The sequence below is a fragment of the Glycine max genome, chromosome 18, assembly GCF_000004515.6.
Source record: "Glycine max cultivar Williams 82 chromosome 18, Glycine_max_v4.0, whole genome shotgun sequence".
NCBI classification, from domain to species: domain Eukaryota; kingdom Viridiplantae; phylum Streptophyta; class Magnoliopsida; order Fabales; family Fabaceae; genus Glycine; species Glycine max.
In genome coordinates this window covers 36690443-36762531 of record NC_038254.2, presented here as the reverse complement: position 1 = coordinate 36762531, position 72089 = coordinate 36690443, and the positions used below count along the sequence as shown (strand labels likewise).

Here is a 72089-nt window from a genome sequence, read left to right as displayed (position 1 = left end):
CCGGTGTAGGTGTGCGATATATATCCACGCATTGAATTGGCTAACGGCCAAACCAAATACGCCAAATACAGTGATTCAAAAAGCATTCAAATGCCTAAGCTGCGCCGCATTTTAGTAAGTTGCAAATGTGATCATTACAATGCAGCAACATTAATATAGAGTTGCATGCTAAAAGAATCAAAATCAAAATCTGGTATATTTGCTCATAAATATTTCTAGCCTTGTAGGAGAATTTGTAGAAGATAGGAATGAGAAAACCCTAAGGTTTATACAGTAATTAATAACACAAGAGTCTCAAGATAGAGAATGAAGCTTCATTGTAAGAATTGTGATGACGAGAGTGATGAGCAAAATGACGGCGACAGCGATGAAGTCTATTTCGTTGAAGCCTTTGGGAAGAGACGGCACCGTGAGGCGCCATTTGGTGGAGGAGATTCCGATTGTGGTGCGAAGGTACACCGTCAAGCCTCTGGTGACAGTGACATTGGAAAGCACGGACCAAAGGTGATGCGGAGGTAGCTGAAGGCGCCGCCGGTGGGGCAATTTTGATTGATGGGACATGGAGCAACCTAACATTTTCTTTTTTTTTCTTATTTTGTATATTTTCATAATATGATTCTAGTTGAAAAATACAAAATTAATTTGTTGCTTGACTGTTAGGGTGCTAAGGCTGGATAAAATATTTTAGTGTGGAGTGGACTTTGATGAGGTGCTTTCAATCAACACACACACCAACCAATTGTGTGTGTGTGTGTTGTTGTACTCTTTGTCTTTGAACATGCCCTAGTTCTTATGCTTTTGAAATATGCAAGCAAGGCCTGATTCTTAATGATTTTTTTATTCTTTTTGAAGCTATCCATTACCTATTTGGAATAGTATAATTTATAGCAGTTATAAAATGTATTTGTTTCAGAGTATCTGGTGTTACTTTTAAGTCATTAAATATGTATATTCATATTAATATTTTCATTCTTAATATGCATATTGTTATTGCCATTCAGGAACAAAAAATATTTAAAAAATAATAATAATTCTACATCGGTTACTAGACCAATCGATGTAGGATTACTTTATATTCGACATCGATTATACGTAAAACTGATGTAGAATGGTTATAAATGGGGTGACATTCTACATTGGTTGTGGCCACAAATGATGTAGAATTTTGGCCATTCTACATCGGTTATTAGAACAACCGATGTAGAATGCTTGTAGAAATATGGCATTCTACAATGGGTTTAGAAACATACCCGTCTTAGAATGAGCATAATTCTACATCTGTTTGGGGGCACAACCGATGTAGAATGACCAGCATTCTAAGACGGTTCTTCAACCGATGTAGAAAGACAACGCAGTTTCAACATCGCCGACTACATTGACGCGTGACAACCGATGTAGAAGGGTGCTTTTAACCGATGTAAAAAGCTAATTTTGTAGTAGTGTAGCTTCAAGGTGATTTTTCATAATTTGTATTTTGTCCTTATTCAAAACTTTAGTTTTAAAAAGTTTAAAACAAATTTAGATGTTCAGAACCAATTCACTTAATCAAAATCAACTTGTTTGTGACCAAGTTGTTTAGGGTTGGGTTTCATAAAAAAGTAACATGAATCCAACCTACCTTCTCAAGGAGGAAGCTACAGGATTGAGCCAGATATATAGGTACAAATTCAATAAAAGGGACAATATTTTTTTTTGTGTGTGTGCGTATGTGAAGGGTAAAAAAAGTTGGCCAAATCTATGTTATCATTTTTAGTTTTAAGTAATGGTTTCATAGATAAAAAATTGAAGGTAAAGAAATTTTGAATTCCATCAGAAATAATTTTTTATTTGGTATAGATAAAAGATCTTCCTATACTACGTACTATTTAATTTTGGATGATGAGTCGATTTGGTAGTAGGTTTCATAAATTAGAAATTGAAGTGAAGGTTTTAAGAGTGATTAGATTTAGGCTTAGCCCACCAAATGTCAAAAACAGTCAACCAAAGTCAAAGTAAGGAGTTGTAAGTCAACCAATTTATGACAATTTTGTAAAAAGAAACAAGTTTAGTGAAAACCTTAGAAATTAGAGTTTTGAACACCAAATTAACTAATTAATTAGTGTAGGCCTAATATAAATAATTTAAATAGACAAAGACCTAATATAATTAATGTTTCTAATTATTAATTAGTTAACCAGTATTTAATTAACCTTAATTGTCTTAATTAAAGCTAACTAATAATAGATTACTCCCTCCGTCTCAAAACAAGCTAAACAGGTATTTTATTTTCAAGATCCTTGTGATGAAAGATGGTTAGTGGTTCTACATGGAAAAACAATTAATGTTAATTTAGCCTAAAAAGATTAAATTTGTACTTGTGAGTTCGAGGATAGTGGGAAGCGTTTTGAAACATTGAAAAAGGGGAACGAGAGGTCAACATTGAGTTAAGCATAGAGGTGGGTCTATGCCTTCGGTGGTGCATACAGGATATTAGGAAGGGAGGGAGATTCATGAAGGTGTACCATGGGTGAGTAACTTTGTGGATTTATTTTACTTTTGAATTTGTTTGAACTCACTAAGGCTTGGTGCTATGGCACTTCTTGTGTCTATTGCCCATCCAATTATTAATATATTTGATCTTTTTTCTAAAAGCATTGAGGTGAGACACGACAAGGTTCTAGGATTCAAAAAACTCATCTTTAATTGATTTAGGTGAGTTTTAACTATTAGAAATTGTAATTTAGTTTTTAAATAAAGATTGGTGATTTCACAAATCCCATGAAATTACATTTTAAAATTTCTAATAGACACGTTATCACTTAACTAACGATAGGAGTCTAGAATAATTTTTTAATATATCAGGAAACTAGAGGTCATCATTAATTCATTTATTGATTTTTTTGTCTACCATTAATATTTTAAGAATATAAGTAAAAAAAGTTTATTAATGTTACATTAAAAAGCTAAAATGACAATTATTTTGAATTTTTTTTCTCTTACATGATAATTATAATGGAATGGGGAGGAGTAGAATATAATGAAAGATAGAAGATTAAAGTCTCTTGCAAGATGAATAATGAAACTTTAATTAATCCTAATGAAACAAATTTGGACCCAAAAACCTAATGGGCCAATGGGGTATGACCCAAAACTCTAAGATGTAGGGTTACAATACAAGAAATGTAAACACTCTCGCTTGGTCCTCATTCATGCACAGCCACTTCTAGAGTTTTAGGAGAGATAAGAGAGCTTTTATCTCTTGCCTTGTGTTCTCTATCTAACTTCATGGTCATCCTATGTCAAGTTCTCACCTTTACAACTCAAATCTTGTCCCTTGGACATCAAATTCAAGGAGGGAGCTCTAGCAGACAAGGGTTTTTCATCAATCCATTTTGTTTTGCATTTTCTTAAACTCTAGAAGACTTCAAATCTCTCAAGGTATTGAGAGTTTCTATTTTCTTTAATGTCAATTTTGGTTTGGGAGGTTATCCTCCATGAGTATGGGCTCTTAGAGTCATTTCTAAATTATTTGGTGTTGAAAGTTTGTGCACACATGCTGTTTTACAAATTTCAACTTTGACATACTTCACACAGTTTTTTACTTTGTTTGATTCACATAACGTTTGATGAAAATAAAATTATATTTGAAAAGTAGACTCTTGGGGAATATGAATATATATAAAATACGTTATATATGGATTAGAATTGAATTGCTATATGAACTTTACAAATTGACCCTTCTGCTAAGTGTTGCATTTTAGAATTCGTGCATTGTTTTCATAACTGGTATCATAGTAGAGATGTGTCATACCCTAATTTCCTCCGGGGACTTTTGCTTGATGACATGCGACCTTTCTTTGGTCCTTGCGAGGTGCTTGGCACCCACCATTAGGCAATTTGTGAAATTCCAGGACATGCCGGAAAACCAAAAAAATATTGATGCACAATCCGTAAGTTTCCGTGATACACCGGAAACCAAACGGAAGCATCGTTGCGTAATTAAGTGAGGTTCCGTAACATTCCGTAAGTCAAAAAAGGGATGATTATGTAATCCGCAAGGTTCCGTAACATTACGGAAAGAAAACAAGTATCGTTACGAAATTCGTAAGTTTTCGTAACTTTACGGAAAAGAATCACAAAAAAAAAAGCAGAGGGGGTGTACTTAGTAAAAATGGGGGTGCAAATAGCACCCAGGCCCACTTGGGCCCTCCAGAATATTCCTCCAGAAGGCTGTTGCTTCTGGAGGAAGCAACCTGGCTCGCCTGGGCGAGCTGAGCGGCAACCACCTCCCCTATTTTGCTATAAATAGGGGAGGAAGTGAAGAAGAAAAGGGTTCAGCCCCTTAGGCACTTCTCTCTCTTTCGAATTTGCTTGGAAAAATTGTTTCCGTGAAGAAAATCTAAGCCGAGGCGCTTCCAAAACGTTTTCGTAACGTTTTCCGTGAAGAAATTCGCAAAGGTTTCAACCGTTCTTCGACGTTCTTCATTCGTTCTTCATCGTTCTTCGATCTTCAACGGGTAAGTACCTTGAACCAAGCTTTTCGATTCATTCTATGTACCCTTGGTGGTCCACATTGTGTTTCGTGCATTTTTATTCTCGTTTTGTTTACTCTTTATACCCCCTGTTGACGTGTTTAAGCCATTTTGCTTAAGTCATTTCTCGCTTAACTTAAAAATAAAATCAATTTCCACCGAACGTTTGAATTGTATTATCCGTTAACTTCGGTTAAAATGAATTCCGACCGTTCGGTCGTGCCGTAACCACGTTGTAAATCAAAAAAGAGGTAAAAAATAATATAATAATAAAAAAAACATCTTTTAGTAAAATAAAGCGGAAAATCAATCGGACGTTTTCTCTTTGGGATTTCTCATTCTTAATCGAATTGATTAATAACTAAAGTGAAACTAAGGCTAAAATCAACTCGCCTAGTCAAGCTCGTCCACAAAAATAGGCTTTTGAAGTTTGTCATTTCAATTTTTCACTAAGTAAAATGGATCATTTTTAAGGTCCAACGCCTTAAAATGATCACCACTTAAGTAAAAAAGGATCACTTGATAAGAAAGAACTACGTAGGTCTGATTTTCTCATCCCAAAATTGAGGAATACGTAGGAGCAAAGGGAAACACCCTTGTCGACCACAAAAAAAGGAAAAAATATAAAGGGTATAAAGGATATAAGGACATAAAAGGGAACGTAAAAATCAAAGTCATGTTTGCACATTCGATTAAAGGCTGCCGTCCCTTGGGACGGACGTGTGGGGTGCTAATACCTTCCCCGTGCGTAAATACAACTCCCGAACCTTTCACTTAAAAGTTCGTAGATCGCGTCTTTTTCGGTTTTTCCGACGTTTTCCTCAAATAAACGTTGGTGGCGACTCCGCGCGTATTCCTTTCGTGGAACACGCATCCCGCGAGTCTCGCGTCGCCCTCCCGCCGAAGGGTAGGTTGCGACAGGTGGCGACTCCACTGGGGACAATTTTTAGAGAGTTAGGCCATTTAATCTTGTGCAAATGCTTTACCATGACTTACTCCTTTGTTGTTTTCCTTCATTATGTACTTGTGTATATAAACTCTTTGTTGCTTTTAGTGCGTTTTAAAATGTATGCATGAGGTAAATATTTATTCATTTGATGCACACAAACACCAACACTATTTGCACACACGGTGAGTTGAAAAAGGGCCCTATACCCGGGTTCGTGGGAACATAAGGAGTGGAGGTGAATCCGTGATCATGCTAGGTCTCCGACTTGCTTGATTACAGTGAACCCTCATCTAGAGTTTTTCTCTTTGAAAACATATTGTTGCTAGTAGTCCCTACTGCTGCAGTGTGTTCTTCGAAGGGGATGATACCTCTAGAAACCATCAAGAGAGATATGACTACCTTGGGGATTATTACTAAAAGCCTAGTTAGCTCTTTCCCTTATAGGTCCCTTAAATAGGGGCATGGAGCAAACACGTTGCGTGCCATTTTTCACACTGCCATGCATAAAGTGTCATGTACCCTTATTGCTTATATTTGTTTGTAAATATTGTCGTACTATGTACATCTCCGTATTGTACCTCTCGTATATGCATCATGCGTGGGGTCCGTCTTAATCCCCTCCTTAAACAAACCAACGGAGAGTCTGTGTCACCTTCTTAAATACATACGTTGTTTGCCATGCTGCCCAAACGTTGTATCCAAGAAGGAGACAGTTTCTCGGGCTCCCGCATTCTTAAATTACATCTGTGTCATATGCATTTCTTCATGCATTCATCCATTCCACCCATGATAGATGTCGGAGTTTTGATTCGCACTAGATTTTATTTCACTTTAGTAAAACATGGGATCAAGTCAAAAGCCTTCACTTAAAAAGAGGTTTTATCCAGTCAAGGTCAAGAGCCTAGGGATCACTAGTTTACGAGAGTTGGGGCAATTAATGGGTCAACTTCAACGGCAAGCCTTCCGCAAAGTCTATGGTAAGATTTGGGACCTAGCTAGGGTAGAAGTCTCCATGGAACCGATTGCATCCCTTTCCCAGTATTATGACCAGCCCCTAAAGGTGCTTCACATTCGAGGACTTCCAGCTAGTGCCAACTGTGAAAGAGTTTGAAGAAATCCTGGGATGCCCACTGGGGGGAAGGAAGCCATATCTTTTCTCTGGGTTCTATCCCTCAACGACAAGAGTTGCCAAGGTAGTGAAAATCTCAGCACAAGAGTTGGACCGTGTAAAGCAAAACAGAAATGGAGTAGTCGGAGTACCAAGGAAGTGTTTGGAGGAAAGGGCAAAGGCCTTGGCAAAATCAAGGCGAATGGGCTTCTTTTATCGTCATCTTGGCGCTTTTGATCTTTGGAGGTGTCCTCTTTCCAAATATGGAAGGGTTAGTGGACCTAGCAGCGATTGATGCTTTCCTCGCCTTTCATCATGGCAAGGAAATCCCGATCGTCGCCATTTTGGCCATGCATGACACGTTCGATCAGAGATGTGAAAAGAGCGGCGCAAGAATTGTTTGTTGTACACCGGCTCTCTATGTGTGGCTGGTTTCGCACCTTTTTTTTCCAAGAAGGTAGGCTCGTCTATCCGCTACAAGGTCACCGCTCGTGCGTCGAAAAAAAGAAAGACGAATTGGGACCAACTCTTGGCTAGCATAGAGGGGCGTCTGTTAAGTCGAAAAAAAGAAAGACGAATTGGGACCAACTCTTGGCTAGCATAGAGGGGCGTCTGTTAATTGGTTCCCTCGCTAGAAGGAAGGAAGAATCAGGATTCTATCTTCATGCGAAGGATTTCCAAATGTTCCCTTAATGGGAACAAGGGGTTGTATAAATTATAATCCTGTCCTCACCACGGGGTTTCAGTGACCCCAATGCAAAGGTACTCCAAGGAGTTCGCAAGGCATGTGATGCGGTGTGAAGAAAGGACAGAGAGCTTAGGGGAAGCAGTAATGGGATCATCGGCGGCTATCATAAGTGGCTGAGAGTCCGGACACAAGGATTGGATTGGCTCCCGAATCTAAAGACTGTGAGAGACAATGAGGTTAAAGCTTTGGAAGAAAGTGATGAGGTACAAGCCCTAAAGGCAAAGCTTGAAAGAGCCCGGGTAGTCAAAGAGAAGTTCAAGTCCATAGCCATCAAAGTCTGAAGAGAGTATGATGAACTAAGGGACGTTAATATGGCCACCGATGAAGCCTTGGAATGAGAAACCAAGAAGGCCTGAAAGGAAGAACACGACCAAAACAAGTTTTGAGGGGCTTTATAGGGCAGCAATAGTGAGCTCAAACTCTGAAGAGGTGAAAGGAATCATCATGGGTCAAAGGCATGATCTGGAAGGACGAGCTAAAGGCTTGCCTTAGGTCGAAAAGAAATTTGTCCCAACAGTTAAAGTGAGACTGAAGGGAATATGTGGGCCATCATCGATGAGTGCAAAGAGAAGCTAAATCTAGCGGCGAATCACGAGCAAAGGCTAGAAGATGAGTACGCCAAGATATCAGCAGAAAGGGAAGCAAGGGAAAGGGTAATTGATTCATTGCACCAAGAGGCAACCGTGTGGATGGACCGATTTGCTCTTACCTTGAGCGGGAGTCAAGAACTTCCCCGATTGCTAACCAAGGCCAAAGCAATGGTGGACACCTACTCCGCTCCCGAGGAGATCCACGGACTTCTCAGCTATTGTCAACATATGATAGACTTAATGGACCATATGATTAGAAACCGCTAGGAAGTTCGTATTGTCGCTTAGATCTTGACTAGTTATAACTTTTTGAATAAAATGAATTTATCCCACGTTTTTACTCCAAAAATCAGTGCGAATCAAGTCACTCCCGCATTTTATCCCTAGCATGCATTGTATGTTGGTCTCGTCTTTTGTCACGGGAAGCTGGAAGGTCCATATCACCTTCTTAATTGTACACATGGGGCACTCCGCCCCCAAATGCGCAAGTAAGAAGAGATAATTTTCCGGGCTCTCGTTTCTGTAAAATGCGTTCATATCATGCATCGCATAAGCATCTCTTCATAACATCATAATGAACATATCGTTCCTGCATTTGTCCGTTATCATATTCCAGCCTCACATTTTGCATGAGTCATGGCATCATCATGCATATGCGTTCAACAAACTTTTTGATCTGCAAAATTGCATACCATTTGTTTTCATGTTTGCTCATCCTTGCGTTTTCCTCTACAAAACAAAAACAAAAAAGGGGAAGCGTGAAACTTCACACTACCTTCTTAGTTGCATGTGTTAGGCACCATGAGCCAACCATGTTGGGATCATAAACCCATTTCTAAAAAAAAAAAAAACACACAACAACAAAACAAAATAATTGAACATGGTACCTAATGCATGGTTAACTAGGAAATGGTGTTTCTTCGGGCATCTCCATTTCATAATTACATTTTCCGTGCATAAGCTTAAAGTATGCCCGAGTCATTCATCCCTATGAGATGTTGTTGAAGTATTGGCGATCAGAATTGCCATTCCTTGGATTATAGGGTTGAACCAAACTCATGCTTTTACAAAAAGGTTCATCAAGTCAAGTTGAAATATGGAAGTAACCGTCCTGCAAAATTGGGGCAAAAGATGAATTGAGTCACATCACTGCTTCGTCTACTGCCAAACATATTTAGGATTGTTGATGTCCTTGTTACTTCCAGTTTCACCTTGACAAAGATGTCATGGACCATGTTGAAAATCTAAATTGATTCAACCCCATATCCTGCGTAAAAATTCGCAATACTTCGACTGTACATCATTCGCATGCATCCATGCTTTTCATTGGTTGCATTGCTCATTGCATTCTTTCCTTGAAAAATAAAATAAAATAAAATAAAATGAACTTATCAAAAAGAAAAGGACACGCTTTACGGCGCCCTTACCGAACTCGTGCTAGAGCTAGAGTAATGGGTGAAGCAGAGGAGGTGCAAGAGAAGGAAGATGGAGGCCATAAAAGAGCAAATGGCCACAATGATGAAGGCCATGATGAGCATGAAGAAGATAATGGAAGCCAATGCGGTTATAGTTGCCGCTATTAGTGCTGTCGCTAAAGTGAACCCGATGCTCCCATCTGGCCTCAAGCAAATGAATCATCCAACCTCAAATATGGTAGGCAAAGATTTGGGAAGTACGGATGACCCCATGATGTGCAAATTCAAAACGAGCACGCCTTCCCATCATATGGCTTGCCTCCCAACTATACACCACCCAATGTGGCATACACTCTCAATGAAAATCTCAATAACTCCACTCCGATACTCATTGAGAACCAATAACCTCATCAAGCACATATCTCTCAAACCATGGGGGAGACACATGAAATTCCCCACCACAATCTAGCTGACTTCGAGCCTTGGCTCGGATATGCCACTGAAGGGCAAGCAGTTGGTGGTATACCCTTTGAAAACACTTTGGAGGGCCCTCAGTTTCGCCCACAACCACAACCATTGCGTTTTGTGGTGGGAAGAGCCCCTCCTGCTATGGCCGAAAAGGGAAAGGCGGATCATCTAAAGGAAAGGCTCAGGGCCATTGAAGGAGGTGAAGATTATGCCTTTGCTAACCTAGAAAAGTTGTTCCTAATACCCAAACATGGTCATTCCCAAGTTCAAGGTGCTGGACTTTGACAAGTACAAGGGGGCTAATTGTCTCAAGAACCATCTAAAGATGTATTGTCAGAAGATGGGGGAATACGCAAAAGATGAGGAATTGCTGATACATTCCTTCCAAGAAAGTTTTACTGGGGTAGCTGTTACCTGGTACACTAACTTGGAACCTTCCCGAGTCCATTCTTGGGAGGACCTAATGGTTGCCTTTGTTAGGCAGTATCAGTACAATTTTGATATGGTTCCGGATAGGATGCAACTACAGAACATGTGCAAAAAGGGGGACGGATCTTTCAAAGAACACGCCCAAAAGGTGGAGGGATCTGGCGGCCCAGGTGGTACCCCCAATAATGGAAAGGGAGACGATAATCGTGATGGTAGACACATTATCGGTACTCCACTATGAAAAGATGGTGGGCTGCGCACCCTCAAAGCTTTGCAGATTTGGTCTTCGCCAGTGAAAGGATCAATGTGGGTCCAAAAAGAGGCAAATTTGATCATCCTACTAGGACGACTGAGAAAACTGGGGCAAATAAAGAGGGTGAGGATGAGGGAGAAACCCATGCTGTGACTGCCATTCCTGTACGGCCAAGTTTCCCACCAACCCAACAATATCTTTACTCAGCCAATAACAAACTTTCTCCTTACCCACCACCCAGTTATCCACAAAGGCCATCCCTAAATCTACCACAAAGTCTGTCTACCGCACTTCCAATGACGAACACCACCTTTAGCACAAACCAAAAACACCAACCAAGAAGTGAATTTTGCAGCGAGAAAGCCTGTAGAATTCACCCCAATTCCAGTGTCCTATGCTGACTTGCTCCCATATCTACTTGATAATTCAATGGTAGCCATAACCCTAGCCAAGGTTCATCAACCTCCATTTCTCCGAGAATACGACTCAAACGCAACGTGTGCTTGTCACGGAGAAGCCCCGGGGCGTTCCATTGAGCATGGTAGGGCTCTGAAGCGTAAGGTGCAAGGTCTAATTGATGCGGACTGGCTGAAATTTGAGGAGAATTGCATGTAAATCCTGACATTGACAAGAGATGCCACACATGGGGCAATTTTGAAAGCTGTTGTTAGGTGTCCCTAATGACTCATCAGGGTTTCCAAGTTTATGCCATTATTGTAAACCACAGCTACAATGTTAAATGAAATGGATAAAGTTGATATCTTTGTCCCTCATCCTCTCACAAACGCATGTTTGCTTATTCAACTTTCACCGGAATGTGGGTGTAAGCCATTGGTCTGTTTGCTCAAGCAACCTGCGCTCCTGAGTGTTGACTTCCAAGACCGTTCAATCAGAGATTACTCATCTTGCACGTTGGTGGGGGTGCCGTAAAACAACGAGCAAAGTTCAAAACAAATAAGTTTCAAAATAAAAAATAAGTTTCAAAATAAAAAATAAAAAGGCATTTGATTGACTGTGTTTTCAAGTAAAAATATAGACGTTCATGTGGCCTCATTTTGTCTTTTTAGAGAGAAGTGAGTTATCAAGAATAGGATGTTGGACAAATGGCCTCAGTTACCTTAAGAAAAAGGGGGGTTGAATTAAGATGCAAAGACTATTCCCCAATTGAACTATCAATCTCTCTTTTCGGATTAACAATGCACACAGGGATAACCCTTCCCTTGTGTTCAAGAATCCTCTACAACAAGAGACCCACGGTCTCTTAATCCCTTTTCAGAAATAAGAAGAAGAGAAGAAGAGGTCTCTCGTAAAACAGGTAGATTGTAAAATGAAGATCAATCAAAAATTCCTTATTGAATAAGCAAGTGGTTGACCAAGGAATCTTTTTGAGAGGATAAGACATTTCAGTTCAGAAAAACTCTTGATCTTTCGAGAGGATAAAACTGTTTGGGCAATGAAAACTCTCTTTAAAACATTTGAATGGCCATTCATAAAACATTTGAATAGATATGTCTCTTGGAAATTATTTTCTGAAAATCCCCTCTGGTAATCAATTACAAGACTTATGTAATCGATTACAGGTTTTAAAAATTTGAATTAAAACATTTTCAAACTGCTAGTAATCGATTACCAGAGAGCAAATCTCAATTTGAAAGGATAGAATTCCTTGGTCAAACCTTTTGCTTCTTCAATTTGGAAACTTCTTCCTAAGATTCTAGAGATCAACTTGATCATATATCTTGATTTTCTTGAATAAAACTTGGAAGCACTTGACCCTTTGGCATCATCAAAACATCAAAACATCTTGCTTCTACATAGGAGTCATTTGACTTAATCCATCAACTAAAAAAAATCCTTCAACTATTTCTCGTCCTTGGAAAATTCTTTTTGCAAGAATCAACTGCTTCTTTCATTCTTCCTCACTACGAGGTCGTGAAAACAAGACAACACTTGGTACCTCTAAGCCCTACACTGGGGCAACGAAAGGCACCATGCAAAAACCTCAAGCGAACCTAGGGGCAGATTAGAAGTTCTCACCCAATAGGTTCCCTCCTACAAGGTCATGACGAAAGGCAACGATTGGTACCTCAAAGCCTTACACTGGGGCAATGAGGGGCACCGTGCATGAGCCTCAAGTGAACATAGGGGCCGATCAAAAGTTCACACCCGTCGATGTTTTTAAACAAGAAAAAAAAAGGGAGACAAGCCCTGGAATTTCAATAGATTGATTAATTATCAAACGAATCCATTCCCGTCACTCCAAAACGGTCAAGTGACTAAATCAAACAGAACATACACTCTGAGGGAGTTCCCGAAGAGATTTGCAAAAAGATAGGATGAGGTTGCATGAATTATCACCTCTTTCAAAAGGACAGTCAATCTGTGTTTTCCAAAAAAATTAAATCAAAATCAAAATCACAAAATAGGGAAAGAATGTCATGAACGTTGTACAACTTTCCATTACATTGCATTGTTTCATATGAAGTCTGCATTTACCGCATTTCAAGACAAAGGTTGCATGCATCTGCATCCCTAAAAATCATGTTAACTGCATAGATTTCCTACATCTAATATCCAGTCGTGTGGATTTGGGATGACCGACCCTCTCGATGAGTCGATCTCTTGATTTCTCATAAGGGTGAACCCTTGGGTACTAGTTACCCTCACCATCAGAGGGCTGCACGCCCTCACCTTCAGAGGGCTACACGCCCTCGCCATCAGAGGACTGCATGTCCTCACCTTCGTAGGGCTACACGCCCTTACCTTTAGAGGACCACACGTCCTCACCTTCAGAGGGCTACACGTCCTCGCCATCAGAGGACTGCATGTCCTCACCTTCGTAGGGCTGCACGCCCTCACCTTTAGAGGACCACACGTCCTCACCTTCAGAGGGTTACACGCCCTCGCCATCAGAGGACTGCAGGTCCTCACCTTCAGAGGGCTACACGCCCTTGCCATCAGAGGACTGCATGTCCTCACCTTCGTAGGGCTACACGCCCTCGCCATCAGAGGACTGCATGTCCTCACCTTCAGAGGGATACACGCCCTCGCCATCAGAGGACTGCATGTCCCCACCTTCGAAGGGCTACACACCCTCACCTTTAGAGGACTACATGTCCTCGTCAACAGAGAGTTGTACGCCCTCACCTTGAGAGGACTACACGTCCTCGCCAACAGAGAGCTGCACGCCCTCACCTTGAGAGGACTACACGTCCTCGCCAACAGAGGGCTGCACGCCCTCACCTCTAGAGGACTACACATCCTCGCCTTGAGAGCGCTGCACGCCCTCACCTTTAGAGGGCTACGTGTCCTCATTTTCAGTGTGCTCCACATCCGCACCTTAAGAGAATTTAAGGTCCTCTGTCCTTAAATGCTTAAACGAGACTTGCACTCCCGGTTAAGGGACCAGTAGTTTCCTTTTAACGGTTCCTGGGCCACCCCCTGATATTGGAGGAGGGCCAACTATGCGAGCACAACCAGAGAGGGAGGCTATCACACAGCTACTATGCATACCGGGGCAAGATTTCACCCGTGCCGCCGCAAAGAGACGAGTGCGGATCATGCGCACCAACATGACCACTCTTACACAGATATAGATGACATTGCTACTTAGCAACATTCTGCCCAGCGACCGCAATGCCAATCTCCCCCTGCAAAAGTATCAGTTGGTCTGTGTCGTCCCGACATGGGTAAGTATGCATATGGTTCAACTGATTTCTGATGCCATCTATTGTTTGCAGGGATCGCACCCACAAAGACACCCAGTGGACCTGAAGAAGTCCAACAGGGTCCTGGGGTTTCCAGCTCTGGTTACGGGCCTCTATCAGTCCTACAGGGTGCCCGTACCCCCCCTAGCAAGGTCATGCCATCCCAACATAGGTGAGTATGCATATGGTTCAAACTAATTTCTGATGTCATCTATTGTTTGCAGGGATCGCGCCCGCAAGACATCCAGTGGACCCGAAGAAGTCCAACAGGGTCCTAGGGTTTCCAGCTCTAATTACGGGCCTCTGTCATTTCTACGGAGTGCCCGTCGACCCCAGCAAGTTCATCAGGCCCCTATTAATCGGGCTTTCATCAAGAAGTACTGCGCCCTCAGGCAGACGCAGGGCGAGACACCACAGTAGCATTAGGATGGTCGGTAGCGGGCAATAGACGCACCGCCACCACCTTTAGAGTTCACCTCTGCTCATCCACAAAAAAGTTAGAGCGTTGCCTACGACACATGGCCGACCCATAGGCGACCAAGTCCAAAGCCAAAGGTAAGCAAAGTACTAGGTCAGTGACCGACAAGTCATAAGGCGTCCAGCTAAAGACGTTAAAGAAGCGCTACTAGGAGGCAACCTAGTACCTTTTGAATCTATGCTTGTTATTTGATCACTTTTTATAGTAGGACGCACCTAGTTGCTCATGATCCTGGGGATTTAAATAAAACAAGCGCAAGCTCGGAAGGTAGTCATACCTCACAAAATATATATATGTATGTTTAGGTAGTGAAAATACCTTAGATATGCATGTATGTAAACAAAAAAATACTTCACAAAATATATATATGTATGTTTAGGTAGAGAGATACCTTAGATGTGCGTGTATGTAAACAAAAAAATACTTCACAAAATATATATTTGTATGTTTAGGTAGAGTTAGATGTGCGTGTATGTAGCAAAAAAATACCTCACAAAACATATATATGTATGTTTAGGTGGCAAGATACCTTGGATATGCATGTATATAGCAAAAATACCTCACAAAAATATGCACATGTTTAGGTAGCAAAATACCTCATGAAAAAAAAGAAGAAAAAAAAAACAAACAAGAAAAAGAAATAAACAAATGATAATGATAAAAAAAAAGAAGGAGAAAAAAGAAAAAATAAGTTGTCAAGCTGAAAAACCAACATGCTTTTGAAAAGAGATGACTTCCAACTTTTCTTTGGAAAAATTCACTGATCATAACTAGTTTTTGAAAAAATGTGTATACACCTGAAGGGTGAATGCTGTGAAGATTTTCCCAGACGCCCAAAATGGACTCGGATGAATGCACAAATTGATAAAAGAACATATTTTGGAAACGTTGGGTTGACTAAAATAGAGGAAATGAATCCTGAGCCCTAGCATCACATGACCATAAAAATTTGACACTTGAGTGTCCGCATAGGTGCATGCATAACCAGTTTTGCATAAAATTTCCAAATCATCATTTTTGCATTTGTGTCATGGAAATAATGTGGGGCATCCCTTTTTATCCTTGAACCAAACCAAACCCTGACATGTATCATGTCTAACCATTCTACAAGCCTTGAGCCAAAATCCTGACTCACCATAAACCTTACCCTCGGAAGCAAAAAAAAAAGGAAAGGAAATTTCCAATCAAAGAGAAAGCAAAAAAGGAAGGAAAGGAAATTCCCAATCAAAGAGTGGGAGAAAGAGAAAAAAGAAAAGAAAGGAAATTCCCAATCAAAGAGTGGGAGAAAGAAAAAAGAAAAGAAAGAAAATTCCCAACCAAAGAATGGGAGAAAGTAAAAAAGAAGGAAGCTCCTGGTCAAAGAAACCAGAAGAAATGTGCAGAGAGGTCTTTGGACCAGACAATATCTGAACAGTATAGAATTGTCATCAAATGAACAAAAGAAAGAAAAGGAAACCATGACCTAAAGTGGTCTTCTCCCTTTGATTACCAACCAAAATCCTGTGCGTCGGTGACTTGTTCGCCTCGCGCAAAACCAAAACAGAAAAGGAAAAGGCAAAAAAATAATCAAAAGCCGAAAAACTCCCCAAAAGAACCCATTCCCAAGGGAAGCCCTATTGATCCATGATCACGCATGTAATTTTTGATTTGATAGGAAATAATTTGCAAAGTCAAGTCATGACATATCTATGGTTCGGAATTAGGATGAAACACTTACCTGTGCGAGATTGATACACTTTGAGTGGATTTCTTCTATTTTTGTCGAACCCGGTGTTTCCTCTAAATGGTCATTTAGAAACGAAATGCTAACATCCAAAATCTCATTTATGGTTATGGGAGATTTCATCAGCAGACTCTCCTTCCCCGGTAGACGCATTGTTTTTCACTCAAAAAAGCATATGCTGCTCTAAATCAGTTGGAATATTTGTCTCTTTGCTAAAGCATGTTTGCATTTTAGTGGAGAAAACACCGAGACTTTTTAAAGTCTCACAAGTTATCCAGAACTACGTAGGTCTGAGTTCCTCATTGGAGGATACGTAGGAGCAAGAGCCTCGCTTTTGTCGACCACACCACCTTTTGTTGCCATGACCCAAGAGCTGGTAGCCCGCGGAGACACCTTACGGTTATCCGCACCTCGTCATTCAGTCACCCCAAGTGTGATTGACGAGCAGAGGCCAATATGGTCATCTGCGCCCTTTCCGGAGATGTCAGCATTTTCCGATGGAGACTTTTCAAGTCTCACAAATTATCTAGAACTACGTACGTCTGAGTTCCTCATTGGAGGATACGTAGGAGCAAGAGCCTTGCTTTTGTCGGCCGCCCCATAATCTTTGTCATACTGACCCTGAGGTCATGTGACATGCACCCTTGTGTCATCCAGAGGCGGCGGGCCCGATGATACGCGGAGATACCTTACGGTTATCCGCACCCTTTTGTCATCCAGAGGCGGCGGGCCCGATGACAAGCAGAGACAAAATTTGGTCATTCTGCACCCTTGTGTCATCCAGAGGCGGCGGGCCCGATGATACGCGGAGATACCTTACGGTTATCCACACCCTTTTGTCATCCAGAGGCGACGGGCCCGATGACAAGCAGAGACAAAATTTGGTCATTCTGCACCCTTGTGTCATCCAGAGGCGGCGGGCCCGATGATACGCGGAGATACCTTACGGTTATCCGCACCCTTGTGTCATCCAGAGGCGGCGGGCCCGATGATACGCGGAGATACCTTACGGTTATCCGCACCCTTTTGTCATCCAGAGGCGGCGGGCCCGATGACAAGCAGAGACAAAATTTGGTCATTCTGCACCCTTGTGTCATCCAGAGGCGGCGGGCCTGATGATACGCGGAGATACCTTACGGTTATCCGCACCCTTGTGTCATCCAGAGGCGGCGGGCCCGATGATACGCGGAGATACCTTACGGTTATCCGCACCCTTTTGTCATCCAGAGGCGGCGGGCCCGATGACAAGCAGAGACAAAATTTGGTCATTCTGCACCCTTGTGTCATCCAGAGGCGGCGGGCCCGATGATACGCGGAGATACCTTACGGTTATCCGCACCCTTGTGTCATCCAGAGGCGGCGGGCCCGATGATATGTGGAAATACCCGAGTGGTTATCCGTATAAACATTTTTTTGCTATCTGTAAGACAGAACGCTTGATAGCATGCAGAGACTGACATAGTCTTCTGCACCTTTTGTTCCTCCGGGAACAACAAGTCATTTACATGCGGAAATTTTATGGTCACCCGCGACTCTCGTCAACCGAGAGGAGCGAAATTAGTGTCATACATTAATTTTCGTCCGGGGACCTTTGCTTGATGACATGCGACCTTTCTTTGGTCCTTGTGAGGTGCTTGGCACCCATCATTAGGCAATTTGTGAAAATTCCGGGAACGACAAATCATGGTCACCCGCAACTCTCGTCAACCGAGAGGAGCGAAATTAGTGTCATACACTAATTTTCGTCCGGGGACCTTTGCTTGATGACATGCGACCTTTCTTTGGTCCTTGTGAGGTGCTTGGCACCCATCATTAGGCAATTTGTGAAATTCTGGGAACAACAAGTCATTTGCATATGGAGGTTTTATGGTCACCCGCGACTCTCGTCGAATCGAGAGGAACGAAATTAGTGTCTTATCTTTACTTTCCTTTTATCTCCAATAAAAGACAAGTAAAGAGGGGCAACTGTCATACCCTAATTTCGTCCGGGGACTTTTGCTTGATGACATGCGACCTTTCTTTGGTCCTTGCGAGGTGCTTGGCATCCATCATTAGGCAATTTGTGAAATTCCAGGACATGCCGGAAAACCAAAAAAATATTGATGCACAATCCGTAAGTTTCCGTGATACACCGGAAACCAAACGGAAGCATCGTTGCGTAATTAAGTGAGGTTCCATAACATTCCGTAAGTCAAAAAAGGGATGATTATGTAATCCGCAAGGTTCCGTAACATTACGGAAAGAAAACAAGTATCGTTACGAAATTCGTAAGTTTCCGTAACTTTACGGAAAAGAATCACCAAAAAAAAAGCAGAGGGGGTGTACTTAGTAAAAATGGGGGTGCAAATAGCACCCAGGCCCACTTGGGCCCTCCAGAATATTCCTCCAGAAGGCTGTTGCTTCTGGAGGAAGCAACCTGGCTCGCCTGGGCGAGCTGGGCGGCAACCACCTCCCCTATTTTGCTATAAATAGGGGCGGAAGTGAAGAAGAAAAGGGTTCAGCCCCTTAGGCACTTCTCTCTCTTTCGAATTTGCTTGGAAAAATTGTTTCCGTGAAGAAAATCTAAGCCGAGGTGCTTCCGAAACGTTTCCGTAACGTTTTCCGTGAAGAAATTCGCAAAGGTTTCAACCGTTCTTCGACGTTCTTCATTCGTTCTTCATCGTTCTTCGATCTTCAACGGGTAAGTACCTTGAACCAAGCTTTTCGATTCATTCTATGTACCCTTGGTGGTCCACATTGTGTTTCGTGCATTTTTATTCTCGTTTTGTTTACTCTTTATACCCCCTGTTGACGTGCTTAAGCCATTTTGCTTAAGTCATTTCTCGCTTAACTTAAAAATAAAATCAATTTCCACCGAACGTTTGAATTGTATTATCCGTTAACTTCGGTTAAAATGAATTCCGACCGTTCGGTCGTGCGGTAACCACGTTGGAAATCAAAAAAGAGGTAAAAAATAATATAATAATCAAAAAAACATCTTTTAGTAAAATAAAGCGGAAAATCAATCGGACGTTTTCTCTTTGGGATTTCTCATTCTTAATCGAATTGATTAATAACTAAAGTGAAACTAAGGCTAAAATCAACTCGCCTAGTCAAGCTCGTCCACAAAAATAGGCTTTTGAAGTTTGTCATTTCAATTTTTCACTAAGTAAAATGGATCATTTTTAAGGTCCAACGCCTTAAAATGATCACCACTTAAGTAAAAAAGGATCACTTGATAAGAAAGAACTACGTAGGTCTGATTTTCTCATCCCAAAATTGAGGAATACGTAGGAGCAAAGGGAAACACCCTTGTCGACCACAAAAAAAGGAAAAAATATAAAGGGTATAAAGGATATAAGGACATAAAAGGGAACGTAAAAATCAAAGTCATGTTTGCACATTCGATTAAAGGCTGCCGTCCCTTGGGACGGACGTGTGGGGTGCTAATACCTTCCCCGTGCGTAAATACAACTCCCGAACCATTCACTTAAAAGTTCGTAGATCGCGTCTTTTTCGGTTTTTCCGACGTTTTCCTCAAATAAACGTTGGTGGCGACTCCGCGCGTATTCCTTTCGTGGAACACGCATCCCGCGAGTCTCGCGTCGCCCTCCCGCCGAAGGGTAGGTTGCGACAAGATGCTACTCAAATTTGGGAGATAACATTGCAAAATAGGCTTCATAAGCTTTAAAAGTTGGGGTCACTTATAATTTAACTCATTGATTTGCCGAGAAAACTAATGGAAAAACGAGAGTGTGTAATGATTTTTGTTTTTCGTCTTGTATGAACATCCTTCAGTAAAATGAACATTTCTCTCTATATGATTAACTTTGGATTTTGAGTCATACCGCATCCAAATCTAGACATACATGACTTTTTGTACTGGTAAAGTTTATAAATTTTTTTTGTACGATAAGTATAAGTTATGCAATAGTTTTATAAATTCTCTATAGAAGAAAAAAATGTAAACTTGAGTTTTAATATAAATTTTTAATTAGATAAATATATTTATGTATAAATTTGGTTTGAGTTGGATTAGATTGAATTTCAAAATGAAATCCAAAATCTGATTTTATCCAAAACAAATGGGTTTATTATATTTTAATTTGTTCAACTTTTGGTTTATTTGATTTTCAGTTTTTTGCTTGATTTATTCATAAAGTTATTTGATAAAATCAGTTTATGAACATTCCTAAGAAAACCGATAAAGTAAAGACATCAAATGTACAATTAAGTCTATTAACTAGTAAAGTACGCCTTTGTTGACAAATCTATAGTGTTAAACATTCATAGATTAATATGTATAGTACATTCTTTTGCCTATGATTCTTTATTGGACATTCTCTCCTACTTAATTTTTTCAGTTTAAGGTAAAACTTTATTTAGAAGGAAAATTAATTTTGAGTTGCAGAAAAAATTCCTTGTTGCTTTTGGTAGGGATAAAAGATCTTCATATATTGTGCTATTTACTTTTGAATGATGAGTAGATATGGTTGCACATTATACATAAATTAGGTTAGTCTTTTTTAATGAATTTAAGTACTTATATCGATACCTATATTATATTTATTAAGTTAGAAATATGTAGAGACAAAATAACATAACACCATGACATAAACTTTTGCAGTTTCCAGTTGAAATTCACAGAATTGGAAGGAATTATATATATATATATATATATATATATATATATATATATATATATATATATATATATATATATATATACGACAAAGATTAATACTCTCCCTGGTCTCATATATAAGTAAAAATAATTACTTCCCATAGATTAAGAAAGTTAGTGGAAATCATTTAATTTTACTAATCTCAAGTAGAAAGTAAGGTTATTCTTAAAATGTTCTCCATTCAAACCTGATACCTTGAATAAAAATGACTCCATAAAAATTGAATTACAATTAAATGAAGATTGTTTTAGGAAAGACATCAATAAATAGGGGTGAAATTAGTTAGATTTTCTTAAATTGAGTCGAAGAAACAAGAGGACTTTTTTGCTTATATATGAGTATAGAGGGAGTATAATCTATGAAAGATGTCCAAAATTAATGAAAGATTGTATCCTTTCATGAAAATATGTGTCTATTCATATAAAGTGTATGTATGAATAGAAGCAACTCATCATAAAGAGACATGAGAAGTGACTTTTCATCGAAAGCCATGAAAAGTGAGTCTTCACCAAGGTTTAAGGGATGTATATCATTAAAAGGTTAAATATCTTCACTAAAAGGGATGAGATGATCTATTAATAAAACCAATCTAAATGAAGAAAAACACTACAAAACAAAAAAAATAAAATAAAGTAGTCACCAGATTCTTTGTACACTATATTCCATCTAATATCTACATATATTGTTAGGGATGAGTCGAGCCTAATGTTTAGTGTTTTATATGCATACCTTGGAAAATTGCACTTTTCTTAATTTGTTTTTTGTTCTTTCTTGCAATATCATCACACTCAAATTATCAGGTATTTCTTTATTTTTGCAGTGGCGTCTCCAATCATCACACCTTGAAAAAGGTATGTATGTCTTCAACACCCCAATCCCAACCAATAAGGAAGATGAGATCATTGCTAAAGCCCGTTAGAAAACAAGTATGATGGTTATATTTGAATGGGACACATCTTAAAAGGTACGTGTGTGACACTTTTTTTAAACTACATGATGGGATAAAATAAGAAATTTCTTGTCAATTATTTTTATAATTATCGGATGATTGACAGTAGGCCTTTTATGAAACAAGTGCATAAATTGAATGTATGCTTAATATCTATGAACAAACACAATATGGATGTAGATGAAAGTTAATGATTCTATCTTGAATCATTGACAAACTTCCTTCCTTATGGAATGACTTTAAAAAGTTTGAAACATCTAAAAGATCAATCAGATTTCTCTTGAACAACTGAGGTAATAAAATGATACCAAAGGTACATATGTTCAACAAATGGTGTGAGTAATGGAGGAAGGTACATTGAACAAGTTCTCTAAGAGTAGGAAGTGGGATTTTGTTATTCCTCTAATTTCACGTGCAGCCATAATAAAATTGCATTTACGACTTCATTAAATGTTGGATTGAGTTGGAATTTTGTGAGCCAATTCAGGATACATAATTCTTAAATCTAAATCTTTGGTATGTTTATTGGTTGCTTGTGGTGAGAGATATTTAGTTTGTACTATCTACAATTTTTTTATACTTTCATCTTCATGATTCTCTATTTGTATGTTTGTTGTTGTTTAATTTGTTTAACCAATACTCACGTTTATCTAAAACCATGTGATTTTCAGAATCATGGGATTTGGTTGTTTTGTTAAAACAGGTGAGACATATTTGTTCATTAAGTTGTATGATTAATTGATGAACGTGATTTGTGCACTAACTTGAGTATGTTTAATCTTAAACCATTTGGTTCAGATATATTTTAAAAATGGTCGGTGATTATGTGAAATTTTCAAAATTATTTAAAGATTGTATCCTTTCCTGAGATTTTGTGTCCACTCTTATGAAGTGAAAGTATGAATAGATGCGCAACAAACATGAGATGTGACTCTTCACCAAGAGTCATGACATATGACTCTTCACCAAGGGCCTTGAATGCAGAAAATCACCAAATTCTTTGTAACCGTGCTCTTTCCTTTCTTCCCTTATGCACATAGAGAAATAAGGAAACTATCATCGCTAGTTGTTTTCTTTGGTATTCCTTAACTTTTGTGGAGTCATCACCTCCAATTTCAACTAACATAATGGATAAATTTTGCTCGTGCATGTGTGCACGCATACCATGTCGAAGCGTAGGTTGATGTCGAAAGATATTATAAAAATACATACCTTTCATACACAAACAAACATATTGCTAAATCCTACAAGATCATGTTGTAGTTTGATTTTTTGAACATTCATGTCATTTTATTATGCTCGTATCAGAAATAAGGAAAACATATTAACAAATGGTAAAGATTTGGTTTATAAGCTAATAATTTGTTCAACAATGACAAAATTTGTTATATTTAATTTCTAAGTCGATGTATCTAGTCTATTGATTCTCTTTTCAAGATCCAATACTCCTTCAATAAACTACCTTGATTCATTTATCTTATTTCCATCTTTATAATCTTCCTCCAAAGCCTCCATCAGTGGTTCAATGGTGTCTTGGGAAGGATTTCCAAATAAAATAGTTTTCAAAGGAGAAAATTCAGGGCAAATCCAACATATTGAACATAAGGGTGCTAAGGAAAGTAGTCCTTAGCTGAATCCAGGGCAAATCTCCTACCCTTAATTTTCAAGGGATTAAGCTTGTGCCACCTACATAGCATAGGTTTCTCATGGTTGATCAACCTAGGCTGTGGTTGCAAATTTGAGAATCTCTCCCATACCCAAATATGAACCAAGTAGTAAAAGGGTGACCAAAGAGTTACCTCTTATCATCAGCCAAACTAACTATTGTTTTCTTCAATAGACCTAAATCATTTTATATGTTGGCTTAAAATATTGGTCGCAAAGCTGATTATCTACATCAAGGAAAACAAACTTGCTCACCAAGCCATTGGGAGAGGAATCAATCTCTGCCAACCAAGTTGCAAGGAATGTTTCATGCTCCATTTCATTCCCACTATCGACGAATATCCACCCTTGCTAATGTATAAACCCCATCCTTTTATTCCTTGTAGTTTGTTTTCCTATTGTATGTATCAATTTCTTCTCCACTTTTATCATTTCCTAGCTTTGAAATGGGGTGAAGATGGGATCATGAACTATTGGAAAATTCTCCAACACCATCACATCCTCCAAGGTGTTTTTTTTTTTTCTCACCTTAGGGTAACAAAAAGGTATTTGCCTCAGGACACCACTTCTCAACAACCCCAAAACACATGTTTTCATTTTTTACTATGAAGCACTTGGGTTGAAAACATGTGTTTTGGGTTGTTGAGAAGTTGTGTCCTTAGACAAATGCCTTTTTGTGTTCCTAGAGTGAGAAAAATGTCACCCTGGAGGATGTGATGATGTTGGAGGGTTTTGCAACTGTTGGTGATCCTGTCTTGACCCCATTTCAAAGCTAGGAAATGATGAAGGTGGAGAAGAAACTGATACATAGAACAGGACAACAACAATCTCCAAGGAGTAAAAAGAGTGGGGTTTATATAAACATTAGCATGGATGGATTTTTGTCAATAGTGGGAGTGAAATTGAGCATGAAACATCCCTTGCAACTTGCTTGGCAATGATTGGCTTCTCTCCTAGTGGCTTGGTGAGAAAGTTTGTTTTCCTTATTGTTGTTCATCTTGCTGGAGAGAATCAGCTTTGTGACCAACAGTTTTATCCAACATATAAAATGATTTTGGTTTATCGAAGAAAACAATAGTTTATTTGACTGGTAATGAAGAATTGGAATTGTAGTTAACTCTTTGGCCACCCTTTTACTACTTGGTCCAAACTTGGGTGTGGGAGAGATTAACAAATTAGCAACCATAGCCTAGGCTGATTACCAATGAAGAACCTATGCTATTTAGGTGGAACAAGCTTAATCAATTGAAAATTGACGGTGTGGGATTTTCCCTGGACTCTACTAGGGGCAATATTCCTTGGCACCCTTAATCATGTTCAATTTGTTGGTAAGTTTAGGTCTTTTAATCCAAAAAAGGAAACTTGGTTAACATGTGAGAGTAATTTGGATAAATGAAAATAGTTTTGGATGTTATATGCATGAGTATTTCAATGCTTGCACTACTACGAAAGTGTGTTTTTTATGACAGGTGTTCTACTTTTGTAATTATGTGTCTGAAAAATCCTTTTATGATGCACATTCTAAGACGGTTATTGAAAACCGCCTTAGAATGTGTGTTCCTCATAAAAAATTATGACGGGTTTTATTAAAAACCCGTCGGTATCTCAATTGAATTTAAAAGCCCAATTAATATGAGTCCACGTGCAGGCAGCAAATTAACTTCTGCGACCTCTCGAGCTCTTGAGCTTCCACGACCTCTTGAGCTTCCGCGAAGCCAGCTCGATCTCTCAAACTTCCGCGGCGGCCCTCCGTCAAAGTGCATCATCTCTCTCTCACTTGCGGCATCGTCTCTCTCATTGGGCAGAGGCTCCGCTTAGTTTTGTTATGATGCAGAGGCGCCGTAACTCTCTATCTCTCACTCGCTCACTCACTCACTTACTCACTCACTGCGTTGATTTTGTTCTTCACATGTTAGTACTTAATTTGTTAAAGTGTGTGTTGTGTTGATGATGTTGCATAAGAAGAAGAATGGCAGTGAAAACGGCAACAACAAGGAGAACGAAGACACCACCATCACTGATGTCTTGAAGGTCGAAGCGCACTACGAAGGTTGCGCTCCCGTATAGCTCAGCTCTAACATACCTCTCGTATGTTATTTTCCCCTTTTCTGTTTGGGATAGGACTTGTCATTTTCTCTATATCTATCCTCTCACCATTATTGCCTCAATTTCATACTTTCTTTCATGATCACAGTTTAGGGACTGCAAATTCTCTGCTTCTGTACACATGGAGTCAGTGTCGCGTGCTAATTTCTTTTCATTCGAAAGATTTTGGCTACTGTTTCAGGTACTTCTTAATTTAACTTCTCTCCGATTCCGCTTTCTATCATTTCCTTTTCTCCTATGTAGTGGTAGCAGTAGCACTCTGTTTATTTGTTTATTTTTCATCCCCAAATTTCTGATAACAAAAAAGATATTAGTCTATTAGTAAAATCGAATGAGATGAGTCTGGCAGAGCATACTCTCAAAATCAAATAAAGTGGTCCACAGAAGAATAAAATTCAGAATTTCATCATTTTTTTTGTCAATTTTATAAATTGTTCATCTCACACGGTAGTATTTGATTTTTTTTAATAAAAATTCTAGTTAATTTTGTGTTGCATTACTCATTTTTAATGAAAACACGGTGCCCGGATGGGCTGTTCTTGTAAGTGTTGTTTATGCTAAGAAAGGTTTGTGGCATAGAAAGCTTTTATTTTGATGATAAGTTTAGATATCCTGTGAATTCTGCTCCTGGTCAACTCCCAAGAACAGTGGATGTAATTGCAGAAGACGACCTTGTTGATTCTTGCAAGCCTGGAGATTGAGTGGCAATTGTGGGGATATATAAGGCTCTTGAAGGAAAAGGTAGTGTGAATGGAGTATTTAGGTAGCTCCAGAAAATATACTGACATAACTCCTTTGCACTTGGTTGCTTTCTTGAACAGAAACTTGATTGACTGATTTTCATGTAGGACTGTTCTCATAGCCAACAATGTTTCTCTTCTCAACAAAGAGGATAATGCACCAATCTACAGTGTTGAAGATGTCAAAAACATTAAAGAGATAGCTGCAAGAGATGATGCATTTGATCTGCTAAGTGATTCACTTGCACCTTCTATATATGGGCATTCTTGGATAAAGAAAGCAGTGGTTTTGTTGATGCTTAGCGGGGTGGAGAAGAATTTAAAGAATGGCACTCACTTGCGAGGGTTAGAGTTTTCTCTTGATCTCCTTTCTGTTAGTTTTTTTGTCAGCTCCTTTTCTGTTAGTTGAAGTTGGTATTATTGAAATCCAATTTGGTCAACTCCTTTTCTCTTAATATAAGATTGTAATGCTAGTCTATCTTGCTCCTTTTCTCTTAATACATTTATAATTTGTTAGGCATGTACAAGTGGTATTAATTATTAATTTTTTTTATCAATAATTCTCTAAAACTGATTTCCAAATCTGAGTAAGTATATCAATTTCTTTTTACACGCGGTTAGTTTTTTTTTATTAATTCAAATCAAGCAAGTCAACTAAATTTCATAAAATAATTTTATCCAATCATAATTCAAGGTTTATTAATATGACTAATATATACAAAACTCGTGGGCCTTAATATCCTTAGAATCCTGATACTTCTATTTACACTTTCATATTATTTGCATTATTTTCTCTTTTTAATCTTTTCATTGCAATATTATATCCATCACTTTATTTTCTCTTGATCTTTTCTTACTTTGTTTTCCATAATTCCATCCAACTCCATCTTGAAGTGGACATAATTATTACTTAGAGTAATGATTGTGCTTCTTTTTTATTTATTTTTTCCTATGCCAACTTACTTAGAGTAATGCATGCAACAAGTACATATTCATTAACCGATAAAAAAAGGCATCCATTAATTAGTAAACTAATCAATTTTGTCATTACTTTTTAGTTACTCAATCCCACAAAATTTTTAGGGAACATTGTGGTTGAACATGATTATGCTGAGTGCACTGGATCTGCTATTCAAGCTTTAGTTTTGTTTAAGAAGCTATATCCAAGGCATAGGGAGACAGAGATAAAGAATTCCATTGCCAATGCAGTTCATGGTATGGAAGTTGGGGAGTTTGCTACATTTATGGCACTTGGTTTGCACTTCGTGGTCTTGCAGCAGCGAGTAAAACTTACACTAATTGTGCTGCCATTCGCAAAACCATTAAATTTCTACTTTCAACACTGAAAGAGGATGGTGGGTGGGGAGAAAGCTATCTTTCATGCCCAAAACAGGTTTGTCATTGAATGGTCATGGTAAACAGGATACTATATGGTTTATTAAACTGTATTAAATATGCTTGTATGTATGTCTTTAACCTCATTTAGTTTGGATGAATAGAGCACATATTCTTTATGTGGGTTCAGGACATTTCACTTCTCTTCCCCTCGGTTTTAAATTTTAATCTCTATTAGCTAATTCACTGTTTTTCGTTCACTTGACTTATCATGTGAAAAACTGACATGACAACATCTATTTTTACATATTAAAATGTGTTGGTTTTTAGTTTTTCTTTTTTCTTTCTTTTCTCCCCCTGTTTTTTTTAATTCTTACTTAGGTGGCTAAATTACCTTTCTAATTAGAATCTATAATAAATTGAAAATATTTTTATTTCAACTATAAGGTACCAAAAGAATTCATTTATTTTCTTTTTAATTTATTATTCAGATATGCTTTTCCATGGAAAATTTTAACCAATGTACTATTTAGAAATGGCAAATTTATGTTATGATGCTCCCCTTCCATCTTTAAATCGTCAATCCATTGGTCATTTCCCTCCTGAACTCTATGCCAAACTCTCAAAATGTGAGTAGTTTGTGCATAGATCACCTTGCACCACTTTGGCTTGCTCTTCCCCTATAGCCTCCCCGCAACAGGTTTTAGATCTCCTTCAGATCCAAGAAGAAAAAGGAAATTATAGATTTATACAAGTCTAAATCATAGAGGTGAAGTAACGTAATTAAATGGAATGTAATTAAGATCTGTAAAGCTATGGGTTGGCAGACTAGAACAATAAGAAAAGCCTTTCCCACTATGGGAATTGATGCCATTTATTGTTTCCATTCCAAATCATTATTTTGCAAGTGAAATTCTAAAAAGTTGAAATTTAAAAACTAAGTGAATGCTTTAATTTTCCTAACGTGTCATAATAATGGAAAGTTACTATTTTTATTATCATAAAGCTTTTAGATCCTATGTTTATTTTTTTAATGTTTTTGTGTCTATAGTAGTATTTAGTAAGTATTCTCTTCTTGATAAATAGATTTTCTAAAGTATTTTTCTGATCTTGTTGTTCTTGCAGTCAACTTGATAACAATGACTTTGGTGGAAATAGCATTCCAGAATCTTATGGCAATATCTCAAAATTGTCAAAATTGTAAGTGCATTTTGTGATTCCATGTTTGGATGTATGATGCCAATTACAAGTAGTGGAGCTTAGGTGTTTGAGCCTTTATTTTAATGTATGGTGTGAAATACCAGTCTACATGCGATTCTTGTATATAGATCTTTCAATTGGAGAAAAACATTGTAAGGAGATTAAAAATAAAGGTCAAAACATTTAAGTACAATTATAAATATTGTTTCTCATAAATGATATTTAAACAGTTCACCACTTTGTATATCATAAAAGAATGTCGTACACACCATATTTATTTCATTAATTCATACATATTTTCTTATGTTTTTATCACTGTTTTTAAGATAGACATTTTTCAATTTTATTTTTTCTTAGTTTTCCAGTTTTTGAATTTTTTAAATTTTTTTAAAAGAACTGCAAGTATAATGTTGTTACTGCCACTAACCAAGAAATATGACAAAAAAAACAATGATTCAACATTGGTTATTAGGATAACCGATGTTGAATTATGAATATCCTACATCGGTTAGTTGGAAAACCGATGTAGAATTCATGACATTCTACATCGGTTAATTAGACAACCGATGTTAAATTATGGAAATCTATATCGGTCCATGCCAAGGGACCGTAGTAGAATAGAAGCCAATCTACATCGGTCCAACCAAGCGACCGTTGTAGAATTCACGCCATTCTACATCGTTTCCTATAACCGTCGTAAAACATCAACCCCTTTTTACATCGTCATCTACAACGTCGATCCATAACCGATGTAGAATGATCGATTTAACCGATGTAGAATGCGCCTGCTGTAGTAGTGTTGTTTGCAACAATGTATTATACAAGAGTACCTACCACATAGAGAGTGGCTATGCAATTTGGAATGCATCAAGAAGTTTCAGATTGTGTGATTGCATTCTCTGGCACCAAAGCTATTGCATTGAAAAATTATTGCATACCCAAAATTACTTAAAAAAATTGCAAAGAATATTACTTGGCAAAAAAGTAGTCTAAAGCTACTTTGTCATCATGGACCTCATGTATCAAAAGCAAATACAAATGGTAATGATGCTGATGTTGCACCTGAATTTTCTCCTTTGAAAATTGTTCAATTTGGAAATCCTTCTCAAGACACTGTTGACCCAAGAGATGGAGACTTTGGAGGAAGACTATGGAGATGGAAATGGGAAAAATGAATCAAGACAATTTATTGAGGGGTTAATGGATCTTGAATAGAGAATCAATAGACTGCAGATAGTGACTAAGAAATTATAAAGATAGCAAAATTTGGTCACTGTTGAACAATTTATTCTTATAAACCAAATCTTTAGCATTTGTTAATATGTTTTACTTATTTCTTATACTAGAAAAATTACATGTATGAATTTTCAACCTAAAAAGAAAATATGACATGATCTTGGGTACATTAATGCCTTGGTTTCACATTTGTTATTTGTTATTTTGCCTTATTACAAGAAAAATGACCTATACCTACGGACAAAAACTGTCACTATAAATAATAAAATCCGTAGGTAAATGTTTGATAGACTTTGTCCTATGGACGTTTCTTCCGTCAACTTTGAGGAGGCGTATAATGATGACTAATTGTCTGTCACTATAGGTTTTACCACAGTTCTCACAATGAAGCTTCATTAATTACAGTATTGCATCTGCTACAGGCTCTCAAGTGGTTGACAAGTCTCCTTCAGTTAGGTACAAATGTTGGAAAGCTCCACTACACATAATAGTGGTATTATTTATTTCAATATTTGTTTCTGCATTCATGGTTAGTTTGCTTATTTTGACTGTGTGGCTCTCTCTATTTAGGAACTTTGAGACTTATATCTTATGATATATTTTGTCTATTTGATGCGATGAACTATCAGGTGGAAGGCTCAGCAGTCCTTGCAGGCACAGAGTAAAAGATCCATTTTCAAATAGAGTACCGTGTGATGCATTAATGGAGTAATGTGTTTATGTGCTTGTGAAGGTAAGGCTTGCATGCGAGGCCATGTAAATACCTTTAATGATAACTATGAGAAGAGTGCGACTGGTAGTAGAGTTTATTATGGTGTTCATTCGTTAGGATTTTCTCTGTTTCTCTTGTACAGTTGCACTTTCTAATGTAATAAAAGATATGCTTCTGGCTTGAGATTCTCTAATATTGATTCTATGCAAAGTGTGTCCGTATATGATGATTGGTAAGCTTCCAGCTAGTAATAATTTAAGGAAAAATAGTACTTGGACACTCATGTTATAGCAAGACAAGGTTGAGGAGGGCAGATTGCAATGCCAAGGTGCATCCCTAGTTACCAAGCAGGTCATAGCCTTTCTAGTTAGGCTCTCAAATTGGCACCCTAGAATTGTCTTCTTATTAGAGGTGTTCATGTTAAACATATTTACCTACAGTTGAAGATGATAGGTACATATTAAAGACATTTACCTACAGTTAGGAGATGCAAGTAGAAGTTAATGACTTTTACCTACACATTATACATAGTAGGTAAAACCTATAGTGATAGACAATTAGTCGTCATTATACGCCTCCTCAAAGTTGATGGAAAAAACGTTCATAGGACAAAGTCTATCATACATTTACCTACGGATTTTTTTATTTATAGTGACAATTTTTGTTCGTAGGTATAGGTCATTTTTCTTGTAGTAAGGCAAAATAACAAATAACAAATGTGAAACCAAGGTATTAATGTACCCAAGGCATTAAAAATTACAAGATCATGTCATATTTTCTTTTTAGGCAGAACATTCATACATGTAATTTTTCTAATATAAGAAATAAGTAAAACATATTAACAAATGCTAAAGATTTGGTTTATAAGAATAATTTGTTCAACAGTGCCCAAATTTTGTTGTCTTTATAATTTCTTAGTCACTGTCTCCAGTCTATTGATTCTCTATTCAATGCAAGATCCATTAACCCCTCAACAAATTTCCTTGATTCATTTTTCCCATTTCCATCTCCATAGTCTTCCTCCAAAGCCTCCATCTCTTGGTTCAACAGTGTCTTGAGAAGGATTTCCAAATTGAACAGTTTTCAAAGGAGAAAATCCAGGTGCAACATCAGCATCATTACCATTTGTATTTGCTTTTGATACATGAGGTCCATGATGACAGAGTAGCTTTAGACTGCTTTTTGGCCAAGTAATATTGTTTTCACATCTCCATCCCTCCCAATGGCTCCTTCTGTGAAAGGATTAAACAAATAAACCTTACCAAGAATAATTTCACATCTCCATCCCTCCCAATGGTTCCAACTAGTTACCTGCTTTTGCACTAAAAAAAATTGTTTCTTGATACACAAGGAATAAGATAAGGTGATATGGAACAAGTGAACGTGGTTGTTTTCTCCATCACTGATTTAAAAATATTTGCAGACACCAATGGCAGATGCATACACCAGAAATTTTGTATTCACAAAACTTTGAATTGGCTTTTGCTCATAAAAATTACTCCTATCCCAATTATCTAACAGACTAATAATACATTCACTAATCTAGTAGAACAAAAAATAAAGTGTTCCTCTGCACAAGGGCAGAGAGAACGAGACAAAAGAAAAACAAAGGAAAATTACAAGGAAAGAAGAGACGATCCTGTACACATGCCTCTATATTCGTCTCTTACCAAAGAAAATACTCTAAAAACAGTGGTAATATACAAGACCTATGAAACGAATGAAGTAAGCAATAATGCCTACCAATATAATTTTTCCTATTCTTTTGACAGGACCTACACAAAACAATGGATATCTATCTCCATATTACAAAGCCCTCATGTATGACCAGCTTCGTCTGCACAAAAACCATAACAAAGTTTAAGTATTTTTTTCATTCTGCCATGAAAAAATAGATAAATACACAGAAAAGAAAAATCAAAGGCCAGAAAGGAGGGAGAGGGAGGATATAGAAGGATTATATAATGGGGGTATCAAAAAATTGGTATTGAATAGGCTGAATGAACAAGCTGGTTCTTCCTCAGAAAAGGGGCTCTCTAGTTCTGTTTTTTATTTTTTTATTTTCTTGGATTGCAGCCTTGTAACAGATTTCTACCCCTATGATACAGCTCTAATTCAGTATCAACATTACTTTAGTTTTACCATTGCAATATCAAAAGAAATATTTACATCTAAAAAATACCATGGTTATTTACATAAATACCCAGCATCATAGTTATTAATCTCGGATAGTGGTACAACAAAGGGACTGGTCATATTATAATACAAACTAAATAATTTATACTGCACATACAAAATACAAATACTCAAAAATAATATACCCAAAATTAAATAAATTCATGATAAATAAGTCACAGTTTAATTACACTCAGAATCACCATCAATCAAGGAGCAATAAGAATGTAGAATGAAGTCAAAATATAAAAGATGATGGTCAAATTATCAGGGTAAAAAAACAAAAAATGCATTAGACAAAAATTACAAAAATGTGAACTGTTGAATATTAAGGAAGAAAAGAACCCCAAAAAGAAGAAAAAAAAGCAGACATTTGTGAGCTCTGAAATGCTAACAGAGTGAGCTCTAATGCAAGAACAGAAACCTGTGATTGGTCATTGGCCAGAGAGGTCGGGCCAGGGCAGAAAAAGATGTTAGCAATGATATCTATTATCTATCTATTACTACATATTAGAAGTTTTCCCCTCCTCTCTCTCTCTCTCTCCCCCTGCCACATGTCATTATGTGGTTAAAAATTTCCCGCCAAAGCTACAGTACACAACTAAGGAGCTTTTTTTGGGTACTCGCAAAAAACTCTATTGAAACGGAAAAAAAACAGCATGATTAATATTTAATTAAATACTAATTGTTTTGACTTCTTACCATATATAATTATTGCAAATATTAATTACTTTACAAAATTAAGAAAGTATTTTCAATTAACTGATAGAAATATTCTTATTTAATAATTACTCATAAATATTTTAACTGGTCTTGCATTAATTAATATTTTTATTAAGTGTCTATTATATTAAAATATAAAGATAAGAAAATATAGAAAATTATTTTTAACAAAATATTTCTCTAACATTTATGTTTGTAAACAGTACTAATTTTGCTGCATTTCATTTTTGTTGGAAAAGCCCTCCTAATTGCGGATACCCCTTAGCCTACCTTACTTATGGCCTCTTTGGGTGGTGATTTAGTCCAACATCTCGAACGCATTCACCGTTGGATCATCGTGAAATTTGAGTACCACGTTCGAAACCAAATTCTGGGCATTCTCACCGTTGGGAATTGCAAAAACATGTCGGAGCTAAGAGAAATACCCTTCGCACCGTAGCTTTCTCTTTTCCCGCAGAAACCCAAAACGGTCTCAGTAAAACTATGATCCCGGTTTCGTTAACCGTTGGAGTTTCGTGAAATTTGGATTCTTTGTTCGAAATTCAATTGTGCACACTTTCAACGTTGGGATTTGCGAGATAATATTCGTGGAGCGAGAAAAAGGAATCACATGAAGACAGTATAAGTGGAGACTTCAATCTCTTCTCCGTCTCTCTAACGTTTGGGAACTCTATCAGAGCAGTCGGAGGAAAAACTGAAGGAATCTTAGGAAACCGCTAAAGATGCCGTTGTCGTTGTTGGAAGACATGTGAGTTCGCTTAAAGGTAAGGGATAAGTTTTTCGCAATTGGAGGTTAGAATGAACATGTGTAGGGATCCTTAGAGAACTAAATTTGGGTTTATTTTGGGATGTTTATTGAATTATAACTTTTCCTTTATGTTTATAAATACAATATTATTGTGTTCTATGTACCAATTGATGTCCTGATGAGAATTGATTGATAAACTTGAGTGCTCTTGATGTCTTTGTGTTGAACCCGTGATTTTGATTAATTGATTTTGATACAATTGTGAGAAACTATTTCAGAGGTTTTACACCCCATGTTGTGATAAAATCTTTTGTATAAATTGTTATGTTTAGGTTATGAAATGATGATTCAAACTGTGCGTATGTGATAAATGGAACATGTGACGGATGATGAAATACATGTGTATTGAGATGAGATGTATGTATTGAGTTGTAAACTATGAACTGTGCAATCACACAATTGTAAGACCCTTTAAGGGCGACGAGTATTGTGATGGGGTCCACTGTGGAAACCCGACGAGTTAAAATAATTTTGAAAACAATTGAGTAAATGTGTGTATTGCATAGTTCCATTTGGGAACCCGACGAGTTAAAATAATTTTAAAATAATTATTGTAAAACTTTTACTTAATTATTCATTCATTGATCATTCTTAAATATTTTACTTTTATGTAATATAGTATATTCTTAAATTATTATATACTCCAATAATAGTTTTTAGTAATTATAAAAAATTATTTGTAGTTATTAAAATGGACTATGATTCGGAGAAACATATCTAATTTTTCTTTTTTCTTTTTCTTAAATATATGTCATCAAAATTTTAAAATATGTTGAAGAATCTGATGATAAAAACTGTGAGAAACATATCTAATCTTTCTTCTCTTTCTTAACCCAAATGGACAAAAAATGTTGTGTATTTAAATCAGGATTTATTGCACTAAATTTGTTAAGAAATTGTTTTTAGCTCCTGCATCTTTCGCCTAATTTATTTCAAATTTTATTAGAGCAATTACTAAAAGATTAAATAAATTTATCTCTGAAATAAAATATATTCATTTATCGAAGGGTTAAACCCTAGAAACATTGGGACATATATATATGCACTGTTCACGAAGGTGCATGTCTTGATAGGTACAGAATTTGGATTCAGAGTGTTTCGGCGCTTCGCTGAAAGTCACAGAAACTTGCGACCAGAGAAGAAACCATGGTCGTCACTCCTCTGTAACGAAATCATCGAGGAAATCTTGTCTCGTCTTCCCGTGAAACCTTTGATCCAATTCAAGTGTGTGTGCAAGTAATGGAACTCCTTGATTTCAGAACCCTATTTCATCAAATTGCACCTTAGCAAATCTGCTGCGAAGGACAATTTGGAACACCTTCAATTGATAAAAAATGTCTGCCTCGGATCCATCCCTGAAATCCACATGGAATCGTGTGATGTAAGTTCGATATTCCATTCCCCTACAGATTGAAACGTTCTTGTTCAATTTCGCAAACATGCCAGGTTACCATCTGGTCGGTTCATGTAATGGGTTGCACTGTGGGGTTAGCGAAATACCAGAAGGATACTGTGTTTGTTTCTGGAACAAGGCGATAAGGGTGATATCCAGAGAATCGCCAACGCCGTCTTTTTCCCCGGGCATCGGCCGTAGAACAATGTTTGGGTTTGGCTATGATCCGTCAAGTGACAAATACAAGGTTGTAGCAATTGCGTTGACTATGCTCTCACTTGACGTATCTGAAAAGACTGAGATGAAAGTTTATGGCGCAGGTGACTGTAGTTGGAGAAACCTTAAAGGTTTTCCTGTTCTTTGGACTTTAACTAAAGTTGGTGGAATGTATCTGAGTGGAACCCTTAATTGGGTTGTTATTATGGGAAAAGAAACCATTCATTCTAAAATCATAATTATTTTTGTTGACCTGGAGAAGGAGACTTGCAGATCACTGTTTCTTCCCGACGATTTTTGCTTTTCTGAAACAAATATTGGAGTTCTTAGAGACTCGCTGTGCATTTGGCAAGATAGCAACACCCATCTTGGCTTGTGGCAGATTAGGGAGTTTGGAGATGACAAGTCTTGGATTCAATTAATAAATTTTAGTTATTTACATCTTAAGATTCGTCCTTATGAAGAAAAATCCATGATTTTACCATTGTGCATGTCTAATAACGGACACTTCTTCATGCTGAAATTCACTAGAAATGCTGATGATGAATACCTAACAATTCTGTATAACCAGGGGGATGGTAAGTCTCAAGTTTCTGTCGTTCCCTCAGATAGTTTCAGAACGTTGTTGTGGCGCAACCTCAAGATTTTTACCAAAAGTTTGGTCATACCTTATTGAAATTCTACAGATGTAAGTTCTTGATTACCCTATTTAATTGGCATCATCTAATTTCTGTCTTTTCAATTATATAATGATAATCTCGAACGCTTTGTCAGATGTTTAATTCTTTCACTTAATTATGTGAGATCTAATCTATATCATGTATTAACATATATTCTTCTCTTGGGTTGTGAATTACTACTAGAAATGTAGCATCTGGTAACCAATTTATTAGCATGTAAAGAAATATTGTGGATTCTAATAAAATGTCATTTGTTAACATTTATACAAATTGTTACTGTTGCCTGCTTCTCTTTTGTTATCACTACCATTATCAAATTAGTAAGCTGATATATCTGTGTTGGGCATCATATTACCTTCTTAGATAAAATTAGATATTAATTTCATTTATAAGAAAATTTAAGAAAAGAAGTAATGAAACCACTGCTTGTGAATTCAAGGATTCATTCATCAGCATCTCAATCTTAATCTGTGCTATCTTTGTCTGATCTCTCCGACCTATGCTCTCTCTCTCTCTGTCTTTCTTTGACATGTTTTCTCTCCCTCTCTTTCTCCAAATGCGAGCTTCATCAATCTCTGTGACACTAGATCTGAATATTTGTGCTATTTTTACTGTATGACTTTAGCTTTGAACGATTTCAACCTATAATCACAGGTTTTATACATTAGTATACTATCTTTTTTTATTGGAGCAGTGCTACTAAATATATTGAAAAGATTGGAATTTATGTGACACCAGTACAACTCAATTATACACTAGCAACTTTCATAAAAGCATGCTGAACGAATTGGATTCAAGCCTATATATAAGAGTTTTCTAATAAATCTCATTTGCTAAAATGATGTAAATAATAATTTCTAGTATTTTAAATCATGATCCAGTTATAGAAGCAGTTACTAGAAGGTAGATCAGTTACAATTTTCACCGGTCAGGCAAATTTCCATTACATTTTGTGTGACTCCAGATGATATTGATTGTCCCTATGCTCGATCCTTGATCAGCTTACAGGTTATGACTCAAAACCTGATTTTAGTGGTCATACTCATATCATTATCATTACATGCTAAGTCCTCATGGTTCATGATGAAGTCTGTATATAAAAATACTACATGCATGTATGTGTACATTATGGAAAAATACTGCCAACACCTTATGTTGGGGGAAATGTCTTGAAAATTATGACCAGGCCTTGCTTAAAGGTAGGTGTAGCTTTGGAGTGTCGATCACAAATGTTAAATTGAAAATTTTAGTTATGTAAATTTGAGTCTAGTTTATCTATTCTGGATAAATGTACCAAGTTACTTGCTTCAGGGAATAGAAGAGAAGACTGCCAACTTGGAAGGAAGTGAGAAGGCTCTAGTTGCACGGCATGAAGCTAGTCATGCTGTAGTAGGTACTGCAGTAGCAAACCTTCTTGCTGGACAGCCACATGTTGAGGTAAACCATTGAAAATGCTCTATTTTTGGCCATTGAATATGTCAATGCCATTGCAGATATGTGGATGATGCTTGGACCAAGTTACTTGTCTGCTTGAATTTTTGGATTTGTCACACTATTGAACTATAATTATTCTCAAATACTCTGATTGATGATTTGTTGTTCATACAGGCTCTGGTTATCAGACTCCTGGTTTAATGACTTGTGACCAAAATTGGTTAATTTCAGTTTTTATTTTTTTATTTTTAGGTGTGGACTTTGGAATATCTTATTTTATAATTCATTTATCTTGTTTTATGGTGGGAAATTAAAGAAAAGTATAAATTTGTTATGTGTGATATTCAACGATAATAAAACAAGTGATAAATCAAATATTCTGTTCCATTTTGTAAATACACTAGTGCTTTATGGGTGTGCCTCTTGGCACTCCCACTAGTCCCACTGCTCTAACAATTTTTTTTATCCTCAAAATACCCTTCAATGAATACTTGCTGCTTATTTCTTGTCTAACAAGTAATTGTTATATTTACGCTGATTCCTTATGATTAAATATAATGATTTGTTAATTTAAAAACCATTTTATTGTTTTTTAATTCCTAATTAACCTCACTTATGTGATTTTTTTTTCTCTTTTCATTTTTGTTTTCTTTCCTTTACTATATAAGACACACTAAATTCAGGTTTTCAATAATAAAAACTGAAGAATATATTCCTTCATGAAGGATAAGTTGAAGTTTCCTCCACAAGATTTCTTTAAAGAATATACTTATTGTATATATATACTTTTGAAGTGTGGTTCTACTGGTAGATAAGAAAATTAAAATTGTATTAATTTGAAGGGCTACTCCTACTGTTTTGGAGGGTCTTGGTGCTCATTTAGAAGGTAACTGTACATGCTGTATTTTACATTTGATGATTGGTGGAATGTTTGTGTTGATTGCCAAAAAATTAATAGTGAATACTTGCAATTTTTAAAACTTAAATAAATGGTTAGTATCTATGTTTAGGGATAAGGCTTAACTATAAAATAGAAGGTCTTATATGTAGTATGTCATACTTATATACTGTTGCCACCAATATTTTTATAGTTTTGTTGTTAGCATGTCAATTTCTTTTGTTGTTATGTTCATTTTGTACTGTATTAATTAAATTCCTATGCGTGTAATGTATGGTATTCTTTTCCAAGGTTGGATTTTATACAAGAAAAGCCAGTAACTAAATGATGAATATCCTTAAGTTTGCATCATTTATTTTCCGCCTTCTTGCAAACTATGTCTAAATGAAATTAAAAGCTCTTTTTTCTTTCTATGCATTTATTACAATTCTTTCTCAATTATGACAAGTACATAAATAATAATTTTGAATGATTTTTGTTCACCAATTTTTTGGGCATATAGTTAAAGTAATATTTAAATTTTGATAATTGTTTTTATATTTACATGCAACATAAGTTGATAAATTAAGCTTATATGTATATATATTTATTCGATGCTAATTTTTTTTGTTTTTATAGAAATATTATCTATATTTGATATTAAGAAGTTCTGGTAAAGTAAAATAATTAAGATTAGCGTATCATCAGAAATTAAAATAATCCTCATATATAATTTAATTTAAAATTTCATTTGAATTTTTTAATATTATTGCATGGTATAATTAGGGAAAAAATGTGACTTTCTTTTAAGTTTTAAGATTTTTTTCACCAAATCAATCATGAATTTAAATTTAATTTTATTGAGTAACAAAATATCATCATGTTGGGAAGAGAGACGATTTTTATCAAATATGATTTGTAAATTCTATAGTCAATTATGGTGAGTTTTTATTTGATAAAAAGATATTACTGTAGGTTTTTTTTTTTTTTAAAATTCTAAGATTGTAATTAGAAAAATTATCTTAAATTCTATAGATTCTAAGTCGACTTTTGGAAAAACCATCTTAGGCAGGGTTTAGAGAAATTTGTAGGGGTCACCATGGAAGCTTTCTTGTGGGGTCTTATGATAATAAACTAGAGAAAGCTTTAAATTTTAAAATGAATCAAGTCATTATTGTTCTAACTTTCATTTGTGAAATGTTGTCAAAATGTTAAATAACTAAGAAGCAAATTAAAGTTAGACTCAGACCTCAAATTTGCAAAAGAAAGATTCGAAAGAATTGAAAGTTTTGAAGAGGCAATATGCGGCACTACCAAAACAAGAAAAATTTAGCATTTAACGGCAGTAATTGTTATTAGCTTTTGTTTATTTGATTTGGGTAATATAGATAGGTACCAGGGTAAGCAGGATTTTATTACAAAAGATTTATCTATTGAGGTTTTATTTATTTTTCTTTAAATAATTTAATTTATATAAAATAATTACGCATCATCTTTCTTGTTTTTCGTACTTTAGAATTTCATACCGTATAGCAGTATTGTTATGAGAAAACATATTAACATCTGAATTGTTAAACATTAAATACATGTACACATGTATATGAAATTTTTGCGTGAAAGTATATTGATATTTGAATTGCTAAGATATATATATATATATATATATATATATATATATATATATATATATATATATATATATATTTCATTTTAATTGTCGAACCTTTCTCTAGTTTATTATCATAATAATTTTAATATGAAAATTTTTCCCAATATTTTGTCTCTTCTCGCCTAACTAAAGATTTATTGAAGATTTTTTTATCAGCAAATTTAAATTCTTGTTTCTGTTTTTTTCATTCCATTTAAATTTGGAGAGCATTTTATTTATTATTTGTTTATAGTTTTTTTACTTCATTGTCATAATAGTTTAAAAACATTATAATTTTTTTTACTGAAAAATTTCTTATTGTAAAACTTTTATGTAATTTAGTAAAAAAATTGCAAAATTTCCTCACTGTTACGCAATTTTTTCCATCTACTCTATTAATTCAATTTACAAAACTATTTTTACATAGTAGTTATAAAATATATTATATTCTTAAATTATTATATACTCAAATAATAGTTTTTAGTAATTATAAAAAAACATTATTCTTTAGTTATTAAAATGGATATGATATAAAATAAATATAATTATTTTCCCAAACTAAATACTATGCAGAGCACAGGCCCATAAATAGTGAGAAACATATCTAACTTTTCTTTTTTCTTTTTCTTAAATATATCTCGTAAAATTTTAAAATATGTTGAAGAGTCTGATGACAAAAGTTGTAAGAAACATATCTAATTTTTCTTATTTCTCTTAATCCAAATGGACAAAAAAATGTTATGTGTATTTAACTGAGGATTTATTCCACTAAATTTGTCCAGAAATCTGCGTTGTTTTTATCTCCTGCATCTTTCGCCTGATTTATTTCCAATTTTATTACAGCTTTTATTAAAAGATTAAATAAATTTATCTCTGAAATAAAATATATTCATTTATTGAAGGGTTAAACCCTAGCAACATTGGGACATATATGTCGACTCTTCACTGAAAACCACAGAAACATGCGATCAGAGAAGAAACCACAGAAACATGCGATCAGAGAAGAAACCATGGTCGCCACTCCTCTGTGACGAACTCATCAAGGAAATCTTGTCTCGTCTTCCCGTGAAACCTTTGATCCAATTCAAGTGTGTGTGCAAAGGATGGAACTCCCTGATGTCAGATCCCTATTTCATCAAATTGCACCTTAGCAAATCTGCTGCGAAGGACGATTTGGAACACCTTCAACTGATGAAAAATGTCTGCCTCGGATCCATCCCTGAAATCCACATGGAATCGTGTGATGTAAGTTCGTTATTCCATTCCCCACAAATTGAAACATTCTTGTTCAATTTCGCAAACATGCCAGGTTACCATCTGGTCGGTTCATGTAATGGGTTGCACTGTGGGGTTAGCGAAATACCAGAAGGATACCGTGTTTGTTTTTGGAACAAGGCGACAAGGGTGATATCCAGAGAATCGCCAACGCTGTCTTTTTCCCCAGGCATTGGTCGTAGAACAATGTTTGGGTTTGGCTATGATCCGTCAAGTGACAAATACAAGGTTGTAGCAATTGCATTGACTATGCTTTCACTTGACGTATCTCAAAAGACTGAGATGAAAGTTTATAGCGCAGGTGACAGTAGTTGGAGAAACCTTAAAGGTTTTCCTGTTCTTTGGACTTTACCTAAAGTTGGTGGAGTGTATCTGAGTGGAACCCTTAATTGGGTTGTTATTAAGGGAAAAGAAACCATTCATTCTGAAATCGTAATTATTTCTGTTGACCTGGAGAAGGAGACTTGCAGATCATTGTTTCTTCCCGACGATTTTTGCTTTGTTGATACCAATCAATTCTGAAATCAGGTTCATCCGCCACTACCAATCAATTGCTTGCTTGAATCGCTGTTTGGAGGTTTGGAGAGCGAGAACACCTGTTCACGGTACAGGCTGTTTTTGGATTTTTTAATGTTTTTTTTTCATTGTATATGTTTGTGCACTTTTTGCATGTTTTGTGCTTGTCTTGATTTTGATTATTGTATGCACTGCATGTGCACTTGAAGACTCTTGTACCATTAACTGATAATAATGGAGGTATTTCTTGTGTCCTGTAATTTTCTAATATTGTCAGTTCATTCACTCAGTTCTGTAAAGACTTAACTACATCTAGTAGCCATTGAAAAGAAGCCTCTAATACGCTTTGAGAACCCTAAAAGAAGGCTCTCATAACCTAATTTGCACTTTCGAAATAGTTGTTAATAACTTGTATCCACATCCTTGGAGATACTTCTTTTAGTTGAAAGCTTCTAGGCATTTTTAGAGAATCAACTTTTGATCTTTGAGGATCAGTTCAGAGTCTCAGAATGTAACTTGAATAAAAAAGTTCATTGTAAACAGTTGAACCATTTGTTGCTAGAGAACTTGATTATCTTTGATTCACTGGGTTCACTCGGGCAGAGTTGGCTTTAACAATTTACAAAGTCTTCAAGCCATTATTGACAATGAAATTAATATCCGGTACATGATCAAGTCTTTCAACATTTTATCAATACAAATATTGGCTTCACGTGAAGATCTTTATATATATATATATATAAAGTAGATGTGTGGACATTTTTGTAAAATCAACTTTCCATCCTTTTTTTAGTCTCTATTTTAGTAAAATTGCATCTCATATTTAAATATATGTGCTAATTAATGACATTTAAAAATTTGTTCTCTCTTTTCACAGCTGTTTACTTTTAATCCAATTTATACGTACGTTTCAAAATAGTTGTTAATCACTCGTATTCATGTCCTTGGAGTTACTTCTCTTAGTTGAAAGCTTCTGTGTAAAGGTGTAAAGGTGTGGAGGAGGGAAAGCATATCTCTTGGATCAAATGGAAAAAAAAATTGTCTTGAGAAAGAGAAGGGAGGACTAGGAGTAAAGGATGTTGCAATGTTCATGGAATTGCTTGCGAAATGAAAATGAGGAAAATAATTAAGGATGATGGTAGTCATGGTTTTAAATAGCGGAGAACAGCCGTACTTGCGGCCATATCAATCGCATTTTTTTCGCAATGTAAAGGTTTTCTGGCAGACCACAACCTCAATTTAAAACCATGACGAGATTCTTTGGTGCAATGTTTTTAAATCAAAGTATGGGGGCTGAAGGGGATTGGGAAATTCAGATGTTGTGAAGAAAGCCTCCCTTTGGTGGAGAGATTTGGCAAAAGTATGAGGTGGCGAGGATCCAACTTTCAAACGTAGAATATTGGAGGCTAGGGAGTTGTAGGGATGCTAAATTCTGGCTGGACAACCGGAATGGTGATACAGTTTTTGGGCTTTGGCTGACAAGTATAGCAGGTTATTCAACAATTCTTGTAATCCGAATGCCCTGGTGGCTGAAATGGGATATTGGGTAAATAATTGGTGTCGCATATGCTTTTTCTCTGTGAGTTGTCTGATTCAGTTGGGAGAAAATGTTACTATTGGATGGGGCTGCAGGTACCCTCCCAAACAAACAATGTTATTTTTAGAGGGGCCAATGGGAATTGGGAAGCTGTGTTGTGTGGCCGCATGGGATCTGGCAAAACATAGAGCTTGGGCATGGATTAATGCGAAAGGGAAAGGAAGAAAATTCTCTTATTGTGAATGGGAGATGAATCCCAGGGCTTGTTTGAATTGTTTAACGTTATGATTGTTTCGATCTCTTTGTGAAGGAAAGGAGATCGATTGATATGATGATACAGGACTTACGTGAATGTTGAAGGAGTTGGTAAGGGTTGGCTTTTTTGTATAGCTTGCTTATTTGCTTTACACTTAGAAATATACGCACGAAGGGTCAACAGCAGATGATGGTTGGGTTTCATGGTTAAACTGTATTTGTGCTGCTGGTATAGATACACAGAAACCGTGTGAGTCCATTATTCCTTGTTGGTGCACGACCTTGTATTTATGTTGTTATTCCTTGTACAAGCTTCTTTATATATATATATATATATATATATATTCCTTTGGCGGATCAAAATAAATAAAAAATATTTTGAGCCTTGTGGACGAGATTCTAGAGGGTAATTTGAAGAAAAAGATCATTGTAAACAGTTGTAGCATTTGTTGCTAGAGAAATGATTATTTGGACTCACCAGGTTCACTAGAGCAGACTTGGCTTTAACTTTTTTAGACAGCTTCAAATTAATTCCATTTTTCATTATCAAATTGATATGAAGCACATGATCAAATCTTTCACAGTTTTTATTATAGTACAAAGATTAGCTTCACATGAATGGATGTTCTTTTTAATATAAGCAATGATTTTTATTAGATATATGTTTCAAAGTTTTAATTAAAAAAATCAACATGTCATTATTTATTAGAAGAATCTGATGACAAAATTGTGCGAAACTTATCTGATTTTTCTTCGTTTTCTTAACCCAAATCGACAAAAAATGTTAAGTGTGTGCTTTTTTTTCATCTGCACAAAAACCATAACAAAGTTTAAGTATTTTTTTCATTCTGCCATGAAAAAATAGATAAATACACAGAAAAGAAAAATCAAAGGCCATAAAGGAAGGAGAGGGAGGATATAGAAGGATTATATAATGGGGGTATCAAAAAATTGGTATTGAATAGGCTGAATGAACAAGCTGGTTCTTCCTCAGAAAAGGGGCTCTCTAGTTCTGTTTTTTTTATTTTTTTATTTTCTTGGATTGCAGCCTTGTAACAGATTTCTACCCCTATGATACAGCTCTAATTCAGTATCAACATTACTTTAGTTTTACCATTGCAATATCAAAAGAAATATTTACATCTAAAAAATACCATAGTTATTTACATAAATACCCAGCATCATAGTTATTAATCTCGGATAGTGGTACAACAAAGGGACTGGTCATATTATAATACAAACTAAATAATTTATACTGCACATACAAAATACAAATACTCAAAAATAATATACCCAAAATTAAATAAATTCATGATAAATAAGTCACAGTTTACACTCAGAATCACCATCAATCAAGGAGCAATAAGAATATAGAATGAAGTCAAAATATGAAAGATGATGGTCAAATTATCAGGGTAAAAAAACAGAAAACACATTAGACAAAAATTACAAAAATGTGAACGGTTGAATATTAAGGAAGAAAAAAACCCCAAAAAGGAGAAAAAAAAAAACAGACATTTGTGAGCTCTGAAATGCTAACAGAGTGAGCTCTAATGCAAGAACAGAAAACTGTGATTGGTCATTGGCCAGAGGTCGGCCAGGGCAGAAAAAGATGCTAGCAATGATATCTATTATCTATCTATTACTATATATTAGAAGTTTTCCCCTCCTCTCTCTCTCTCTCTCCCCCTGCCACATGTCATTATGTGGTTAAAATTTTCCCGCCAAAGCTACAATACACAACTAAGGAGCTTTTTTTGGGTACTCCCAAAAAGCTCTATTGAAACGGAATCAAAACAGCATGGTTAATATTTAATCAAATATTAATTGTTTCGACTTCTGACCATATATAATTATTGCAAATATTAATTACTTTACAAAATTAAGAAAGTATTTTCATTGAACTGACAGAAATATTCTTATTTAATAATTACTCATAAATATTTTAACTGATCTTGCATTAATTAATATTTTTATTAAGTGTATATTATTTTAAAATATAAAGATAAGAAAATATAGAAAATTATTTTTAACAAAATATTTCTCTAACATTTATGTTTGTAAACAGTACTAATTTTGTTGCATTTCATTTTTGTTGGAAAAGCTCTCCTAATTGTGGATACCCCTTAGCCTACCTTACTTGTGGCCTCTTTAGGTGGTGATTTAGTCCAACATCAACTAAAGATAAAATCAAACTAAAATATATAAGTGTGGGACAAACTTCACCTTATAAACCGATTTTGTATGATTGAGTTAGGCCTATAACCCACTTTCTAAAATGGTACTAGAGTCTATTCTAGATCCATCGTTGGGTCACCTGCATTTGGCACACTCTAGGCTGAAAGTCCTGGGAGTGAGGTGTAACATCCCAATTTTCATAAACTAGATTAAAAAGGATTTTTATTTATAAATAAATAGAGTTTTAAAAAAATGATGAGATTTTATAAATAAAATAAATAAGATATAATTATTAATTAAAATAGTGATTTAAGAGAAAATAAAAAGGGTATTTTATTTATTTGTTTGATAGAGAATAAAATAAAGTTTACTTTTTTATAAAATAATAAATAAATAAATAGAGTAGACTTAGCTATAAATAGTGTTAGGTCAGTTTTTCACACTGACGGTGCCTTTTCTTTTCCTCATTTTTTCGTTTTTCTCATTCTCCTTTCAAAACCCTTTCTTTTCCCGCATCCCACCAAACCTATCTCAGAAAAATGACGATCTGGGACGTATTCACCGTTGGATCGTCGTGAAATTTGATTACCACGTTCGAAACCAAATTCTGAGCATTCTCACCATTGGGAATTGCAAAAACATGTCGGAGCTAAGAGAAATACCCTTCGCACCGTACCTTTCTCTTTTCCCGCAAAAACCCAGAACTGTCTCAGTAAAACTATAATCCCGGTTTCGATAACCGTTGGATTTTCATTCAATTTGGATATTTTGTTCACAATTCAATTGTTCACACTTCCACCGTTGGGATTTGCGAAATAATATTCGTGGAGGGAGAAAAAGGAATCACATGAAGACAGTACAAGTGGAGACTTCAATCACTTCTCCGTCTCTCTAACGTTTGGGAACTCTATCAGAGCAGTTGGAGGAAAAACCGAAGGAATTTTAGGAAACGCTAGAGATGCCGCTGTCACTGTCGGAAGACACATGAGTCCGCTTAGAGGTAAGGGATGAGTTTGTCGCAATTGAGGGTTAGAATGAACATGTGTAGGGATCCTTAGAGAACTAAATTTGGGTTTATTTTGGGATGTTTATTGAATTATAACTTTTCCTTTATGATTATAAAAACAATATTATTGTGTTCTATGTACCAATTGATGTCCTGATGAGAATTGATTGATAAACTTGAGTGCTCTTGATGTCTTTGTGTTTAACCCATGATTTTAATTAATTGATTTTGATACAATTGTGAGAAACTATTTCAGAGGTTTTACACCCCATGTTGTGATAAAATCTTTTGTATAAATTGTTATGTTTAGGTTATGAAATGATGATTCAAACTGTGCGTATGTGATAAATGGAACATGTGACGGATGATGAAATACATGTGTATTGAGATTAAATGTATGTATTGAGTTGTGAACTATGAACTGTGCAATCACACAATTGTAAGACCCTTTAAGGGCGACGAGTATTGTGATGGGGTCCACTGTGGGAAACCGACGAGTTAAAATAATTTTGAAAACAATTGAGTAAATGTGTGTATTGCATAGTTGTATTTGGGAACCCGACGAGTTAAAATAATTTTAAAATAATTATTGTAAAACTTTTACTTAATTATTCATTCATTGATCATTGTTATATATTTTACATTTATGTAATATAGTATATTCTTAAATTATTATATACTCCAATAATGGTTTTTAGTAATTATAAAAAATTATTTGTAGTTATTAAAATGGACTATGATTCGGAGAAACATATCTAATTTTTCTTTTTTCTTTTTCTTAAATATATGTCATAAAATTTTAAAATATGTTGAAGAATCTGATGATAAAAACTATGAGAAACATATCTAATCTTTCTTCTCTTTCTTAACCCAAATGGACAAAAAATGTTATGTGTATTTAAATCAGGATTTATTGCACTAAATTTGTTAAGAAATTGTTTTTAGCTCCTGCATCTTTCGCCTAATTTATTTCCAATTTTATTAGAGCAATTATTAAAAGATTAAATAAATTTATCTCTGAAATAAAATATATTCATTTATCGAAGGGTTAAACCCTAGAAACATTGGGACATATATATATGCACTGTTCACGAAGGTGCATGTCTTGATAGGTACAGAATTTGGATTCAGAGTGTTTCGGCGCTTCGCTGAAAGTCATAGAAACATGTGACCAGAGAAGAAACCATGGTCGTCATTCCTCTGTAACGAAATCATCAAGGAAATCTTGTCTTGTCTTCCCGTGAAACCTTTGATCCAATTCAAGTGTGTGTGCAAGGAATGGAACTCCTTCATTTCAGAACCCTATTTCATCAAATTGCACCTTAGCAAATCTGCTGCAAAGGACGATTTGGAACACCTTCAATTGATAAAAAAATGTCTGCCTCGGATCCATCCCTGAAATCCACATGGAATCGTGTGATGTAAGTTCGATATTCCATTCCCTACAAATTGAAACGTTCTTGTTCAATTTCGCAAACATGCCAGGTTACCATCTGGTCGGTTCATGTAATGGGTTGCATTGTGAGGTTAGCGAAATACCAGAAGGATACTGTGTTTGTTTCTGGAACAAGGCGACAAGGGTCATATCCAGAGAATCGCAAAGGCTGTCTTTTTCCCCGGGCATTGGTCGTAGAACAATGTTTGGGTTTGGCTATGATCCGTCGAGTGACAAATACAAGGTTGTAGCAATTGCGTTGACTATGCTCTCACTTGACGTATCTGAAAAGACAGAGATGAAAGTTTATGGCGCGGGTGACAGTAGTTGGAGAAACCTTAAAGGTTTTCCTGTTCTTTGGACTTTACCTAAAGTTGGTGGAGTGTATCTGAGTGGAACCCTTAATTGGGTTGTTATTATGGGAAAAGAAACCATTCATTCTGAAATCGTAATTATTTCTGTTGACCTAGAGAAGGAGACTTGCATATCACTGTTTCTTCCCGACGATTTTTGCTTTTTTGATACAAATATTGGAGTTTTTAGAGACTCGCTGTGCGTTTGGCAAGATAGCAACACCCATCTTGGCTTGTGGCAGATGAGGAAGTTTGGAGATGACAAGTCTTGCATTCAATTAATAAATTTTAGTTATTTACATCTTAATATTCATCCTTATGAAGAAAAATCCATGATTTTACCATTGTGCATGTCTAACAACGGAGACTTCTTCATACTGAAATTCACTAGAAATGTTGATGATGAATCCAAACAATTCTGTATAACCAGGGGGATGGTAAGTCTCAAGTTTCTGTCGTTCCCTCAGATAGTTTCAGAACGTTGTTGTGGCGCAACCTCAAGATTTTTACCAAAAGTTTGGTCATACCTTATTGAAATTCTACAGATGTAAGTTCTTGATTACCCTATTTAATTGGCATCATCTAATTTCTGTCTTTTCAATTATATAATGATAATCTCGAACGCTTTGTCAGATGTTTAATACTTTCACTTAATTATGTGAGATCTAATCTATATCATGTATTAACATATATTCTTCTATTGGGTTGTGAATTACTACTAGAAATGTAGCATCTGGTAACCAATTTATTAGCATGTAAAGAAATATTGTGGATTCTAATAAAATGTCATTTGTTAACATTTATACAAATTGTTACTGTTGCCTGCTTCTCTTTTGTTATCACTACCATTATCAAATTAGTAAGCTGATATATCTGTGTTGGGCATCATATTACATTCTTAGATAAAATTAGATATAAATTTCATTTATAAGAAAATTTAAGAAAAGAAGTAATGAAACCACTGCATGTGAATTCAAGGATTCATTCATCAGCATCTCAATCTTAATCTGTGCTATCTTTGTCTGATCTCTCCGACCTATGCTCTCTCTCTCTGTCTTTCTTTGACATGTTTTCTCTCCCTCTCTTTCTCCAAATGCGAGCTTCATCAATCTCTGCGACACTAGATCTGAATATTTGTGCTATTTTTACTGTATGACTTTAGCTTTGAACGATTTCAACCTATAATCACAGGTTTTATACTTTTTGATATATATGTCGGTTTCCATTTTACATTTGCATTCGAGCAAAGCAATCTTTTTTGTGATTTATTCTCGGTCATTCACCTCTTTCATTGCTTTGTAAGTTTTGAATCGTAATTACAGGATTTTAGTGAAATAGAAGTTAGATCATTCTACAGATCCTTGGTCATTTCATATTTCATTGATTCTTACTTCTACAATTTCATTCTACAGATCATTGGTCACAGGTTTTATACTTTCTGATATATATTTCTTGCATCGGCATGCTACATCTGTTAAACTTTGCTTAACCAACTTTCTAAGACTTTCAACTAACAAAGTTTTTTTTTGCAGGTACGGAGACAGAAAGAATGGTACATTATACTGTAGTATTTATGTCGCTAGTTCTTTAAATTGGAATATCATCATTGAGAAACAGATACTGATGCGTTGTTGTAACTGTGACAATTATTAGCACTATGGCTAATATATTTCAGACATAATTGACTTTATATATATGTTCAATTCAGTTTTCAATTTATCAGGTTTCAACTGTTCCTTGGAAACGATACCTGGCTATAATACACATAGTCTAAACTCTTAACTGTTATAGTTGAATCCCTTAGATGCAATGTGATCTTGCTGGTCGAGTGCAACCTCGAGTTTCTTAGAGGTTGTATCAAAAACTGATACTTGACACAATGCCTCAATACCAATTAAGCTGAAATTCTCCACCGACTTTGCAGGTGGTTATACACATAGATGGATTCTTAACTCTTAAGTTTATTTAATTTTCTAATATATTAAATTTTTCTTAACTCATATTATAGACTAATTAGTATACTATCTTTTTTATTACAGCAGTGTTACTAAATATATTGAAAAGATTGGAATTTATGTGACACATGTTCAACGCAATTATACACTAGCAACTTTCATAAAAGCATGCTGAACGAATTGGATTCAAGCCTATATATAAGAAGTTTTCTAATAAATCTCATTTGCTAAAATGATGTAAATAATATTTTCTAGTATTTTAAATCATGATCCAGTTATAGAAGCAGTTACTAGAAGGTAGATCAGTTACAATTTTCACCGGTCGGGCAAATTTCCATTACATTTTGTGTGACTCCAGATGATATTGATTGTCCCTATGCTCGATCCTTGATCAGCTTACAGGTTATGACTCAAAACCTGATTTTAGTGGTCATACTCATATCATTATCATTACATGCTAAGTCCTCATGGTTCATGATGAAGTCTGTATATAAAAATACTACATGCATGTATGTGTACATTATGGAAAAATACTGCCAACACCTTATGTTGGGGGAAATGTCTTGAAAATTATGACCAGGCCTTGCTTAAAGGTAGGTGTAGCTTTGGAGTGTCGATCACAAATGTTAAATTGAAAATTTTAGTTATGTAAATTTGAGTCTAGTTTATCTATTCTGGATAAATGTACCAAGTTACTTGCTTCAGGGAATAGAAGAGAAGACTGCCAACTTGAAAGGAAGTGAGAAGGCTCTAGTTGCACGGCATGAAGCTAGTCATGCTGTAGTAGGTACTGCAGTAGCAAACCTTCTTGCTGGACAGCCACATGTTGAGGTAAACCATGGAAAATGTTCTATTTTTGGCCATTAAATATGTCAATGCCATTGCAGATATGTGGATGATGCTTGGACCAAGTTACTTGTCTGCTTGAATTTTTGGATTTGTCACACTATTGAACTATAATTATTCTCAAATACTCTGATTGATGATTTGTTGTTCATACAGGCTCTGGTTATCAGACTCCTGGTTTAATGACTTGTGACCAAAATTGGTTAATTTCAGTTTTTATTTTTAGGTGTGGACTTTGGAATATCTTATTTTAGAATTCATTTATCTTGTTTTATGGTGGGAAATTAAAGAAAAGTATAAATCTGTTATGTGTGATATTCAACGATAATAAAACAAGTAATAAATCAAATATTCTGGTCCATTTTGTAAATACACTAGTGCTTTATGGGTGTGCCTCTTGGCACTCCCACTAGTCCCGCTGCTCTAACAATTTTTTTATCCTCAAAATACCCTTCAATGAATACTTGTTCCTTATTTCTTGTCTAACAAGTAATTGTTATATTTACGCTGATTCCTTATGATTAAAAATAATGATTTGTTAATTTAAAAACCATTTTATTGTTTTTTAATTCCTAATTAACCTCACTTATGTGATTTTTTTTCTGTTTTCATTTTTTTTCTTTACTTTACTATATAAGACACACTAAATTCAGGTTTTCAATAATAAAAACTGAAGAATATATTCCTTCATGATGGATAAGTTGAAGTTTCCTCCACAAGATTCCTTTAAAGAATATACTTATTGTATATATATACTTTTGAAGTGTGGTTCTACTGGTAGATAAGAAAATTAAAATTGTATTAATTTGAAGGGCTAATCTTACTGTTTTGGAGGGTCTTGGTGCTCATTTAGAAGGTAACTCTACGTGCTGTATTTTATATTTGGTGATTGGTGGAATGTATGTGTTGATTGCCAAAAAATTTATAGTGAATACTTGCAATTTTTAAAACATAAATAAATGGTTAGTATCTATGTTTAGGGATAAGGCTTAACTATAAAATTGAAGGTCTTATATGTAGTATGTCATACTTATATCCTGTTGCCACCAATATTTTCATAGTTTTCTTGTTAGCATGTTAATTTCTTTTGTTGTTATGTTCATTTTGTACTGTATTAATTAAATTCCTATGCGTGTAATGTATGGTATTCTTTTCCAAGGTTGGATTTTATACAAGAAAAGCCAGTAACTAAATGATGAATATCCTTAAGTTTGCATCATTTATTTTCCGCCTTCTTGCAAACTATGTCTAAATGAAATTGAAAGCTCTTTTTTCTTTCTATGCATTTATTACAATTCTTTCTCAATTATGACAAGTACATATATAATAATTTTGAATGATTTTTGTTCACCAATTTTTTGTGCATATAGTTAAAGTAAGATTTAAATTTTGATAATTGTTTTTATATTTACATGCAACATAAGTTGATAAATTAAGCTTATATGTATATATATTTATTCGATGTTAATTTTTTTTGTTTTTATAGAAATATTATCTATATTTGATATTAAGAAGTTCTGGTAAAGTAAAATAATCAATATTAGCGTATCGTCAGAAATTAAAATATTCCTCATATATAATTTAATTTAAAATTTCATTTGAATTTTTTAATATTATTGCATGGTATAATTAGGGAAAAAATGTGACTTTCTTTTAAGTTTTAAGATTTTTTTCACCAAATCAATCATGAATTTAAAATTAATTTTATTGAGTAACAAAATATCATCATGTTGGGAAGAGAGACGATTTTTATCAAATACGATTTGTAAATTCTATAGTTAATTATGGTGAGTTTTTATTTGATAAAAAAATATTACTGTAGGTTTTTTTAATTTTTTTTTAAATTCTAAGATTGTAATTAGAAAAATTATCTTAAATTCTATAGATTCTAAGTTGACTTTTGGAAAAACCATCTTAGGCAGGGTTTAGAGAAATTTGTAGGGGTCACCATGGAAGCTTTCTTGTGGGGTCTTATGATAATAAACTAGAGAAAGCTTTAAATTCTAAAATGAATCAAAGCATTATTGTTCTAACTTTCATTTGTGAAATGTTGTCAAAATGTTAAACAACTCAGAAACAAATTAAAGTTAGACTCAGACCTGAAATTTGCAAAAGAAAGATTCGAAAGAATTGAAAGTTTTGAAGAGGCAATATGCGGCACTACCAAAACAAGAAAAATTTAGCATTTACCAGCAGTAATTGTTATTAGCTTTTGTTTATTTGATTTGGGTAATATAGATAGGTACCAGGGTAAGCAGGATTTTATTACAAAAGATTTATCTATTGAAGTTTTATTTATTTTTCTTTAAATAATTTAATTTATATAAAATAATTACGCATCATCTTTCTTGTTTTTCGTACCTTAGAATTTCATACCATATAGCAGTATTGTTATGAGAAAACATATTAACATCTGAATTGTTAAACATTAAAAACATGTACACATGTATGAACTTTTTGCGTGAAAGTATATTGATATTTGAATTGCTAAGATATATATATATATATTTCATTTTAATTGTCGAACCTTTCTCTAGTTTATTATCATAATAATTTTAATATGAAAATTTTTCCCTATATTCTGTCTCTTCTCGCCTAACTAAAGATTTATTGAAGATTTTTTTATCAGATTATTTAAATTCTTGTTTCTATTTTTTCATTCCAATTAAATTTGGAGAGCATTTTATTTATTATTTGTTTATAGTTTTTTTTACTTCATTGTCATAATAGTTTAAAAACTTTATAATTTTTTTTTACTGAAAATTTTCTTATTGTAAAACTTTTATGTAATTTAGTAAAAAAATTGCAAAATTTCCTCACTGTTACGCAATTTTTTCCATCTACTCTATTAATTCAATTTACAAAACTATTTTTACGTAGTGATTATAAAATATATTATATTCTTAAATTATTATACACTCAAATAATAGTTTTTAGTAATTATAAAAAAACATTATTCTTTAGTTATTAAAATGGATATCATCTAAAATAAATATAATTATTTTCCCAAACTAAATACTATGCAGAGCAAAGGCCCATAAATAGTGAGAAACATATCTAACTTTTCTTTTTTCTTTTTCTTAAATATATCTCGTAAAATTTTAAAATATGTTTAAGAGTCTGATGACAAAAATTGTAAGAAACATATCTAATTTTTCTTATTTCTCTTAATCCAAATGGACAAAAAAATGTTATGTGTATTTAACTGAGGATTTATTGCACTAAGTTTGTTAAGAAATCTGCCTTGTTTTTAGCTCTGCATCTTATGCCTGATTTATTTCCAATTTTATTACAGCTTTTATTAAAAGATTAACTAAATTTATCTCTCTAGTTATATTCACTGTTCAGGAAGATGTGTTGAGAAGTACATAATTTTGATTTAGAGTGTGTTGTCACTTCGCTGAAAGCCACAAAAACATGTAATCAGAAAAACAATCACGGTCGCTAAAAGAAAAGTGTAGGATTTCAAGTTAGGAACCAGAGTTGTTAAATTATAGAGCAATGCATGAGGTGTTAAAAGGAAAGTGTAGGATTCAAAGTTAGGAACCTGAGGTGTTAAATTGTAACGTATTGTATTAAATACGTTTCAAAATAAGTGTGAAGTCATAGGTATTGTATAATTCATGTGTAGTGGCTGCATGTAAAAGTTTTAGGGATTGGACTTGAATAAGAAAAATGAGACCCTAATGGATTCTTCAGAGTCTAGGCCTTGAGGGTAAATACACTCGGTTTGAGTGCTCCTTTAAATCTATGTTGATCTCATATGGTTAGAACATTCACGCTAAACAGAATAACCCTAATTGATCACCTTATGATTTCTTTTAATAAGAGTGACCTCCTTACCCATTGTGTGGTGTATTTTATTATGTACTCCTAGGTGCCCTAGTGTTATTTTTCACTGACAAGATACCACATTCAATATAGGATTGAGTCTTAGTATATATGTTGCATAACGTCTGTGTAATGATCATTGTGACTTGCTACGTGATGGTGGGTAATGAATTGTGTGTGAGAGATGTTGTGTTGTACTTGAGATGTTTTGTTATGAACATGTGATTAATGTGAAGGTATAGAATATGATTTTGTGATTAAATCCTTAGGACAAGTGATGTTACACAATGATTGGTAAAATGATGTGAATTATGTTAAGTTAAGCTTGTGATATTTTTACTATATATGTGTGTGTCTTCGTTTATCTCTACCTGTTTAAAAATGTGATAATTCACTCCTCATGTGTTGTTTATGTTTGGATCATGTGATGATCTTAAACCTTGTGTTTGTGAGAGCAAATGGCTAGGTGAATTACTTTAAGAAACCTTGTGATGGAGGACTCCGAGACACAATATTTTGATAGGATGTGACATTGGAACAAGAGTTTTTATTTTAATTGCATGACGTATCAAACATGTCATTTTACTTTATTTGATAAACTTGAATAGTCTTGTTTTAAGTCATAAATATTTCTAAGAAATTTTATTTGGTAACAGTGAAGCGAATGTGAACATTACCCACGTGGACTGATTTACGATTTTATTGAATAAAATTGATTTAATTAGATTCCGTATTTTATATATGTTTTTTTTCATTTATATGTATGTTGGAGTAAAAGGACGATTCTAAGTGGTACATTAACGATGGCAGTGAGTAGATTGACGATGTACTTATACTGCAAAATCAATTTTTATTAAAACCTCAAGTGGCATATAAGCATGGACTTGTGATTTTTTCAGAAATGGGGCTACTCATTACTCATTAAGAATGATTTCTTTTTTTTTTTAGGTGAATGAAAAATTATTTCAAGTAAAAACTTTTACGCCCATATAGAATACCTATTGATCTCTTATGATAAATAATTTTCTGATATCAACAGACGATAAAATTAAAATGAAGAAAAATTGTGCGGACAGAAATTAAATCAATTATTTTTACTAAAAAGGTTGAAAAGAAATGTAACACCGAAATGACAAAAACATTAATTTTAGGATCAAGCTGATTAATCACACTAGACAAAAAAGTTAGAATTAAAGTTGAAGTTTAATTTTTAAATATTATTAGTGTAAAAAAATTATATGATTAATTAATTAGATATTTTCTTAAATGAAATTTTTTAAAATAATTATGAATAATATGAGAGATCAAGTAATATCAAGAGTTACTTTTAAAAAGTTGGTTTTCATCTTCTCCCTTCATTTTCTTATATATAATCAAATGATTCTAAATTTCTAATGAATAACTCACTTTTCATCTTAACCCTTCTTTGCGTATACAAACATAAAATTCATACATCAATAAAACTATTAAATTGCATCAAAAACTCAAATACATGCATTGCTTTTAAAACATTACAAATACTCACAACTGTATTATTACTAAAAGTGACTTAAAATTAGAATTACTCATTTTTTGAAATTAACTATACTTTTTTCAAATTAACTATAATAACCAATAATTTATAGTCAATGTTAAAAAAAAATATAATAAAAAATGAATAATTTATAGTCAATGTTAAAAAAAATATAATAAAAAATGACAAGTTTTATATTAAACTTTTTAAGGATCAAATTTTCTAAACAAGCCCTCCCCTCAGCTACACCATTATTCTCCTCTTGCAGATGCAGATGTAATACCTAAATATAACATACAAATCCGTCACAAATAAAAATGCACTGTACCATATCATCTGCTACTACAAAAATATAAGCATTTCATCAGGCAGAACTCCAACCCCCCAACAATATAGGAATACAAAGCACCAGCTCCGCTGAGACTAAATAAATAAAGTCGAAAAAGTTACTGGCTCCTTCTGTGAAAGGATTAAACAAATAAACCTTACCAAGAATAATTTCACATCTCCATCCCTCCCAATGGTTCCAACTAGTTACCTGCTTTTGCACTAAAAAAAATTGTTTCTTGATACACAAGGAATAAGATAAGGTGATATGGAACAAGTGAACGTGGTTGTTTTCTCCATCACTGATTTAAAAATATTTGCAGACACCAATGGCAGATGCATACACCAGAAATTTTGTATTCACAAAACTTTGAATTGGCTTTTGCTCATAAAAATTACTCCTATCCCAATTATCTAACAGACTAATAATACATTCACTAATCTAGTAGAACAAAAAATAAAGTGTTCCTCTGCACAAGGGCAGAGAGAACGAGACAAAAAAAAAAAATAACAAAGGAAAATTACAAGGAAAGAAGAGACGATCCTGTACACATGCCTCTATATTCGTCTCTTACCAAAGAAAATACTCTAAAAACAGTGGTAATATACAAGACCTATGAAACGAATGAAGTAAGCAATAATGCCAACCAATATAATTTTTCCTAATCTTTTGACAGGACCTACACAAAACAATGGATATCTATCTCCATATTACAAAGCCCTCATGTATGACCAGCTTCGTCTGCACAAAAACCATAACAAAGTTTAAGTATTTTTTTCATTCTGCCATGAAAAAATAGATAAATACATAGAAAAGAAAAATCAAAGGCCAGAAAGGAGGGAGAGGGAGGATATAGAAGGATTATATAATGGGGGTATCAAAAAATTGGTATTGAATAGGCTGAATGAACAAGCTGGTTCTTCCTCAGAAAAGGGGCTCTCTAGTTCTGTTTTATTTATTTATTTATTTTCTTGGATTGCAGCCTTGTAACAGATTTATACCCCTATGATACAGCTCTAATTCAGTATCAACATTACTTTAGTTTTACCATTGCAATATCAAAAGAAATATTTACATAAAAAAAATACCATGGTTATTTACATAAATACCCAGCATCATAGTTATTAATCTCGGATAGTGGTACAACAAAGGGACTGGTCATATTATAATACAAACTAAATAATTTATACTGCACATACAAAATACAAATACTCAAAAATAATATACCCAAAATTAAATAAATTCATGATAAATAAGTCACAGTTTACACTCAGAATCACCATCAATCAAGGAGCAATAAGAATATAGAATGAAGTCAAAATATGAAAGATGATGGTCAAATTATCAGGGTAAAAAAAACAGAAAACACATTAGACAAAAATTATGAAAATGTGAACAGTTGAATATTAAGAAAGAAAAAAACCCCAAAAAGGAGAAAAAAAGCAGACATTTGTGAGCTCTGAAATGCTAACAGAGTGAGCTCTAATGCAAGAACAGAAACCTGTGATTGGTCATTGGCCAGAGAGGTTGGGCCAGGGCAGAAAAAGATGCTAGCAATGATATCTATTATCTATCTATTACTATATATTAGAAGTTTTCCCCTCCTCTCTCTCTCTCTCCCCCTGCCACATGTCATTATGTGGTTAAAATTTTCCCGCCAAAGCTACAATACACAACTAAGGAGCTTTTTTTGGGTACTCCCAAAAAGCTCTATTGAAACGGAATCAAAACAGCATGATTAATATTTAATCAAATATTAATTGTTTCGACTTCTGACCATATATAATTATTGCAAATATTAATTACTTTACAAAATTAAGAAAGTATTTTCACTGAACTGACAGAAATATTCTTATTTAATAATTACTCATAAATATTTTAACTGATCTTGCATTAATTAATATTTTTATTAAGTGTATATTATATTAAAATATAAAGATAAGAAAATATAGAAAATTATTTTTAACAAAATATTTCTCTAACATTTATGTTTGTAAACAGTACTAATTTTGTTGCATTTCATTTTTGTTGGAAAAGCCCTCCTAATTGTGGATACCCCTTAGCCTACCTTACTTGTGGCCTCTTTAGGTGGTGATTTAGTCCAACATCGACTAAAGATAAAATCAAACTAAAATATATAAGTGTGGGACAAACTTCACCTTATAAACCGATTTTGTATGATTGAGTTAGGCCTATAACCCACTTTCTAAAATGGTACTAGAGTCTATTCTAGATCCATCATTGGGTCACCTGCATTTGGCACACTCTAGGCTGAAAGTCCTGGGAGTGAGGTGTAAATAGAGTTTTAAATAAATAGAGTTTTAAAAAAATGATGAGATTTTATAAATAAAATAAATAAGAAGATATAATTATTAATAATTATTAATTAAAATAGTGATTTAAGAGAAAATAAAAGAGTATTTTATTTATTTGTTTGATAGAGAATAAAATAAAGTTTGTTTTTTTATAAAATAATAAATAAATAAATAGAGTAAACTTAGCTATAAATAGTGTTAGGTCACTTTTTCACACTGACGGTGCCTTTTCTTTTCCTCATTTTTTCGTTTTTCTCATTCTCCTCTCAAAACCCTTTCTTTTCCCGCAGCCCACCAAACTTGTCTCAGAAAAACGACGATCTGGGACTTATTCACCGTTGGATCGTCGTGAAATTTGATTACCACGTTCGAAACCAAATTCTGAGCATTCTCACCGTTGGGAATTGCAATAACATTTTGGAGCTAGGAGAAATACCCTTCGCACCGTACCTTTCTCTTTTCCCGCAGAAACCCAGAACGGTCTCAGTAAAACTACAATCCCGGTTTCGTTAACCATTGGATTTTCATTCAATTTGGATATGTTGTTCACAATTCAATTGTGCACACTTTCACCGTTTTGATTTGCGAAATAATATTTGTGGAGGGAGAAAATGGAATCACATGAAGACAGTACAAGTGGAGACTTCAATCTCTTCTCCGTCTCTCATAGGCTTTAATCGTAAGTAAAAGTCACATAATAAAAAACTTACATTACCCGTTATCTGTTGAGATGCTTTATGTTTCCAAATTATTATTAATATTATTATAAAACAAAATCCACTTATGATATTTCCAAGTATATCACTTCTCTTTTAATCATAATCAAAAAAATTTATTGCCTTTGACAAACCAAAGAGGCTTCCATTCATTTTTTAAACATTGAATCTCCCAATAATCTTGTATCTTCACAAAGGCTTTAGATCTTTTTCCATGTACAAATAGAGCATTGACAAAGGTTTGTCTCAATGACTAAGAGAAGAAAACCAAAATAAAGAGGAAAATGAACAACACCAACAAACCAAATATCATCATGATCTGACCCTTTGCACTAGCCTTCTTCACGACCATTGCCACTTTTTTTCCGATATCATAAACAATGAGACCCTTCAACTTTCACATTCAACATAAAAAAATTTCCTCCTTATATTATTACCAATTAATCACAGCAACCAGCTAGTGAATGAACATGTTGAAGTTCAACAAGAGAAGAGACACCAGGGATATGGTTGAGGCCAATCAATATTTGTCAAGTGTCCTAAACCAACAAATCAATAGGAAAACTATCATTTATTAAGTGGTTAATAAAATTTGAAGATACATCCCTACATGATATTCAATGATATATGGTTAATAAAATGTTCATGTTTGAAGAAACATGCTAATCATATACTAAGTTAGAAGCCAAATAAAAAGCGGAATGTCTTAAATAATTCAGTTCCAAATGCAAACAAAGAAGCATCATTTTCATTAATATAAAAAATAAAGTGCAAGCAATTATACATGAAATATAGCATGTATTTTATTTTTATATATTGTCAATATAAAAAAAGTTACATAATCAATAAATTAAAAAACATCAGTAATATCATTTTTAAAACTACTATTGTAAAAATCAACGTTCTTACTATGACATAAAAATGTGAAAGTTCTTTACATTATACTTGCATATTAGACTCTAGTAGTGTTTAAATTTATTATTTACATATTTATAATGAAATTTGATCACTTTACCCTGTCATATTATTCATTAAAGGACCTTCATAATTTATATACAATATTAATGTAAATTATCTTTTAAAAGACATCCAATAAAATTAATATTTTATTTTTATCTTTTTCACATGCATTTTCTTCTTAAACATTCTTTTTAAAAGAAAATAGTACCTGTGCTCCAATAAAGTACTCCCTAGAATTAACAGGTAATTGTAATTCCTCATGATAAGTTTATTAATTATAATAATAACTACCTTAAACTTAAAAATTATGCCTACCATAATTTCTACCATTATGCTACATACACTGAGTAAGAATGGTGCTCCACAATCCACATACCAATGCCAAATGGAGATTAAAGAATCTGTTGCAGCCATCAAAATTCAAACTGTATTTCGGGGTTACCTGGTGAGTTTGTCCTACCTATTCTCTTTGATTTGTGTCACCTTAAAACCTCTTTGCATAAGTTTTACGTTCACTGCTAAATTCCTCACTCGTGGATTCATATTAATTATAAAAAAAACAATATATTTAGGTCATAAAATTCTCCTTAGGTACTTGTATAAGAGTAAAAAAAAAAGATATAATGAATTGAACTCTCTCATGAGACAAAACCAATGTATGCAACTCATTTTTTGGGAAGTTAGGCGAAAGAACTTATGCAAAAATCAAGTGTATCAAATGATTTTAATTTATGAAAATTCATCTCTTTTCCTATAAGTGCTCATACATAATTTTTCCTAACACGAATTTAATGGAAGACACACTAAATCTGAACCAAGTATAAGCTGAAATTTGTTAGAAATTAGATAGGATCCTAATATTCTAATAACAAGCAAAACAGAGTACAATAAGGAACTAAAAACATGAAAGTGAACCTTCAAACTAGTTGTCCAAAGTTACATGCATCACCACATAAGTCCTCTGAAAAATTTCATCACTAAACTAGTTCTTCAAAGATCTAGAACATCATTGTAACTGTCCTCCAAAGATTTTATTAAGCAATTAGTCCCTTAAGACAAGAATTCCTGAGAACTAATGTGGTTGTGTGTCTAACTTTGAAGAATCAAATTGAGGCTTTACCAATAATAATTAATATTATTCAATTCTTTTCCTTTCAATTAATCCAAACATAAAAATATACAAGCCTTGTTATACCTCACCTTCATTTGTTCAAAAACTACCTTGATAGTTTTCTCATTAGAACCAAATCCAGAACTTGCCGTCGAAGCTTCATCGTCACAGGTTTGAGTTTGTAGACCAGTTTGCAAACAAACAAATTGATCACTAAACAATAAGAAAATTGTTCCTCATCTCAATGTTTCTAATATGCCTCAAAGACATAAATTCAAATTCAAATTTTCCTCCTATTTTGTGTACACTTAGGCTATAAATAGAGCCTTGTGTGTGCATTTTGCAATTTTGATCATTTGAGAAATTAGACGTCAAATTTCAGACCTCATCATACCTGTTCTCTCTCTCAAAATTTCATTCCCCTCTCCCCCTCTCCCTCCACTCATATTCTTCTACCTTTAAGCTCTTATCCATGGCTTCCTATGGTGGTGAGCTTGTTCTTGACCCATCTTCTCCTTGAAGTGGCGTCTCCAATCACTTTTCCTCATTTTCCATTCCGCTGCCATTGATCTTCAAGAATCAAAGGACTCCATAGATGAAAAAGATCCAAGGCCTACAAGCTCTACATGGAACCACATTATGTGGCATCAGAGCATCTTCATCTAGGTGATGCTCTTTTGCTTCCTCTATCTTTTGTTCGATCAATTCACTTTAATTCCTTGTTCTTCATTGTCTTCTCCATGTATTTCCTCCATTGTCTTGTGGTTTGGTGATGCTTATAGTATATTCAAAAAAATAAACCGATTAAATCTTAGATCTACACTTGTTCTTGCATTTCTATGGTTCAAATTTTATAGATCTACTCTTGAAACATGTTTTTGTGTTGATTTTAGGTTCTATCATTTTTCAGTCATAATCTTCTTGTGCTGAACCTTTAGATCTCAATTTTCTTGCAAAATATTGATTAGATAAGAAAACACAAAAATCTAAGTGTAAATCACTTCATTCATATTGTCTTAGAGTCATGTTTAGTCATAATAATTATCACATTATGTTCTAAGTTTGTGCTGAATTTTGATTTGTTGATTGAATTCTAGATACATTTGTTCATATATTCTTGCAATTTTTTCCTATAATTTGAATTTTGGGTCTAATTCATGCATGTTATTTAGTTCATAACATGTTTTAAATCAATTCCTATAGTTTTGTTGTTGAACTTTTCTTGTTTTCTAAGTTTCCTATATGATGCATATCAAGAAATTGAGTTATGGTGTTGAGTTGTGTCTGGATTTGTGAATGAAAATTCTTGAATTGTGTCATTCAATAAAATTGAGCATAAGAAAACACAAATTGTAACTATCTAAGACTTAAGCAACATAAACACTACTCTTGATTTCTAGGTTGAAATTCTGGTTGCTGTCAGTTCTAGCATACTGCCTTCTTAACTCCTCTATGACTTGAATACTTTGAGTTTAGAGCTTAATTTTTAATTGAATAAAATATACATTTGGACAAAAACAATGGAAAAAAAATGAACAAAAACGAAAAAGAAATGAGCGAGAAAAGGTGATAACGATTAACGTCAAAATACACATCCAGAATAGCAAAAAAAAAAAAAAATCAGAAAAATGTTTATGCTTGATTTGCTTGAAAATTGTTCATTATTTTGAATTGTATTACAAGCCTATTTGAGTTCCTGGAGTTCATCTTTTATATGTGTTTCCAAATTGAAATAACTAGAATTTTGCTTTGAGTCTTGTTTTTAATTTGTCAATCTAATCTAGTGCCATTCTAGGACTTCCTTTGTGTTCCACCTTGGCTTGTGGTGCTGTCCTTTTGCTTTATTTTTCCATGAATCTCATTGAATTAATGTCATGTTAAATTTCCTTTTGGTTTAGCTTTCATTTCATCTTTTGGTTTCTTGCTTGTCTTTTTTTTTTTTGTTTAAGTGCTACCTACAATAATGATTGGAAGAGGAAATTGATGCATTGCTTGAAGGAAGATTTTTGAGTCTTGGAGGTTAACCATCCTAGGAGCACCATTGGATTTGAAGCAACCAACGCCTCACCAAATTTTAAGTGAAAAACTTGAGAAAACAAACAAGAATTGAAGACAAATTTGAAGAGCTTGATTGCTCTGTTAATTTTGTTATAATAAAACAATTGAGTGCTGAATTTTTTCTATTGCAATTCCTTATATTTGGACATTCTTCAGGGGTGTATGGGGAGTCTCCAAGAGACAACCCAAACTTCTATTTGTGTGTAATAGCTTAGTGTAAACCGTGTAGGATAAGTGAAGAGCCAGTTGGGATCTCCAAAGGGTCATCCAAGCCTTGACATTGGAATCTGTCTAGCTTGCTTTAAATTTCCTTTACCTTCCACTGTCGAACTGCCTAGATAGCTTGCATTTTATCAACTAGTTTTTACCTTATCTTTCGCACCTTTTTGAGTGTTTATTTTGGCTAGTTTCCACCATAGTTTCTTTTACCTTATGTTTTCAAACCCCCAACAAGAAAGAACCACAACTTAGGAACCAACACTAGTCTTCATTCTTCATCTAGTGTTAATGGTGAGGGTTCTACTCCTATGGACCCCTTGTATAGGATATTAGATGAGTTGAGATCCCTTAAATTGTGGAAAGAAAAACAAGAGAGAAAAGAAAAAGGAAAAAAAAGAATGAAAGAAATATGTCAAGATGAAAGAGAGAAAATAAGAGAGAAAGAAAGAAGAAAATTAATGAAAGAATTAAGAAGAGGAAGAAATGCTTCCTATGATAGTCATGAGTCTCGTAACAGTTTGAGTGAAGAGTTAAGTGACTACTATGGTCGGAGGCATAGGTCCCATACTAGACCTTACTCCCAAAGAAGAGAAAAGGATAGAAGGTCTCAAAAGGTTAGCATTAGCCTCCCATATTTCCATGAAAAAGATAATGTTGTGGCCTATCTAGATTGGGAAATGAAGGTTGAACAACTCTTTGCTTGCCATCATATTAGTGAAGAGAGAAAAGTTCCACTGGCTACCCTTAGCTTCCAAGGATATGCCCTCTATTGTTGGACTTCCCTTGTTAGGGAAAGAATGATTCATGGGGATCCTCCAGTAGAGTATTGGAATGATCTTAAGAGTGCCCTTAGGAAGAGGCACATTTCCTTCTACTATGAAAGGGAGCTTATGGACAAGCTACAAAGGCTTAGACAAGGGAGTATGAGTGTCGAAGAATATAGACAACAAATGGATCTACTCCTTTTAAGAGCTAGACTTAGGAAGGAGGAAAGAACAAGCATAGCTAGGTTCCTTAGTGGGCTTAATATAGAAGTGAAAGACAAGGTTAAACTCCTTCCATATAGGGACCTAGATGAGCTAAATCTTGTGGCTTTCACTCTTATCCAAGGATGGACCAAGCCCAAGGAATTTTGGGGATGCACCTTCAAAACCCAAGGAAGATAAGGGCAAGACCATAGAGAAACTCACCCCTAAGACTAGTTCCCAAGCAAGGACTAGTAACATTAAATGCTTTAAATGTCTTGGGAGAGTTCATATTGCCTCTCAATGCCCCCACAAAGAAAACCATGATTATGAGGGGTCAAGACATTTATAGTAGTTAAGAGGAGACTAGTGTAAGTGTGAAGATGAAGCAAGGGGGTGAAGAGTCTAGTGAGGAAGTCTACCCCCATGAAAAAGGTGATCTCCAAATGGTTAAAAGGCTCCTTGGAGGTCAATCTTATGATCTATCCCATTCCTAAAGAGAGAACATTTTTCATACAAGATGCAAAATTTTAGATAAATCTTGTTCTTTCATTGTGAGGAGTGGATCTTGCTGTAATTGTTGTAGTACAAGATTAGTTTCCAAGTTCAACCTAACTATCATTCCCCACCCAAAACCTTATAAACTTCAATGGCTCAATAAGCAAGGGGAAATGATAGCTAACCAACAAGTGAAGGTACCTTTCTCCATTGGGACATATAAGGATGAAGTCATTTATGATATAGTTCCCATGGAGGCAGGGCATATTCTCTTAGGACGGCCATGACAATTTGATAAGAAGATCATTTACAATGACCTAACTAATGAGATTACCCTCACCCATATTGGCACTAAATTTGTGTTGCATTCTCAAACACCTTCACAAGTAGTTAAGGATAAACTTACAATGAAAGACAAGAGGGATGAGGAAAAGTTAGATAAACAAAAGAAAAAAAAGGATAGTAATGTCTTAGCTCCAAAGGTCAAGGAGAAGGGAAAAAAGGCAAGGTGTTCCTCTAAGAAAGTTGTAAAGAAGGAGAGTCATTTTGCAACAAAAGAAGATATTAAGAGAGCACTTCTTCTCAAGCAATCTTTCTACCTTCTCCTCTCAAGGGAGACTTCCCTTAGCAGCACCATAGTTCCCACACTTGATACCATTCCCCCAAAGGTCCAAGAACTCTTACAATAATTTGGTGATGTATTTTCCAAAGACATGCCCCTTGGGTTACCTCCTCTTAAGGGAATAGAACACCAAATAGACGTAGTCCTAGAAGCAAGCCTTCCTAATAGGCCAACTTATAGGACTAATCCTCAAGACACCAAGGAGATTGAATCCCAAGTTAAGGAATTATTGGAGAACGGTTGGATCCAAGAGAGCCTAAGTCCTTGTGTTGTGCTTATGTTGTTGGTGCCCAAGAAGGATGGTAAGTGAAGAATGTATACAGATTGTAGGGCCATCAACAACATAACTATGAAGTATAGACACCTCATTCCTAGGCTTGATGATATTCTTGATGAGTTGCATGGTGCAAACAGATTTTCCCAAATTGATCTTAAAAGTGGTTATCATGAAATAAGGATGAGAAAAGATGATGAGTGGAAAACCGCTTTCAAGACCAAGTTTGGGTTGTATGAGTGGCTAGTGATGCCTTTTGTGCTCACTAATGCACTAATCACCTTTATAAGGCTAATGAATCATGTCCTAAGGGAGTTCATAGGTTTGTAGTTGTTTATTTCGATGATATCTTAGTCTATAGTAGGGACCTAGATGATCACTTAGGACATCTAAGGCGAGTTCTTTTGGTTCTTAGGAAACACACTTTCTTTGCTAATATAGATAAATGCACCTTTTGTGTCGATAATGTAGTCTTCTTAGGTTTTGTGTTTAGCAAAAATGGGGTCCATGTGGACCCTGAGAAAATCAAGGCCATCCAAAAGTGGCCTACCCCAAAAAAATGTAGGAGATATTAGGAGCTTCCATGGGTTGACAAGTTTCTATAGAAGGTTTGCTCCTAATTTCTCTACACTAGCTTCACCACTCAATGAATTGGTGAATAAGAATGTGGAATTCACATGGACTTTGTCCTTGGGCTTCCTAGGACCCATAAGGGTGTAGACTCTATCTTTGTGGTGGTGGATAGGTTTTTTGAGATGGCACATTTCATACCATGCCACAAGGTAGATGATGCTAGACACATCTCAAGACTCTTTTTTAGAGAAGTTGTGAGGCTTCATGGTTTACTTAAGACTGTTGTGTCTGATAGAGATGCTCTAAATTCCTTAGCCATTTTTGGAAAACTTTATGGGCTAAGCTAGGAATTAAGCTCTTTTTCTACACCACTTGTCACCCACAAATTGATGGGCAGACAGAGGTAGTGAATAGATCTCTATCTATATTGATAAAGGCTCTCCTAAAAGGTAATCACAAGTCTTGGGATGAGTACCTTCCTCATGTGGAGTTTGCCTATAACAGGGGGGTTCATAGAACTACTAGGTAGTCACCTTTTGAGGTTGTCTATGGGTTCAATCCTCTCACACCTTTGAACCTAATTACCCTTCCACTTGACACTTCTTTTATACATAAAGAAGGGGTATCTAGGTAAGAGTTTGTGACGAAATTACATGAGAGGGTTAGGAACCAAATAGAGAACCAAATAAAGGTGTATGCAATTAAAGACAATAGAGGAAGGAAGGAGTTGGTGCTTAATGAAAGGGATTGGGTTTGGCTTCATCTTAGCTCCAGAGGTGATGACCCTTTTCAGGTCTTGGAGAGGATCAACAGCAATGCTTATAGGCTAGACCTCTTAGAGGAGTATGGAGTTAGCAACACCTTTAACCTTACTGATTTGGTTCCTTTTGCAAGGTAGTTGATTTAGATGACAAGGGGTCTACAAATTTGAGGACAAATCCTTTTCAAGAGGGAGGGGATGATGCAATCCTCCCAAGGAGGGGAGCCATCACCAAAGCCATGGCTAAGAGACTCTAGGAAGATTGGGCCAGGTGTAACACCCTGAGATGTTATTAATTATAAATTGATGTTTGATTGTGTTTAGCTTGTTGTTTTAATATATGTTTGACTTGAATGATTTGAAATATGACTTGAATTAGTCATGTGTGAATTTCTTGATGTGAATATTGAATTATGTGGAGTTTTGTTGAGTGAAGTTGAAATTATGAGATTTTAGATTTTACCAAAACCTAGTTTAGTGAAATCACGATACTGGATTTGTTAATCGTTGGATCATCTTACAATTTTGTCCGGATCTCTTTAAGATATGATTCTACAGTCTGACCGTTGGGATTTTGAAAATAATAAATTTTGGTCTCCAGCTAAGTGAGAATGGTGCGCTAAGTGCATTTCCAACCGAGGGGAATTGTGTTAAGCGGCCCAAAGCTGCGCTAAGCCCAATTCCAATCGAGGGGAATTGCGCTGAGCGGCCCAAAGGTGCGCTAAGCAAGCCCTAGTGCAGAGAGGGCTGCGCTTAGCCTAAATTCTTGCGCTAAGCGCAAGAAGTGGACTTCGGCTTAGCGCGACAGGCCTGCTAAGTGAAAGTTGCAAGTTATAAATACGTCCTCAGCGTGAAAAACATGATTTTCACTCTCCTCTTCTCCAAAAATGCCACCCAAACCCTAAAACCTCATTTTTCACCACCCAAGACCACCGGTGGCTGCCATAAGCCGCCGTTGCTTGTTGTTGGACCCCCACACCAAGAGGAACACTTTAATCGAAGCGGAATCCTCAGAATCCTCCTCGAAGATTCGATGGAGAAAATCCCTCAATCCTCCATTTCAAAGTTTCTCTGAGGTAATCTTGACTTCTAAGCCTTCTCCTAGCTAGTTTGAGTTCCTCTTAGTGTCTCTTATGTGTTGGGTACTGTAATAGGGTATTTTTACACTTTCTTTGAAAAAACCTAGAGAATGAGACATTGTAAAAGTTATCTTTTTATAACATTGAGGTTATTTTTGCGGCATTCACTGAACCCCGGTCACATTGGCGTGATCGGAATTTCAAAATGATGTTTCCATTTGTAGAATCCAAAACACCCCTCAGCCCTTTATGTTTTGACAGGGGTATTTGACCTCAAATGTTACCTTTGACCTTGGTTTTGAAATCCATATTAAATTCCTTTCGTTTTGGCATAATAGAGACTTGTGTTGGACTGACAAGCGCGAACGAGAGAGGGACCTCTAAGTGACGCAAAGAGGAACCGACGGGGAGCTCACGATAGGTGAGGGGAGTTATTATAAAATTTAACATTTTGACACCATAGTTAGGGTCAGGGAACCTAGCTATGAGAATATCTGCCTGTCCCTATTGCATGCTGATTTTCTTTCAAGAAAACTACGTTTTTAACTAATGGGATGCGATACATTTGGTATTGATGTGAATGTTGGTTTTCAAGAAAAACTATGTTTTTAACGAATGGGATGCCATATATCTATTGTTGATGAATAACATTATTGTTTATTAAATGTGTGTTGTTTGAAGACCTGGGGAGTGTGAACCTCAAGCATGAAAAATATATTTACATGTGGAATGCGACTTATTGTTGATGTTGCTATTGGTGACTTTAATTGATATGTGGTGATGTTGATATTTACGATGATATTGATTTGAGATGACGTTGTTAATGGTGATCATGTCAACATGAATTGATGTTGTTATTGATGGTTATGTCAATATGGAATGAGGTTGCTGTGGTTATTGGTGATGTCATTGAAATGGAATGTTGATGATGTTAGAAATGCATTGACAAATGCATGTTGTGTATGTTCGGGGGGGGGGGGGGTGCATTGGCCTTGTCGGATGTCCTTTGTGTGGGAAAATAGAGTGGTTAAAGAATCTAAGCATTTTCGAGGGGATGCTTAGGAGCTTTAATTCATCCATGGTCATTGTACTTGATGGTGCCCACGCTCATACGTCGTATGTTATGTATGTCCATGGGAGGGTGCATTGACCTTGTCGGACGTCCCTTGTGTGGGAAACTAAAGTGGTTAAAGAATCTAAGCATTTATGAGGGGATGCTTAGGAGCTTTAATTCATCCATGGTCATTATACTTGATGGTGCCCATGTTTCATAATTCATATGACATGGGAAGTAGTATAAACTGTGACAATATGTACTTTGTACTAGGGGGTGTGTCACCTGATAGGGAACTCCTTGTGGCCCCAGGTTGATCACCTAGAGGGGGGGGGGGAGTTACGGTGCACGACTGGGTGGCCTCGACAAATACTGCATGGTTTCCTAAGTGAGGTGTCGTGTAGACGCGCTTAGGGCTATTTCCTTGGTATTGGATACGGTACGTACCGTATTAAATCTGAGAGTTGAGGTAAGGTGCATGCATCATTCTGAGCAATCATGATTGGATCCATGGATGGATGATGAATAATTGTTGAATGTGTCTGATGAATAATTGTTGAATGTGAGTGTTGAATAATGAATGTTGTGTAAGCTCATGATGTTTGCTTATATTTTCTTGCTAAATGTGATTATTTGGTTTTAGCATTGGTTCTTTTTATAATGAATTCACCCTTACAATTTTTTATCGTGTGGTTGATACCTGTGATGATTGCGAACCTTGTTCGTCGGAGCAGAATGACAACAATAGGGTGCAAGAAGTGAGATTCTGTTGAGGAGCCGCCAAGCCGACGTGATGACGTTGGAATTATTTTGGGAGAGAGTTATGTTTTGTTAATCAACTCCTCCATAGTTGGTTCATGATTTCTTTTGTTGGATTAAGGATGTAAATCACATATTTAATTATATGTTTGAACTGA

General features: G+C 35.1%; 2 protein-coding genes across 2 annotated transcripts; both read left to right on the top strand.

Moving 5' to 3' along the window:
- The first annotated feature begins 36131 nt into the window (after positions 1 to 36131).
- LOC102665671 (F-box/kelch-repeat protein At3g23880-like) lies at positions 36132 to 38616 on the top strand. The gene is made up of 4 exons (XM_014770629.1): positions 36132 to 36879; positions 36988 to 36989; positions 38293 to 38418; positions 38590 to 38616. The coding sequence occupies exons 1-4, from the start codon at positions 36132 to 36134 to the stop codon at positions 38614 to 38616; spliced, it is 903 nt and encodes a 300-aa protein (XP_014626115.1).
- Positions 38617 to 41930: 3314 nt separating this feature from the next.
- Positions 41931 to 44456, top strand: LOC102665541 (F-box/kelch-repeat protein At3g23880). The gene is made up of 4 exons (XM_006603361.1): positions 41931 to 42647; positions 42744 to 42820; positions 44193 to 44277; positions 44364 to 44456. Exons 1-4 carry the CDS (start codon positions 41931 to 41933, stop codon positions 44454 to 44456), a joined length of 972 nt encoding a protein of 323 aa, XP_006603424.1.
- Positions 44457 to 72089: the final 27633 nt, after the last annotated feature.

Coding starts and splice junctions, on each gene's coding strand:
- LOC102665671 (XM_014770629.1), top strand. CDS start 36,132: ATGCCAGGTTACCATCTGGTCGGTTCATGTAATGGGTTGCACTGTGGG. Junction 38,419..38,589: donor CTGGACAGCCACATGTTGAG/GTAAACCATTGA, acceptor TTGTTCATACAG/GCTCTGGTTATCAGACTCCT.
- LOC102665541 (XM_006603361.1), top strand. CDS start 41,931: ATGCGATCAGAGAAGAAACCATGGTCGCCACTCCTCTGTGACGAACTC. Junction 42,648..42,743: donor AAACCATTCATTCTGAAATC/GTAATTATTTCT, acceptor TTCTGAAATCAG/GTTCATCCGCCACTACCAAT. Junction 42,821..44,192: donor AGCGAGAACACCTGTTCACG/GTACAGGCTGTT, acceptor ATGGTGATACAG/TTTTTGGGCTTTGGCTGACA.